The 69,906-nt window shown below is 57.0% G+C and overlaps 1 protein-coding gene across 2 annotated transcripts; it reads right to left on the reverse strand.

Annotated features, from left to right (window-relative positions):
• Nucleotides 1-570: 570 nt before the first annotated feature.
• On the reverse strand, nucleotides 571-53,327 carry WNT10A (Wnt family member 10A). 2 transcript variants are annotated; one of them, XM_084643405.1, is made up of 4 exons: nucleotides 52,448-53,327; nucleotides 46,582-46,844; nucleotides 25,000-25,376; nucleotides 571-1,220 (listed from the first exon to the last, which is right to left on the reverse strand). In XM_084643405.1, exons 1-4 carry the CDS (start codon nucleotides 52,507-52,509, stop codon nucleotides 753-755), a joined length of 1,170 nt encoding a protein of 389 aa, XP_084499531.1. In that variant the 5' UTR covers nucleotides 52,510-53,327; the 3' UTR covers nucleotides 571-752. The 2 variants fall into 2 exon arrangements, with proteins under 2 accessions (XP_084499531.1, XP_084499532.1); XM_084643406.1 differs by lacking the exons at nucleotides 46,582-46,844; nucleotides 52,448-53,327 and adding an exon at nucleotides 43,670-44,058.
• Nucleotides 53,328-69,906: the final 16,579 nt, after the last annotated feature.

Genomic DNA, 69,906 nt, shown 5'->3' on the forward strand with positions numbered 1-69,906 from the left:
TTAAACCCCTGGGGACTCTGCAGAGCAGGGAGGGGGCTGCCCCTCCATTAAAACCCTCTCCCAATCTCCCGCCCCCAGCCCACGCTCAGAACCGCTGCACGGCGCCGTCTCCAATCCACTTTTATTCACGATAATAAAATAACTTACCAGACACCACCAGCCACGGGCGCGCGTGGCACGGCCCCGGGGCGCTGGGGACCCCTCCTCCTCTTCGAAACACTGGGTTAGTGTCCTTACAAATCTTGCTTACATGTTTTTTTCATATGGAAATCCCTTTTCAGTGCAGTCCGGTGAGTCCTGAGCTGCCCCTCTCCATTGAACGAGCCGGGCGGGCGAGGGGAGACTGCTGGGATATTTAGTCCCCTGCTCCCTGGAGGTCTCTGCCCGTGTCCACACTGGGTGGGGACGGAGCTTTTGCCAGAGCTGCTCACGAATGGCCCGAATCCCATCCAGCCTCTGCAGCCCGTGGGCTGTGGCTAATGCTGTCCCTGAGCAGAAGGAAGGGTACATAGCTCGGAAACGCCCCCCACCCTTCCCTTCCCACCCCACCCCACCCCCGCCCCGCCACAGAGTTGCCCTGCGGGTCCCGGCGCGGGGTCTCTCCCCGTCTGCGAGCAGCGCCGGGGTCTGCCCGGGCCGTCGTCTGACCGCTCCCCGCGGCAGGGGCCGGCGCGGCCCCGGAGAGGGCGGAAGGAGCGTTAACCGGGCTGGGCGGCACCGGCCGGGGCCAAGGGAAGCCGCGCCGGGCCGCCTCACTTGCAGACGCTGACCCACTCGGTGCGGCGGCAGTCCTCGCAGGCCACGAAGCAGCACCAGTGGAATCTGCAGTGGCAACGCTCGCTGCGGGTCTGGCGCAGGATGTTGTGACCCCGCCCGCAGCACAAGCTCTCGCAGTTGTCCATGCCCGGGCTGCTCTTGTTGCACAGCCGGCCCTGGGTGCCCAGGGAGTCCAGGGCCGGCTCCCGCTCGCAGAAGTCGGGCGATTTCTCGAAGTAGATGAGGTCGCCAACGCTGGCTCGGCGCCGGTGCCGCACGGGGCCTGGCTCCAGCTGGCCCGTGTTCCTGTTGTGGGGCCGGATCAGCGTGGCCCCGGAGAAGCGGTCCTTGAGCAGGGAGCCCACCAGGCGGAACTCGGGGGTCACCTGCCAGCACGTCTTCAGCTGGCAGCTGCCGGAGGTGCCGTGGCACTTGCATTTCCTCCGCATGTTATCCAGCACCACCTGGGGGGACAAGGGGGTTCGTTAAGCCCAGCACAGCACCCCCTGCTGCAAACGCAGTGCAGACAGCAAACCAGCCCCCGTGTGCAACTGGAACTGAGCCGCGAGCTCGCTGCACCGGAGCCGCACCTGCCTTTGCTACGGCTCGTTAACGAGCTGCGTTAATCGTCGAGGAGAAAGGGGACGCCGAACATGGGGGATCGGTCACAGCAGCCACGTAAGCCCTGGTCTTTAGGGAAGAGGGTTGATGGTACCTGAACAGGCCGGCTAGCGAAAGTGCACAGGCCTGGGCCTGGAGCCCCCGGTTGGAGTCGCGGCTCAGTGACCGTGGCCCTTTGGGGACGTGCGCTGGGCAGCCGGAGGCCTGGCTGCTCGCACGAGGACACGCCAGGCTGGCTTTGACGGAGCACAGGAGGCTCCGTGGCTTAGCCCCACCCACCCAGAACCCGGCTACGAAGGGCAGCTCCCGCGGCGTGGCTGCAATTGTCACTCAAGCTGGCTTTGATCTCGCTGGATCGCCACTAGCTGCTGTCACACCTCCCGCCTGCAGACCCTCCGTTTTCCCAGCAGTCAAATGGGGAAACTCCCTCCCTGCCTCCCAGGAGAGCTGTGAAGATAAAACTCCTCACTGAGTGAGAGGTGCTCAGCTGCTCCGGTGAGGGGTTGAGTTTAGCTCGAACGGACACGCTCGTAAACCCCAGTGTGGACACAACGCGAACGGTTTTTGCAGGGCAGCTTACGGCTAAAGGGGGCTGGACCAAACCTGCCTGTCCTGCTTGCGCTAAACATCCACTCGTGTTAAAACATCTCTGAAAACGCCAGCATGGCGGAGCCGCTCGCTGCTTTTGCTGGGCAGCCGCCCCAGCACGCAGGCTTGGAAATAGAGCCAGCTAGCACGAAAACAGCTGCTCGTGAGCGCTAAACTCTGCTGCCCTCATCAGCAGGGTCTTCTCCATTCCCCGCCCACTTCCATGATCGATCCACCTTCTCCTTCCATTTACGCAGCCAGCATGCACCACTAAAGTCATCTAGCTGAGCCGGCCGGTTTCTGGGCACTGCCATCTCTTTCTCGGTCAATTAGGTTTCTCACAAAGGCTGCTTGCTGTTTGCCGTTCCAAGGGAATTCACACTGGATTCCCCCAGTTAGGAGCCAGAAACTCTAGAGTAACTTGGAGCCGCCTACTCGAAAAGCAGAGGTGGCCCCTAATACGCTGAGCTAAAGGAAAATCTCCATGAGCTGTTAGCAGTACAGGTCATAGGACACACTATTGAGCAGTTCTGATTCCAGTCAGTAGAGGGCAGCAGTCTCTTTGACACAAACAGGGATGGAGCTAGAGAGATCCATTACCTTACAATACCACACACACACACACACACAGGATTGTACTTTGACAGATGGTTGAAACAGAACCACAAGGTTTTTAGGCAAAACAGAGCAAAAAATCAAATCCCCCCATGTCTACCTCTTCCACCTGGGCTCTGGCAGACCTGGAGAGATTTGATTGATTCTCTTGTCCTTTCTTATGACAAAACAAAAGTCTTCTCCTGGAGCCAGAGTCTGACCCCGGAGCCCCTCTCAGTTCTGTTTAAAATTCAGAAATCCAGAGATTTTATACAGCCGTGTTGGAGTGTGTCCCCACCTCCTGCCCTTCCTCTGTATACCCCCACTCTGCCTGGGTCCCCTCCACCCTTCATATAACCAGACTTTGGGTCAAAAATACCAGCATCTGCTTTGCCTGTGACTCTCAGCACAGGGACTGTAGCATTATTGTCTGTGATGTAGTGTGGGGGGAGGGACAATGTGATATATGTTGGGGGAGGATGTACATATGGGGTGTGTGTGTGTGGGGGTGTCATATCTGCCCTGTAAAAGACTGTATAACGATAGTGTTGCCAACTCATGATATTTGGTTTATTTCTTAAAGCCCCAGCTCCTGGAGTCCTGTGATTATGAGGAGACTCAGGTTTCATTTAAAAAGGAAAATGAAGTACGGGCCAATGGGAGTTAGGTGCCTAAACACCTTTGAGGATCTGGACCCTTGTTGCAGAGGAAAGCATGAAAACCTGGCATGAGCATGATGTAAAGGCTCAGGAACCAGCCAGCCTAACCCAGGATAACTGCACCACCCATGTGCTGCAGCCATGAAAAAGGCAAACACGATGGGAAGCTGTGTGAGGCGAGGCGTTCCCCATCAAGATAGGGATGTGTTAATGCCATCGGACCGGGCTGTGCACACGGTGGGCCGCCCACCTTCAAGGAAGATGAATTTGAAGAGGAACCGATGTTGAGACGACCAGGGGGATGGAGGGCCGCTCTTACGAGATCTGATTGCTGTCTCTAAATGCAGCAGGGGGGCAAACCCCAGGAAGGGAGGAGAGTTATGGTAGCCAAAGGGGATAAACTGGCCATGCATAGACACAGGCTGGGAAGGAGAAGGAGGTTTCTAAGCAGCGGAGGTGGGAAGAATGGGGGCCAAGACACCTGTCTGCTCTGAAGATGGAACTTGATCAGTTTACGAAGGGGATGATCTGTGGGGGCAGCTGACCCAGGACGTCCCTCCCCATCCAATGGTCTGATTCCTAAGCAGAACCACTTATTTATTATTCCTAAAGAGTGTGGGATTGTGGGGCCCTGACTTGCACTGTCTGAATGGTGGGGGCCGGCAGCGTCGTGGTTCCTGGCTCCCCCCAGCAGTCGTGACGCAGGGCGTGGGCATGGCCCGGGTGGTGGGTTTGGCTGGTGCCATGCTGGGTGCAGGTGGCATGCTGGCGTGGGCGGGTGGTTAGCCCCGGTCAGCAGACAGGCCTCTGGTCTCCGCGTGGGGACGCAGCAGGCCTGTACTTGGGGCGGGGCAGGGGAGGGCAATGCCGCGTGCGGTTGCTGCAGGGTGTGGGCGGACAGAGCAGGTGTTTGTGGTGTTGGCCAGGAGCCGGGAGTTGGTTGTTCGTGGGGACTCGGGGAGGGGGGTTTGATTTGTTTGATGTGGGTGGCCACGGCCTGTGTGGGTGGAAGAACATTGGCCAAAGGCTGGCTGGAAGCCAGAGCGTTCCCCTGGAGTCTGCCGCTGCTGAGAGCCAGGGTGCAAGGAAAGTGTAGAGCTGGGTGTGAGCAGGAACGGAGACTGGCACTGAGCCAGGAGGGGCCTGATCACTGGCCCCCCCGGGCCGCACACACCGTCCCAGGGGCAGGGCAGGGTGATCCCACCAGATGCCCCTGGGTGTGCCAGCCTGGAACACAGTGTCAATATCCTGCAATCCAGCCTATTGGACCACCTCCCTCCCGCCCACCCACCCAGCAGGGTCACCAGCCCACACAGCTGCTACTCCGGACCCCCCGAACTGCCTCGCTAGCACGTCCCGGTGGGGGAGAGCTCAGCACCTCCAGCCCGGGAAACCCCGGCTCTGGGAGGGGAAGGAAGGGGGTTTGCTGGGGCTGAACAGGTAATTCCGGCTCGCTGGGCCCAGAGCCAGCGGGGCCAAGCGCAGCATCGGTACCCATCCCAAGATCTCAGGGCTTTGCCCTCTGCCCGTGAACAGCTGTGCCCCCTAGTCCCACGAGTGTATCCCGGCAGCATCCCAGTGCACCTGAGAGCAGCCGGCCCAGCCTTGGTCTGCCTGTCCAGACAGCTGGATGAGGATGTTCCTTGGAGACCCCCGGCACGGCTCTGGTGCCCTGCCCAGGGTGAGGGTAGCCCCGGGGTTGGCCTGTTGGGGGCGCTAGTCTCACCTTCGCCCAGCACAGCCCTTGCTTCTAAAACCTCTGGAGCACAGATTGGGCAGCCCCCCACCATGTGGTAACCCTGTAATAAGGAAAATTAGCACCAAATTCCAGAGCACGAAGAGCTGGGAGGCATTCACCACTTTGAAGTCTTTGCAATGCGTTTCGTGGTGGGAAGGCAATTTCTTGTGCACTGTCCAGGGCGCCTGCCTCAAGGCAGTGCAGCCTGGCATGGACGCTGGTGCCAGCCCCTTCCTGCTGCAGAAGGTCCCACTGGAGCCGCACCAGGATGGCCAAGCCCCAAAAGGCCCCGAGTGACCGTGGTTCAGCAAAACACTCGGACGCTTCTCAGACCCAGCGCTCCGAGCGTCCTGCTGCACTCCGTGGCACCCGTCCCGTACCCCCTCTGGCGCCACCGGATGCCCAAATAGCTGTGGTCGTGAAGCCCCTCTCCCCTCTTCAAGGAATCCCTGTTGAGGTTACAGGGACAAACCATCCCGATGAGTCGAAAGAATAGTAAATATGGCAGGCGACCAGCTTGGCTTAATGGTGAAATCCTAGCGGATCTTAAACATAAAAAAGAAGCTTACAAGAAGTGGAAGGTTGGACATATGACCAGGGAAGAGTATAAAAATATTGCTCGGGCATGTAGGAATGTTATCAGGAGGGCCAAATCGCACCTGGAGCTGCAGCTAGCCAGAGATGTCAAGAGTAACAAGAAGGGTTTCTTCAGGTATGTTGGCAACAAGAAGAAAGCCAAGGAAAGTGTGGGCCCCTTACTGAATGAGGGAGGCAACCTAGTGACAGAGGATGTGGAAAAAGCTAATGTACTCAATGCTTTTTTTGCCTCTGTCTTCACTAACAAGGTCAGCTCCCAGACTGCTGCGCTGGGCATCACAAAATGGGGAAGAGATGGCCAGCCCTCTGTGGAGATAGAGGTGGTTAGGGACTATTTAGAAAAGCTGGACGTGCACAAGTCCATGGGGCCGGACGAGTTGCATCCGAGAGTGCTGAAGGAATTGGCGGCTGTGATTGCAGAGCTATTGGCCATTATCTTTGAAAACTCGTGGCGAACGGGGGAAGTCCCGGATGACTGGAAAAAGGCTAATGTAGTGCCAATCTTTAAAAAAGGGAAGAAGGAGGATCCTGGGAACTACAGGCCAGTCAGCCTCACCTCAGTCCCCGGAAAAATCATGGAGCAGGTCCTCAAAGAATCAATCCTGAAGCACTTGCATGAGAGGAAAGTGATCAGGAACAGCCAGCATGGATTCACCAAGGGAAGGTCATGCCTGACTAATCTAATCGCCTTTTATGATGAGATAACTGGTTCTGTGGATGAAGGGAAAGCAGTGGATGTATTGTTTCTTGACTTTAGCAAAGCTTTTGACACGGTCTCCCACAGTATTCTTGTCAGCAAGTTAAGGAAGTATGGGCTGGATGAATGCACTACAAGGTGGGTAGAAAGCTGGCTAGATTGTCGGGCTCAACGAGTAGTGATCAATGGCTCCATGTCTAGTTGGCAGCCGGTATCAAGTGGAGTGCCCCAAGGGTCGGTCCTGGGGCCGGTTTTGTTCAATATCTTCATAAATGATCTGGAGGATGGTGTGGATTGCACGCTCAGCAAATTTGCGGATGATACTAAACTGGGAGGAGTGGTAGATACGCTGGAGGGGAGGGATAGGATACCGAAAGACCTAGACAAATTGGAGGATTGGGCCAAAAGAAATCTGATGAGGTTCAATAAGGATAAGTGCAGGGTCCTGCACTTAGGACGGAAGAACCCAATGCACCGCTACAGACTAGGGACCGAATGGCTAGGCAGCAGTTCTGCGGAAAAGGACCTAGGGGTGACAGTGGACGAGAAGCTGGATATGAGTCAGCAGTGTGCCCTTGTTGCCAAGAAGGCCAATGGCATTTTGGGAAGTATAAGTAAGGGCATAGCGAGCAGATCGAGGGACGTGATCGTTCCCCTCTATTCGACATTGGTGAGGCCTCATCTGGAGTACTGTGTCCAGTTTTGGGCCCCACACTTCAAGAAGGATGTGGATAAATTGGAGAGAGTCCAGCGAAGGGCAACAAAAATGATTAGGGGTCTGGAACACATGAGTTATGAGGAGAGGCTGAGGGAGCTGGGATTGTTTAGCCTGCAGAAGAGAAGAATGAGGGGGGATTTGATAGCTGCTTTCAACTACCTGAAAGGGGGTTCCAAAGAGGATGGATCTAGACTGTTCTCAATGGTAGCAGATGACAGAACGAGGAGTAATGGTCTCAAGTTGCAGTGGGGAAGGTTTAGATTGGATATTAGGAAAAACTTTTTCACTAAGAGGGTGGTGAAACACTGGAATGCGTTACCTAGGGAGGTGGTAGAATCTCCTTCCTTAGAGGTTTTTAAGGTCAGGCTTGACAAAGCCCTGGCTGGGATGATTTAACTGGGAATTGGTCCTGCTTTGAGCAGGGGGTTGGACTAGATGACCTTCTGGGGTCCCTTCCAACCCTGATATTCTATGATTCTATGATTCTACAGCTGCCCGTCTGTTTCACATGTGTCCGCAGCCGCCCCCCGTGGACATTGCACTGTGGAATGACAACTCCGGTCACACGACTTCTCCAGAGTGCTGCGACCCGCCTGCTTGGCACCGAGGGCTCAGCTCCCTACACTGGTCTCCCCTCTCTGCCTCCAGAGCCCTCCACGGGCCAAGCTACCTGAGACGCCCCCTCACCCTGCAGTCCCTGGGCCATCGGCGCACACGGGCTCACCTGGGGGACCTGCTGCTGGGCCTTTGGGATTGAACCCCCTTTGCCTTCGTTGTCCCTGGAGCGAGAGGAGGGGGAAGAGGCAGATGCCCTCATCTCTTTGGCAGAGGGCAAGAACTGCAGCCTCGGGAGCCGGTGGGGATAGCGTGCTGCTCAGTCGCGGCACAGACAGGAGCCAGGCCAGCGCGTGGAACAAGCTGGAGGGCTCAGAGCCTCCATCTTCTCCCATATTTCCATGCGGGCTAGAAATCCTGCGGGAAGGGCTAGCACCACTTCTCCCCGTTCTATCCCTCCTCAGGTGCACGCACGCTGGGCCGTGTTACCCCTTGCCCCATCGGCACTGTCTCCTGGGCACAGAAGGGCTCAGCTGAAGCCAGTGCTGTGTTCCTAGTGGCTAGAAGGAATGTTACATTGTTGCAACGGAGGGTCTAGCATGCACCTGTGTGACGTTATTGACTTGAACTGGGAACGTATAGATCATTGTTGCAACCCAGGTCCTGTAGTGGCACCAAATCTTGTATAAAGGGGGTCAAATGAGGTGTCTAAGACAAAGTTATAGTTTGCTGGTTAGGATTATGCTATCTGTATATGTGTATCATTTTTGTAGTTGAAGTTATGAATATTGGCTCTGTACTGTCTGCAGTTCAAACTTGTGCTCTGCTTCTGGGGGACACCCCAGACATGTTGGGGTCAGCTCTGCCTAGCCTGCTGGATGGCCCATTAAGGACCATCAGTGACACAACTGACCCATTGAGAGAAGGCAGACACGCCTGGGGACTCAGCCAGGTGTGCAGGGACCTGCCTAGGGACAGGACTCTGAGGTGTTTCCAGGCCATGGGATGGACAGCTTGTCCTTGGGACACAGAAAGAGACCACACGGCAAGAGACTATACAAAGCTGCTGCAGCTCCTCCATCTTGTCTTCAGTCCTGCTTCTGACCTCTGGAGGGACTTGGCTACACACTGAAGCTTTGAACCAAGGACTGAAGGACCCATCCCAGCTGGGGATGTTCTCCAGGGACTTGATTTGAACCTGCCGTTTATTCCATCCCTGCTGCAAGCCTGAACCAAGAACTTGGCCATCACTGTATGTCATTGATTCCATTTCACCAATTCTAGCTCTCATCTGTATCTTTTTCCTTTTCTGAATAAACCTTTAGATTTTAGATGCTAAAGGATTGGTAACAGCATGATTTGTGGGTAAGAGCTGACTTGTACATTGACCTGGGTCTGGGGCTTGGTCCTTTGGGATCAGGAGAACCTTTTTCTTTTACTGGGGTATTGGTTTTCATAACCATCTGTCCCCATACCGAGTGGCACTGGTGGGGATACTGGGAAACTGGGGTGTCTAAGGGAATTGCTTGTGTGACTTGTGGTTAGCCAGGGGGGTAAAACCAAAGTCTTCTCTGTCTGGCTAGTTTGGTTTGCCTTGGTGGGCATAGAATAAACGGCAGGTTCAAATCAAGTCTCTGGAGAACATTTGATGCCACTACAGGACCTTGGTTGCAACAATGATCTATACGGTCCCAGTTCAAGTCAATAACGTCACAACCTGTCTCTAGGGTCCAACTCTGCTCTCAGTGACACTGACGTAACCACGGGGCTAATGTTAGGTGGGAGACAGAGCTGTGACCAAAAGCTTTGGAGCTTGGAGTGGAGGTAGCTGCTGTGATCTCTGGCTTTGTCCCTGGCCCGTGTCTGTTCAAGGTGCAGCACAGTGGCCTGGAAATCCCAGTGAGGGCCCTGGGCATGTTATCAGGGTCCAAGGCAGCAGCCCAGCTATGTATCTGAGCTGCACCTTGCTGGGGAGACTCCACCCCATGGCCCCTTCTCAGAGAGCGCCCGCCTAGCACACTGTAGGTCCCACACCTGCCCTGACAGCGGTGCCCCGCTGAAAGAGTCCCTGCGGCTGTGAGGTCACGGAGGTCTGCTGATGCCTGCACCAGCCCTGACCGGGGCTCAGCCACACGCAGCCCTAGAATGTGAGAGCAAAGTAACTGAAAGGGCAGTGTCTGTCCCCGCCCCATCCCTCCCAAGCTCTCATCTCCAAAGGTGCTGCACAGACACCGTGTGCCAGGCAAGAGCTCACAGTCCAAGTAGCCCAGGCCAACAGAGGAAGGACTGTTATCCCCACTGCACAGATGGGGAAACTGAGGCCCAAAGCCATTAGACTGCAACGCAGCCAATCCAGCGATGTCGAGCTCCACAGGGCTGCCCTGGGTCTAAGCTCAGAGACAGGCTGGTCCCTGCTAGTGCATGTTAGCAATGTGTGAGCTAAACTTAACCCCTCTTCGGAGTTAAGCTCCATGGTCCCACAGGGCAGCTGGGGCCCAGCTGGGAATCAAATCCGGCCCTCCCAAGTCCCATTAACCACTAGCTCAGCCATTCTTCCGTGCCTGGACACACCTCTGTCCCTTGTTCACTGACACACATGTCCTTGCACATGCATGCTTGGGCTCCCCCACCCCCACCCCCACCCCCACCCAGTGCTTCCCACACACACCCAAAGCATTTTATTGCCATTCTTAACTCCGGGAAGCCTTTGTTGTGAGATTAATAGGCTCCCACTCCCCTTTCATCTCAGCCCTCTGATCCTGAGTGCTCCATAAAATACAACCCTACAAGGGAGCTGGGCTCTGAGGTCCTGTCCCCAGCCCTCCCTCGGGCCCCATTCTCAGCTGTTCTGTTCCTGTGTTATGGCCTTGGAAACCCCCTCTCCAAGGGGATGGACCACTGCCGACTAGCCTGGGCCAGGAGCCAGCAATCGCAGCATTCTGTGGCTGAGAAGAAGCTCCATTTTGGGTCACGGTCCCAGGATTCCCATTTATCAGCTGTGACCGTCCCAGGCCAGCTGGGAGCGAAGCCTCCCCGGGATACGGAAAGCAGTATGCATCAAACTGCTCTCTACACCATTGCTAAGAGCGCTGCGAAACTGGGGGCACACCCCGGCCACGTGGGGACGAGCAGAGGTTTATAGGCACCCATTTGGGGTGGCTTCCGCACTGCATCCATCCCAAAGCCATGCCAGTGAAACCTGTGCCCCAGCCCCGCCTGTAAGCCCGACAGAGCAAACACGGATTAGTGGGGAGTAATGGCGCCTCATGCCCTCTCTCCCCCCTTCCGTCTCAAGCGGCCACCAAGCGCTTTGCAGGGTGGGCTGAACCCTGCAGGATTACTGAAACCCCTCAGCACCCAGCGCAATGGGGACCTATGCAAAGACAGGAATCGCTACACCACCACTCAAATGCAGCCACCTCTGGGCTGGAACATGGCAGCTGATTAACTGTTCACAGCAAAACTCCACAGCAGTTTGCTATGGGAGTCTCTTCACTTCTGTCTTCATCTTTGTGTGTGTGTGTTACAAAATATAACTATAAAATAAAATAAAAACTCAGCTTTGAAACCAGCTAGTCATGCCCACAGTGTCACATGAGTTCCTAGCCCTGATAGTGTCCTTCCCCTTCCCCAGATGTTTTATACCCATTTGTCGCCTCTCATGTGGAATTAGAATATTAACTCTGTGCGGCAGGGCCCTCTGTTTTTGTACAGCTACTAACACAATGGGATGACAGCCCTGCTTTGGGGCTTGTGGCCCGCTGCATTGCAAGTACTAATCACATCTCACCGCCCCTGCAGGGAGAGAGGTGGATGATAAAGACCCTGAGTTAGTCTGGCCAGGAGTCCCCCAGTAAATAGCCCCGTTCTTGGAGAAAATACCATGAGAGAAGCTGGGACTGGATGGCAGGGGATGGATCATTGCCCTGTTCTGTTCATTGCCTCTGAAGCATCCAGCACCAGCCGCTGTCAGAGACAGGACACTGGGCTAGACAGACCCTTGGTCTGACCCAGTGTGACCGTTCTGATGAGAGTTTAAGGAGCTGGGTGATCTGGGCTGTCTCTGCTCTCCATGCTGGCTGCGGGTTTCTAGGTGCCCTGGTTGCTCGGTGGATCGGGTTTTACATTCAGCAGGCGATCGCAGGCCGGGCAATCACCTGGCCAGGCAGCAGCGTGCGCACTGCACAGGGCCGGGCGTTCATCCTTGAAGCTGCACTGCACAATAGCCAGCCAGCGACGCCCTCCAGCATCATCCGGGGCCATCGCTCACTCACGGCCCCAGCGTGAGGCCCGGCGGGCTGGCTCCGGGAGGGGCAGCTGGGCGGGGGTGATGATAATGCCTCCCTCTAGCTTAGTTGTACCCAAACAGCTGCTAATGAAGAGATCACCAACGGCCTCCAAGAGGGAGTGATGGAAGAACCAGTGTCCGGACAGTGCCCTGGAGCGTCTCTTGCAGGGACGGCAGCTGAGGAGACAGGAGCAAGGCTGGGCTGCAGCCCTGCGGCTTTGCCCTGAGCCCAGCCTATCAGGCTCTCCCAGTACAAACCTCTAGCACCTTTGCAGAGGTTCTTGCAAGCAGGGTGAGCTCACACCAGCATGGCCAGGGATCTGAATATGCCTGCGCTCGGGGTTTGCACTTGAGCAGCTTCACCACTAGGTGCAATTGCAGCAATCCCCAGTGTAGACAGAGCCTCAGTCCAGTCTTTGTGGCCGGGACAACCAGGCACTGGCAGATTTCAGGTGCTTTTTCACCCAGGCAGGCAGATTTGCAGTTTCTATGTTGGTAGCAGGGACCATGGCCTGTTTTTGCCTCCAGTCTCAACTCAGGGTTCACTCAGGAACATTCTCATAGGAGGGGTCAGGAATGAGAGAGGAGACTTGAAATAATAAGGGCAGGAATCTGTGTCCTATACACTTTCGATGACTGGCTGGAACACAATTGTTGTAATCGCATGTGTGATTCCTTATGGCGCCCTGCTGGACAGAAATGTTCCATTGTGTGTCCTTGGCTGTGTACCGCAGCAAGCTAGTGGAGATTTCCCTTCAGTGTATGATCAGGGCTCTTGGACCAGGAGGCCCCGGATTCTATCCTAGCTGTAGCCATGGCGTTTCAAGTGGCCTCCACATGCAACAGACCATGCCGCCTGTGTTCTGCGACGGCAGCTGGCACGTCCTAGATGGCCACCGGTTTGTCACAATATCATGTTCTGTTCTTGTCCCTGAGACCAGCTGTCACGGAGTGTGGGGGAGTCCAGGCCCTGCACCCCTCTTCCTGGGATTCACTGAGACTCTCAGCCAGCCAGTAAAACAGAAGGTTTATTGGACAACAGGAACACAGTCCACAACAGAGCTTGTGGGTACCCCCAGGACCCCTCAGTCACGTCCTTCTGGGGGAGCAGGGAGCTTAGACCCCAGCCCTGGGGTTCCCTGTGTTCCACCACCCAGCCCCAAACTGAAACTAACCCCCCCCAGCAGGTTCCCTCCTGCAGCCTCTGTTCACATTCCCGGGCAGAGGTGTTACCTCCCCGTCCCCCGCCTGGCTCAGGTGACAGGCTCTCAGGTCTCCCATTGAAACTCCCCTGCCACATTCCCAGGTCAACGCTCCCCACACCCTGCTGCGTCACATCTCTCCCCCCTTGAGACTGAACTGAGCGGGGTCACTCTGACCAGTGACCTGGGGAAGTTCGGGGCCCCCTCTCCGGGACAGCGCATCCGCTATCAGGTTGGCACTTCCCTTCACGTGGACCACGTCCATGTCGTAATCCTGCAGGAGCAGGCTCCATCTCAGGAGCTTGGCGTTGGCTCCTTTCATCTGGTGCAGCCAGGTCAGGGGAGAGTGGTCGGTGTAGACGGTGAAGTGTTGCCCGAAGAGATAGGGCTCTAGTTTCTGGAGGGCCCACACCATGGCCAGGCACTCCTTCTCGATGGCCGCGTAGTGTTGCTCCCGGGGTAGCAACTTCTTGCTCAGGTACACAATGGGGTGTCTCTCCCCCTTTTCATCCTCCTGCATTAACACCGCCCCCAGTCTCGTGTTTGAGGCGTCGGTGAACACCACAAAGGGCTTGTCAAAGTCTGGGTTTGCCCGAACTGGGCCACTGACCAGAGCCTCCTTCAGCGCCCGGAAAGCCACCTGGCACTGCTCGGTCCAGACCACCTTGTCTGGCTTCCCCTTCTTGCATAGCTCAGTGATGGGGGTGGCTATGGCGCTAAAGTGGGGCACAAATCTTCGGTAGTTTCCTGCCATCCCAATAAAGGCTTGGACCTGCTTTTTGGTGTGGGGAGCGGGCCAGTCTCTGATCACCTCCACCTTGGCTGGTTCCGGCTTTAGGCGGCCGCTCCCCACCCGATGGCCCAGGTAAGATACTTCCGCCATCCCCACCTTGCACTTCTCCGCTTTTACAGTCAGCCCAGCCCCCTGGAGTCGGTCCAGCACTTGTCTAACCTGGGACACGTGGTCCTCCCAGGTCTGGCTAAAGACACAGATGTCATCAATATACGCCACGGCAAAACTCTCCATCCCCCTCAGGAGCTGGTCCACTAGGCGCTGGAAGGTGGCCGGCGCTCCCTTGAGGCCGAAAGGCAGGGTCAGGCAGATTTCAGCCGGGCATCTGCATCCAGCGGCACTTGCCAGTAGCCCTTTGTAAGGTCCATGGTGGTGAGGTACCGAGCTCCTTCCAGCTTGTCTAGGAGCTCGTCCGGCCTGGGCATGGGGTAGGCATCAGATACAGTGATGGCATTGAGCTTCCGATAGTCCACACAGAACCGGATCGACCCGTCCTTTTTGGGGACCAGCACCACCGGCGAGGCCCAAGGGCTGGCAGATGGCTGGATCACCCCCAAAGCCAGCATGTCCCGGACCTCTCTTTCCAGGTCCTGAGCAGTTTTCCCTGTGACTCGGAAGGGGGAGCATCTTATCGGCGGGTGCGACCCTGTCTGCACCCAGTGGACAGTCAGATTAGGGCGTCCAGGCTGGTTGGAAAACAGCTGTCGGTACGGATGCAGCACCCCCCTGACCTCAGCTTGGTGGGCAGGGGTTAGCTGATCCGAGAGGGGAATTGTTTCCAGGGGGGAACCAGCTCTGGTCCCAGGGAATAGATCTACTAAAGGGTCATCTCCCTGCTCCTCCCACTGTCCACACACGGCCAACACCACATTCCCCCAGGCATAATATGGCTTCATCATATTCACATGGTACACCCGGCGGTGGTGTGCCCAGTTCGACAGCTCCACCACATAGTTTACCTCCTTGAGCTGCTTGACAACCTTTAAAGGGCCCTCCCAGGCGGCCTGTGGTTTGTTCTTTCTCACGGGGATGAGAACCATCACCGGATCCCCGGTGGTGTAGGCACGGGCCCGCGCCGTGCGGTCATACCAGACCTTCCCCCTCCCCTGGGCCGTGGCCAGATTCTCCCTGGCCAGGCCCATGAGTTCTGCTAGTCTCTCTCGGAAGATCAGGACATACTCCACCACTGACTCTCCATCGGGAGTGGCCTTCCCCTCCCACTCGTCTCTCATCAGGTCCAGGGGGCCCCTCACCCTCCTTCCATATAACAGTTCGAAAGGCGAAAATCCGGTCGACTCCTGGAGCACCTCCCTGTACGCGAACAGCAGGTGAGGTAAGTACTTGTCCCAGTCCTGCGGGTGCTGGTTCATAAAGGTTTTCAGCATCATCTTTAGCGTCCCATTAAACCTCTCCACCAGCCCATTGGACTGGGGGTGATAAGCTGAGGCCCAGTCGTGCCGGACCCCACATTTCTCCCACAAGCACCGGAGCAGGGCCGACATGAAGTTGGAGCCTTGGTCTGTCAAGACTTCCTTGGGGAACCCCACTCGGCTGAAAATGGTCAGGAGCGCATCGGCCACGGTGTCGGCTTCAATGGAAGCTAAGGGCACTGCCTCGGGGTAGCGGGTGGCAAAATCTACCACCACCAGAATGTATTTCTTCCCCGACCGGGTCGTCTTGCTGAGAGGCCCCACGATGTCCATGGCCACCTTCTGGAAAGGCTCCTCTATGATGGGCAAAGGTCTCAAAGCCGCTTTCCCCTTGTCCCGGGCCTTCCCCACCCTCTGACAGGAGTCACAGGATTGGCAATACTGCCGGACCGTGGTAAAGACCCCGGGCCAGTAAAAGTTCTGTAGCAACCTCTGCCGGGTGCGCCGGATTCCCTGGTGCCCTGCGAGGGGGATGTCATGGGCCAGGGACAGGAGCCTGCGGCGATACTTCTGGGGGACCCCCAGCTGCCTCCTGATCCCACAGGACTCCACTTCCCTTGTGGGAGCCCATTCTCGGTACAGGAACCCCTTCTCCCACAGGAACCTCTCCTGGCAGCCTCTCCTCATGGTCCGTCCCACACTGAGGTCGGCCAGGTCCCTGAGCTTCCGCAAGGAGGGATCTTTCCTCAACTCGGCCTGGAACTCAGTGGCTGGGGAAGGGATGGGGACCGGTTCCCCCTCAGTGGCCAGGTCTGAGGCCTCCGCCTCTCTGAGCCGTGCCCCTCGGCGCTCCCTCCCCACCAGGGTAGGGTCCTGCGCCTCCGGTGTGGTACCCTCCCCAAGGTCAGGGTGCAGTGCCCCTCGCCGGCTCTGGCTACGGGTCACAACCAGGGCGGTCTGGGGCTTGCTTGGCCAGTCCTCTAGGTCTCCCCCCATCAAAACTTCAGTGGGCAAATGGTGATGTACCCCCACATCCTTGGGGCCCTCCTTGGCCCCCCATTTCAGGTGTACCCTTGCCACAGGCACCTTAAATGGAGTCCTGCCCACCCCCGTCAGGGTCAGGTAGGTGTTGGGCACCACCCGATCTGGGGCCACCACCTCGGGCCGGGCCAGCGTCACCTCCGCGCCCGTATCCCAGTATCCATTGACCTTCCTCCCATCCACCTCCAGGGGAACAAGGCACTCTCTCCGGAGGGACAGCCCCACGCCCACCCTGTAAACCGAGCACCCTGAGTCCAGAGCCTCCAGCCTTCTGGTGGAGCTGGCCTGGGGTACTCTTCCCTCCTGAGCAGGTGGTAAACTGGTAGCCCCCCTTGCCTGGGCCGTCTTCCCCTCGTCCAGCGGGGTCCCTACCCAGTTAACCCTGGGTAGGTTGGGTCTGCTCAGTCTGTCCCTGAGCCCAGGGCACTGGGACCGTACGTGGCCTCTCTGGCCACAGTGATAGCAGCTCAGGTCACGTTGGTCCCCTCGAGCGGGTCGGAGGGGCCCGACGCCAGGCGTTCCCCTTTGGAGGGGGTTCTCCCTATTTCCCCGCTGGGAGGCTCCATGGTGACTCTCTCTCAGCATTGGGGGGGGAGGGGGCTGTTCTTTTGGGACTCCTCCCGGCTACCCCCGACCGACTGTTCACAAACTCGTCGGCCAGCTGCCCTGCATGCTGGGGATTCTCTAGCTTTTTGTCCACCAGCCACAGCCTCAGGTCGGAAGGGCACTGATCATACAGTTGCTCCAGTACAATTAGGTCAAGCAGGTCCTCTTTAGCTCGGGCCCCAGCTGTCCACTTGCGGGCATACCCCTGCATCCGGTTGACCAGTTGCAGGTAGGTGACCTCAGGCGTTTTACGCTGACTCCGGAACCTTCTCCGGTACATCTCGGGGGTCAGCCCAACTCACGGAGCAGGGCCTGTTTGAACAGTTCATAGTCTCCTGCCTCCGGCCCTGTCATCCGGCTGTACACCTCCACGGCTTTGGGGTCCAGTAAGGGGGTGAGGAACTGGAGCCTGTCTGCAGGGTCAACCCTGTGCAGCTCACAGGCATTCTCAAAGGCCGTCAGGAAGCTATCTATGTCCTCCCCCTCCTTCCGCTGGGCCAGGAAGCACTTATCAAAGTTCCTTGCAGTCCTGGGTCCCCCCGCACTCACCGCAGCCGGGGCCCCACTGCTCCTCAGCCTGGCCAGCTCCAGATCATGCTGTCTTTGTTTCTCCTTCTCCTGATGTTCCCGCTCCTTCTCCTCCTGCTCATGCTTACCTTGTTTTTCATGATCCTCCAGCTCCCTCATTTTCATCTCCCTCTCCCATTCCAGCCGCCTCCGCTCCAGGGATGGGGAGCTCCGCCGGGAGGATCCCCTGCTGGCTGCCGGGGTCAGGGTGCCCTCGATATTCGCTGGGCTTCCCCCAACCCCTCCCCCAGACATAGGTAGGAACGGTCTCGGGGTGTCCTTGGCAGCAGTCTGACCCCTCCCAGCCCGGTCAGGCCCAGGGCCCACGCTGCGTCTGCCGGGCGGCTTCCCTCAGGGACAGGGATCGGGTCATCCAAGCGATCCCCCTCCTCCAACTGGGCAATCAGCTGTTCCTTGGTGGACCTCCCGATGCGCAGCCCCCTCTGCCTGCACAGCTCCACCAGGTCGCTCTTAAGGCGTTTAGCGTACATCTCCCTGCTGGCCCCTCGCAGGCCGGGCAGCTTCCCACGGTTTCCAGGAAAAGCCCTTAGTGTGCCAGTCCTTCTTGAGGTCACCGACTCTTTGCCAGGGTCGAGCTGCAGACTCCTCCGCCTCTGGGACCACTCACTGCAATCCCCCGGGGGACCCTGTTACTGCAAAAGTCCTTCTCTCTGGTCACACACTCCCAGGGGTTAACCGCCCCCTGAAACCTTCTCTCTCTGAATCTTCAGCACGCCTGGTCCCTGTCAATCCCCCTTCATTTTACTGCTCCCCAGTCACTTACTGCAGGAAGTGCCGTTCACGGGGTGCAGTACATCCCACCTCTGCCACCAGTTGTCACGGAGTGTGGGGGAGTCTGGGCCCTGCACCCCTCTTCCTGGGATCCACTGAGACTCTCAGCCAGCCAGTAAAACAGAAGGTTTATTGGACAACAGGAACACAGTCCAAAACAGAGCTTGTGGGTACAACCAGGACCCCTCAGTCAAGTTCTTCTGGGGGAGCAGGGAGCTTAGACCCCAGCCCTGGGGTTCCCTGTGTTCCTCTCCCCAGCTCCAAACTGAAACTAAACCCCCCCAGCAGGTTCCCTGCTGCAGTCTCTGTTCACATTCCCGGGCAGAGGTGTCACCTCCCCCTCCCCCTCCTGGCTCAGGTGACAGGCTCTCAGGTCTCCCATTCGCAAAAAGAAAAGGAGGACTTGTGGCACCTTAGAGACTAACCAATTTATTTGAGCATGAGCTTTCGTGAGCTACAGCTCACTTCATTCAAACTCCCCTGCCACATTCCCAGGTCAACACTCCCCCTCCCTGCTGCGTCACATTGTCACACCAGCCCCGGGGCCGCACTGGGCTCGAGTTAGATAAAATGGTTCCCCGCCTGCTAGCCACAGAGAAGCCACAAGCAGGGTCCATGTCTGGCTCAGAGGACTCTGCACGCCATTCGCCCCTTGTTACTAGAGTAATCTCATGGTGCAATGCCCCAGAACACCTGTGTTAGACAGGAGGCCAGACTAGCTAACCAGGGTGGTCCCTTCTGCCCTTAAGGGGACTCAGAGTTCTGAGCATCTGTCACAGCCTGCACCAACTGTTACTTGTGGTGTGACCAATTGTGTGGTCTCTCCTTGCTTGGGGGTAGAGACCTATATTAACCCCCGCTAGGCAGCTGTGTGGGTGTGCACACAGTGTGTGTATTGCCCAGAGCATACACAGGCTATTACACTGGTAGCTGGTAAAAATGATCCACAAGCCGACCCACATACAGGTGTTCTGATGGCATCCCAGTAACCACACGAGCAACACAAGAGCCACCAGAACCCTGGGCCCGCTCCACATCCCAGGTTCCTCTTCTGCTACATTATTACACACACTATGTTTAGAGAACACTGAGGTTGCAACACTGAGCAGTCAAAAGTTAGGAAATACCAGAAGGAAGGGCGCCCACATAACCTTAATTCAGCCCCCTTGTGTGTATGCATTATGGCTCTTTTGTCCCTTCGGTATTCAAATCAGGCGTTTTCCTCCTCTGCACTTCCTGGGTCCAGCAGGGGGGTAACTGAGGACCCAGGATATACACAGGCTCCCTGATGTCAGTACAGGGCCTGGCTGACACTGTAACCTCTGGCAAGACTGGCAGCCAGGAGGAGCAAATGCAGGGAAAGTCTGGGCTGGAGCACGCTCAGCCACTGTGTGGGGATGGCGCATGTGCTGTCCGGTCACATGTAGAAGCTGAAAGGGGACTGAGCGTGCTCAGTGAGGTTGGAATCAATGGGAAATTTAGCTGCGGAACTCTAACAAGGTTCTACTAAGCACGTGTAAATTGAGACTTTTCAGAGGCCTATAACTTGGCCAAATTTGGGCAGCTTTTCTTGGGAATAATAAAAGACTCATCCCAGTGACCAGGGTGACCTCCCCACCAAATTTTAAGCCCCTGCGCCAAAGCACGGACACACTAGAACTTCTCAAACAAAAGGCCCTATGAATTGTTTTAACAGGGGCGGAACAATATATTGCCCCTCCTCTCGTTCTCGGAAAGGGCTGCACCATTTCTGCTGAACCTGTCCAGGAAAATGCAGCCTGAGGCAGATGCCCAGCTTTGCAAATGTCAGCTTGGATGGTTGAAGTTTGGCAAAGTTATAAGCGACTGAAAATAGGGCCTTATAATGGGAGGTGTTAGAGAACCTGAACTGTGGGTAGGACTACGAGCAGACTAGGACAGCCCGTGTGAAACAGCAAGCAAGGGCCTGATTCTCCCATGGGCTTCATTATGAAAGGGCTCTGTGTGTGTGTGCGTGTGAGCATGTGTTTTACACACATACTGCCTGTTCAGAATGAAGCACATGGGAGAATCAAGCCCTTACTTGCTACTCTACACTGCCCTGTATTGGATGGAATCAGAACTCCTCAGCTGTGTGTCATAGGGTCTATACTGTTAAGAGTGAAGTGGGATTCTCCTTTAGCTTAGGGGATTGTGGACTTGAAGCAAAAGACTTTGAGGATATGTCTGCACAGCAGCTAGAGACCCGCAGCTTGTGCCAGCTGACTTGAGCTCTCGGACCCTGCAGGGTGGGAGGGTCCCAGAGTTGGGGCTCCAGCCCAAGCCCGGGCGTCTACACAGCAAAGGAACAGCCCCACAGCCTGAGCCCCGTGAGCCCGCATGGGCTGGCACTGGCCAGCCAGAGGGTTTTCTTTGCTGTGTAGACACACCCTGAGTTTGATCCCGGCTGCCTCAGCAAAGTTCCTAGGTGGCTACTAATTTGTTACAGGGACAAAACAAACAAATCCGTTTGGCAAAAGCACCAAAGTCTGAGCAACGAGAGCTGGCACCAGCGTGGCCTCAGATGGGAAATCCTTGCGGAGCAAGGGGGCCAACCCGCTGGTCTGTGTTTCGACTAGCTGAGGAGAAGACTGATGGAGCTCGCGGATCAGCAACGCACCAATTGCACGAGAGCTTCCCAAAGACCACCTAGAGTCTGAGCGTATGGGGAAAGTTTTACTTGTCTGCACTGCCCAGTGACTAGCAGAATGGGGCCCTGCTCCGGGCCTGGGGTTCCCAGATGCAACTGTAATAGAAAGAATAATAAAATAAAGAACACGCTTTTTTAAAAATTCTATTCAGCGAGTCCCTCCGCCGTGGGTCGCCTGCAGGGATACGGGTTGTATGGTTCCGCTCGAAGAAAAGAAACCCCCAGATTAGAGGTTTTGGGGGGATTTGCAGTCAGATCTGAACAGCTGAGAGCTGGAGGAGGGGCAGCTGTGACAGCACCAATAACTAAGCCAATTGTGTCATTAGAGGAGAGTTTGGAACAAACTGATAAACTAAACAGCAATAAGTCACCAGGACCAGATGGGATCCCCCAAGAGTTCTGAAGGAACTCAAATGTGAAAGTGCAGGACTACTAACTGTCGTCTGTAACCTATCGTTTAAATCAGCTACCAGATGACTGGAGGGTAGCTAATGTGATGCCAATTTTTAAAAAAGACTCCAGAGGCAATCCCGGCAATTACAGGCCGGTAAGCCTGACTTCAGTACCGGGCAAACTGGTTGAAACGATAGTAAAGAACAAAATTATCAGACACAGAGATGAACATAATTTGTTGGGGAAGAGTCAACATGTTTTTTGTAAAGGGAAATCAGGCCTCACCAATCTATTAGAATTCTTTGAAGGGGTCAACAAGCATGTGGACAAGGAGGATCCAGTGGATCTAGCGTATTTAGATTTTCAGAAAACCTTTGACAAGGTTCCTCACCAAAGTCTCTTAAGCAAAGTAAGCTGCCACGGGATAAGAGGGAAGGTCCTTTCATGGATCAGTAACCGGTTAAAAGATAGGAAACAAAGGGTAGGAATAAATGGTCAGTTTTCAGAATGGATAGTGGTAAATAGTGGTGTCTCCCAAGGGTCTGTACTGGGATCAGTCCTATTCAAAATATTCATAAATGATCTGGAAAAAGGGGTAAACAGTGAGGTGGCAAAATCTGCAGATGATACAAAAGTACTCAAGATAGTTAAGTCCCAGGCAGACTGAGAAGAGCTACAAAGGGATCTCTCAAAACTGGGTGATTTGGCAACAAAATGGCAGCTGAAATTCAATGTTGATAATTGCAAAGTAATGCACAATGGAAAACATAATCCCAACCCTACATATACAATGATGGGGTCTAAATCAGCTGTTACCAATCAAGACAGAGATCTTGGAGTCATGGTCGATAGTTCTCTGAAATCATCCACTTCATGCGCAGCGGCCGTCAAAAAAGCGAACAGAATGTTGAGAATCATTAAGAAAGAGACAGATAATAAAACAGAAAATATCATGTTGCCTCTATATAAATCCATGGTACGCCCACACCTTGAATACTGCATGCAGATGTAGTTGCCCCATCTCAAAAAAGATATATTGGAATTGGAAAAGGTTCAGAAAAGGGCAACAAAAATGATTAGGGCTATGGAACAGCTGCCGTATGGGGAGAGATTAATAAGACTGAGACTTTTCAGCTTGGAAAAGAGATGACATGGAGGGGATACGATAGAGGTCTATAAAATCATGACTGGTGTGGAGAAAGTAAATAAGGAAACGTTATTTACTTCTTCTCATAACACAAGAACTAGGGGTCACCCAATGAAATTAATAGGCATCAGGTTTAAAACAAACAGAAGTATTTTTTCACTCAACACACAGTCAACCTGTGGAACTCCTTGCCAGAGGATGTTGTGAAGGCCAAGACTATAACAGGGTTAAAAAAAGAACTAGTTAAGTTCATGGAGGATAGGTCCATCAATGGCTATTAGCCAGGATGGGCAGGGATGGTGTCCCTAGCCTCTGTTTGCCAGAAGCTGGGAATGGGCGAGGGGAAGGATCACTGGATGATTCCCTGTTCGGTTCATTCCCTCTGGGGCACCTGGCCCTGGCCACTGTCGGCAGACAGGACACTGGGCTAGACGGACCTTTGGTCTGACCCAGTCTGGCCGTTCTTAGGTTCTTAGGTTCTTAGGTTCTAATTGCCTGATGACATACTTTAGTTTATTTGCATATTGCATTCCTATTGGTTGAAAGGCTTTAAAGGTCTGTGTGGGGTTTTGTCCCCTCTTCCCGCAGGCAGTTCGCCCAGGGTGCTATTTGCCCTCAGGCCGGCCCCACGGGAAGGAGTCCCTGCCTGCATGGTGGGGATCTCTGCTTCTCCAGCCTGCACAGCCACAACTGCTGGGAGGGAGTTTGGGGATAGGAGGGGCTGCAGGGGTGAGGGCTGTGGGGCTGAGGATGAGAGGCTTGGGGTGTGGGAGGGGGCTCAGGGCTGAGGCAGAGGATTAGGGTGCAGGGGGATGAGGGCTCTGGCTGGGGCTGGGGTTGGGGGGTTTGGGGTGTTGGAGAGGCTCAGGGCTAGGGCAGAAGGACAGGGTAAGGGCAGTCTGCCCTGCCGTTAGTGAATAGGGGGCACTAGGACCCTGCAGCAGCAGTTGATGCGGGGAGCCTGCAGAGCAGAGTCAGCATGAGCCGCAGTCTCTGGGGCCAGGGGAGGAGAGTGGGGGCAGCAAGTGGGGGCCGGGGGACACTTGGGGGAGCTGCAGGGGGGCGGCAGGCAGGGCCGAGGGAGAGACCTGGCCCCAAACATTGGTGGAGCCGGGCCCCCGGGCCCTGAATATTGGTGGAGCCCAGGCACCATGAGTGTATATAACTCGCCGCCCCTGCACCCTTGTGCACCAGGCCATCTTTGCTTTGCTGACCCCTCCGGTGTGCATGGACACACCCACACATGCACACCTGCCCACCTGCACACACAGCCCCCTGGCCCCCAAGGCCTGTGGCTCCCTTGAAGCCTTTCCAGCAAAGCCTGGCCAAATTCCAAGTGGGGCGATTCCATTCTGCCCCCGAAGTGCCCCCGCAGCTCTTGTTCTCCAGGTCCCGTCCTACCCTGCTGAGCACTGTGAACCAGCTGCCACGTCACACCCCGAGGGGGCTGCCGCTCAGTGGTGGGTGGTGGGACATCCCCTCCCCCCGCCCAACGTCCATACACGGGACAAACGTCCCGTCAGCATTAGTGCAACCGCTCCCTCAGCTCCCTCCTGAAAACCCACCTCTATTGCGGCGCCAGCCAACCCCCCCCACCCAGCCTTGGCCCAGCAAGTGCTGAGCTGGGGCTGCTGCTTCTCTGCTGCTCTCGGCTTATTGTTCCCCCTCTCTGCCTGTTTCCTCTACCGATCGCGCCCTGTCCGACCTGTGGCCTGGCAGCTCTCTGGGGCAGGGGCCATCCTGATCCGTCTGCCCAACGCCCAGCGCCATGCGGCCCGGATGGGGCTAATGGGGATGGACTGGAAGGCGCCCTGCAGAAGTGCAAAGAGCTTCTGATCTTGTGATGCCCTCCGCGGGGCTGTGCAGCCGTGTGACGGTGCGAGGAGCAAGCCCCCCGGTGCAGAGCGGGTCTCTCTGGCAAAGATGCCACGGCTCCCGCAAGAGGAAGATGTTTGCAAGGCGGGGGAGTCCCAGGCTCTCTTTTCCAGCCTGGTCTGGCTGAGGTGCCCCAAACCAAACCCCAATTCCTGTCTCTGTCAGACAACCCAGAACCCAACCAAAACAATCCCGACTCTGCTTCGCTCCGAATCTTTTCAGATGATTTGCTTCCCTCGAGGTGGGAAAAGAGAGCGGGGGATTTAAACCCAAAGAGAGGGAGAAAGGGGGATTTTCCCCACCAAAACGAAATGCGGAGAAATGCTTCCAAAAGACGCAGAGGAAAGTGGGAGTTTTCTGGCAGAAACGCCAGCTTGGTGGAATAGGGCGACCAGACAGCAAGTGTGAAAAATCGGGACGGGGGTGGGGGGTAATAGGAGCCTCTATAAGAAAAAGACCCCCAAATCACGATGGTCCCTCTAAAATTGGGACAACTGGTCACCCTAGGTGGAAAGGCCGTTTCAGGTCAAAATTTTCATTCAACAACAACATTTCGAGCAGCTGTGGGCATGAGCAGCTTCCCCCGCCCCCCATTCCAGGAACCTGCCCTGGCTGCCCCTCGCAGAGGCATCGAGCGGGGGGATGTCCCCCAGTGCTGCCATGCCTGCCCCTGCTGCCCCTGTGCACCACGGCGCCCCCCAGGGGAGATCTGCCTGCAGCGCGCACGGACTCACCTGCCGGCCAACACGGTTGTTGTGCAGCCTCATGCGGGAGTGGATGTCCCTGTAGGTTTCCCGGGAGTCGAGGAAATCCTTGGAAAACTTCTCCCCATAGTCCATATCGGGGCTGCAGCCCCCCCACTCCCAGGAGTCCTGGAGCCCTGGGGCCTCGGCCGGCATGTGCTCCAGGCGGACCCCGTGCACCATCCCTTTGCCCCGGTTCATGGCCTCCAGCTGGAGCCGGTGCAGCTTCGTGCGGAAGGCTTCCTCGTCCCCCCGGCGCTTCTGGTCGCAGCCGCAGGCCTGCAGCTTGCCGAGGGCGCAGGCGTTGGAGACGGCGTGCACCACCCCGGCGGCCGCAATGGCGTAGGCAAAGGCGCTCTCCCGGAAGCCTGCGAGGAAGCAAAGGGCGGGGGGTCAGTCAGAGGCTGGGAAAGCAGGGGGTCCGGCCGGGGGACAGGCAGGACGGGGCACCGGGGGGGTCAGCCCAGCCCAGAGGAGTCAGGGTCTCCCAGCAGACCGACTGGCCAGCCGGGGCGGCGACAAGGCCTGGTTCGGCCTCCAGAACGCCCTGGGCTCTGCTGAGGTCTCCAGCACGGAGGCCGGTCGGCGCCAGTGGGGCTGGGAGCTGCTGGGATGTGGTGATGCCTGCCCTGAGGCCCCGGGGAAGTGCTGAGGGGGGCGACCTTCCGAGAGCCTCTCCCCCGGCCCCCGGGAGCCAGGCAGCCCTTCCACGAGGAGGCTCACCTGGGGCCCCACCGAGTGCCTGGCGCTGCTTCTTCCCCTCTAAGCGCTGAGCAAGGTGCTCAGTGCTGCCCCGGGGGGGGGGGGGACGACGACAGGGGTTCACCTACGGGGGGGGGAGGGGATGCCAAGGACAGCACAGGCCCACAGGCACCCGCGGAGGGTCCAATCCACAGGGGTTGAAGGTGTCTCTGCCTCTTTCTATGCTGTGCCTCCCACCATCCGCCCCCCCGGCCCCTTCTCCGGGGACCCCTCCAGCCCCCTGCCCTGCACCCACGCAGCCTGGAGCGCCTCTCTCACTCCCTCCCTTCCTGCCCTCCCACCCCAGCTCCCAACGTCTCACCCCTTTCACCCCACCCCGATCGCCCCGATCGCCAAGCCTAGGCTGGGCTCTCTCCTGCTGCAACCTTCCGCTGTCTGGCCTGCCCAGCCCATGGTCCGTCTGCTGCCCTCCCCCACCCCCCCACAGCAGACAGCCCTGCCACAGCCCTTCCCTCCACAGAGTGCAAAGCTCGTTGCAAAGCTGGGTCGGTATCATCACTGTCACTTTGCAGTGAGGGGGAACTGAGGCAGGGCCAGGGCAGGGGACTCCCCCCAGCTCTCACAGTGAGGCAGTGGCAGATAAAGGAGCGAAACTGAGACCTCCTGATTCCTGGTCGGGTGCCCCTTCCGCAGGCCCCCCCAACCCCCTGCAGCCCCTCGCCTGCTGCCCTAGGTCCCACGCTGCTTCTGCATCACAGCTCAAGCCAGATCTCCTGCCCGTCCAAGCTCTCCATACCTCCAGCCCTGCCTCTGTCCATCCCTCCCCTGCCCCCTGCTTCCTGCCCCCTGCGTCTCCCCACGTGGCTGGAACGTGCCCAGCGCTGCGAGAATCCCGCCTTGCTGGGACTCCTCCATGCTCCGGGAGTCACTCCCTGCTCTGTGTTCCCTCTTGTCTTGTCTGCTTCTGTTGCCCTTTCACTGTAAGCCCTTGGGGGCAGATATCTGGTAACGCCTTGGCAGCGCCCTCCCACCACGCCGCAGGCATGATTCAGGGACCCCTTCCTCCACTGGGTCGGGGGGCTGCATTTCAGGGGGGCAGGGAGGCTCCAACAGTAAGAATGAGCTGCTCCGGAAGGGACCCCCTTTGCAGGCTGCGACCCCTTCTGGTAGGAGCCAGTATGTCTGCCAAGGTGGCGCTCCCATTCCACAGAGGGCATTTCATGCTGCCCCCGACTGGCTCGCCGGCAGCAGAGGAGACGGCCCGGGGCAGCTGGCATGTTCGAGAGGCGAGAGAAAAGTCCTGGATTCACACATATCAGGTGGAGACTGACAGGAGTTCAAGGAAAGCACACAGCGGGCATTGTCTCAGCATAGCAGTGCCCGGTGGCAAAGGAGGGGGTAAGGAGGATGCAGCTTTGCAGACGTTTGCTTTCTGCATCACAATCCCCCATGGTGCAGATGGGAAACTGAGGCCAGATTATGTGACTTGCCCAAGAGGTCACATGAGAAATCTGTGGCAGAATGGGGACCTGACCCAGAGTCTCCCAAGTCCCAGGATACAGCTCTAACCACTGGGTTACCCTTCCCCTCCCTCTCTCTGCTTTGTTCATCGCCCTGCCTGGGAGCAGAGTGATTGGTTTGATCTGACCTAGGGCTGGAGTCTCTGCTCCGTGGGGTGCAGGGGGTGTCAAGCTGCTGGAGACACCGTCAGGGAGCTCCCTGCGCAGGGGACTCGCCTACGGAGCTGGCAGTGAAGGCTTTGCCGGCCTCCACACCGGGCTGCTCAGAAAATGCCGATTATTTTGTGTGGGAAATTTGGAGGGGGGAAATCGGGGGGGGGGGGTTCCTTCCAAATTCCCATTCAGATTTTTTGGTGATTTCCAACAAAAAGCCGAAAATCTGTCGGCTTTGGAGAGCTGAAGTTTTCCCAACAGGCCGAAAGCTTCCTGCGGAAACCCTGGTCCGGGTCGAAAGGTTGTGGGCGGCCCGGAAAATGTTTAGCTTGTTAAGTATTCATTCCAATGAAATTAAACTAATTAAAATGTGTAAACGCCAGCTGAAGGCGAGGGAGGGGCTGGGGCCGAGCAGAGCTCCCCCGTGATCCTCATGGCTCTAATTCACAGCAGGTCGGGCCGCCCGGGGTTCCAGGAGCTGCAACTCCTGAGTCCCACCCACTGCACCCACCAGGGCTAAGGTGGGGAGAGGAATCCGGCTTATCCACTGGTGTTTCTCTCCAGGGCTGGTGCTCTAGCCCCTTCCTTTGGAAAGCTGGTTCCTGGGGTCATGGATCAGTGTTCACGTCATGCTCCCCATCAGTGCCCGGCCCGAGCCGGGGAAGCTAACGATCCAACCAACGGACCACGTTCGGTGATGAATCCTGCGGTACCACCTGCATTAAGAAGAAGCCTGCAGCGCCCTGTGAAGACGGGTCAGGATCGCGAGTCTCCTTGGACAGACGGGAAAACTGGAGCCTGGAGCTGGGAGGTGCCTTCCCCAAGGTCACGCAAGGTCAGTGAGCAGAAGAGTAGGCCACAGAACCCAGGAGTCCTGCCCAAGCCCTTGTCCCCCGGCCCCCACTGCTCAGATGCCTCGAGGGGAAGCGAGAGCTGCAAGGGGTCAAAGAGCCCCTCTCAGGCTGATGTCCGGGTGAGGAAGGGATCTTGGCTTTCACAGGGCGAGGCCGGCAGGGCAGCCCGGAAACGGACAACTGCTCTGCTGGGCAGGCTCCCGCTTGGAGCGCACAGGACAGTATGCGATCGGGGTCCCCAGGACAGCCGCCTGGTGTGGATCCTGTGTTCCCTACCCCTCAGACTGGGCCTCCTGGCTCAATCCCCACGCCAGCCTTCTGCCCACCACAGCTCACCCGGGGTGGGGATGGGGGGGTGTCCAAGGCAGCCTTGGTCTTAACCAGCAACCCCCAACTCACTGCCTTGCTCCATGCCCCCCAGGGCGTCATAGAATCATAGATATCAGGGTTGGAAGAGACCTCAGGAGATCATCTAGTCCAACCCCCTGCTCAAAGCAGGACCAACCCCAACTTAATCACCCCAGCCAGGGCTTTGTCAAGCCGGGCCTTAAAAACCTCTAAGGATGGAGATTCCACCACCTCCCTAGGTAACCCATTCCAGTGCTTCACCACCCTCCTAGTGAAAAAGTTTTTCCTAACATCCAACCTAGACCTCCCGCACTGCAACTTGAGACCATTACTCCTCGTTCTGTCATCTGCCACCACTGAGAACAGCCGAGCTCCATCCTCTTTGGACCCCCCCTTCAGGTAGTTGAAAGCAGCTATCAAATCCCCCCTCATTCTTCTCTTCTGCAGACTAAACAATCCCAGTTCCCTCAGCCTCTCCTCGTAAGTCATGTGTTCCAGCCCCCTGATCATTTTCACTGCCCTCCACTGGACTTTCTCCAGTTTGTCACACCCCTTCTGTAGTGGGGGGGCCCAAAACTGGAAGCAGTACTCCAGATGTGGCCTCATCAATGCCGAATAGAGGGGAATAATCACTTCCCTCGATCTGCTGGCAATGCTCCTACTAATGCAGCCCAATTTGCCGTTAGCCTTCTTGGCAACAAGGGCACACTGTTGACTCATATCCAGCTTCTCAACCACTGTAACCCTAGGTCCTTTTCTGCAGAACTGCTGCCGAGCCATTCGGTCCCTAGTCTGTAGCGGTGCATGGGATTCTTCCGTCCTAAGTGCAGGACCCTGCACTTATCCTTATTGAACCTCATCAGATTTCTTTTGGCCCAATCCTCCAATTTGTCTAGGTCCTTCTGTATCCTATCCCTGCCCTCGAGCATATCTACCACTCCTCCCAGTTTAGTGTCATCCGCAAACTTGCTGAGAGTGCAATCCACACCATCCTCCAGATCATTGATGAAGATATTGAACAAAACTGGCCCCAGGACCGACCCTTGGGGTACTCCACTTGATACCGGCTGCCAACTAGACACGGAGCCATTGATCACTGCCCATTGAGCCCGACAATCTAGCCAACTTTCTATCCACCTTATCGTCCATTCATCCAGCCAATACTTCTTTAACTTGCTGGCAAGAATACTGTGGGAGACCGTGTCAAAAGCTTTGCTAAAGTCAAGGTATATCATGTCCACTGCTTTCCCCATATTCACAGAGCCAGTTATCTCATCACAGAAGGCAATCAGGTTGGTCAGGCATGACTTGCCCTTGGTGGATCCATGTTGACTGTTCCTGATCACCTTCCTCTCCTCCAAGTGTTTCAAAATGGATTCATTGAGGACCTGCTCCATGATTTTTCCAGGGTGAGGTGAGGCTGACCGGTCTGTAGTTCCCTGGATTCTCCTTCTTGCCTTTTTTAAAGATGGGCACTATATTTGCCTTTTCCCAATCGTCCGGGACCTCCCCTGATTGCCGCGAGTTTTCAAAGATAATGGCCAATGGCTCTGCAATCACATCCGCCAACTCCCTCAGCACCCTCGGATGCAGCGCATCCGGCCCCATGGACTTGTGCACATCCAGCTTTTCTAAATAGTCCTTAACCTGTTCTTTCACCACCGAGGGCTGCTCACCTCCTCCCCATTGTGTGCTGCCCAGTGCAGCAGTCTGGGAGCTGACCTTGTCTGTGAAGACCGAAGCAAAAAAAGCATTGAGTATTTCAGCTTTTTCCACATCCTCTGTCACTAGGTTGCCTCCCCCATCCAGCAAGGGGCCCACACTTTCCCTGACCTTCTTGTTGCTAACATACCTGTAGAAACCCTTCTTGTTCCCCTTCACATCCCTTGCTAGCTGCAACTCCAGTTGTGTTTTGGCCTTCCTGATTACACCCCTGCATGCTCGAGCAATATTTTTATACTCCTCCCTAGTCATCTGTCCAAGTTTCCACTTCTTGTAAGCTTCCTTTTTGTGTTTTGTGTTCACCGAAGATTTCACTGTTAAGCCAAGCTGGTCGCCTGCCATATTTGCTCTTCTTTCTGCACATCGGGATGGTTTGTTCCTGGGCCTTCAATAAGGATTCTTTAAAATACAGCCAGCTCTCCTGGGCTCCTTTCCCCCTCACATTAGCCTCCCAGGGGATCCTGCCCATCAGTTCCCTGCGGGAGTCACAGTCTGCTTTTCTGAAGGCCAGGGTCTGTGCTCTGCTGCTCTCCTTTCTGCCTTTTGTCAGGATCCTGAACTCGACCATCTCATGGTCACCACTGCCCAGGTTGCCACCCACTTCTACGTCCCCAACAATTCTTCCCTGTCTGCCCGGGGCAGCCGCAGAGCCCCACTGACCACAGCCACCCTGCTCTGCCTGAGAGCTGGGGCAAGAGCTCCCAGTGAGTGTGCGAACCCAGCGGTGCCCCTGGGCTGCTTCCACCAGCTGGGAAAGAGCCGCGGCGTGGGTGTGCCGTACACCGTGGGCGCATGGCGAGAGCTGGGGCAGGAGGGGCCAGTGTGTGACCTGTCTTCCATCCTTTGGCCTCCAGCAGCATCTTTTCCATTGGCATGGGGGCTGTACGGTGCCTGGGGGCTGTACGGGGTTTGAGGACTGAATGGGGTTTGAGGACTGTATGGGGTTGGGGGCTGTATGGGGGCTGGCAGCTGAACAGGGCGTGGGGCTGGGGGCTGTAGGCAGACTGGGGGCTGTATGGTGGTTGGGGGCTGAACGGGGGCTAGGGCCTATATGGGCGTTGGGGGCTGTACAGGGCTGGGGGCTGTATGGGGGTTGGGGGCTATACGGGGGTTGGGGGCTTTGCTGGGGATTCCGATGGGGCAGGCGTAATCCAGCCAGAGCCAGAGTCAAAGCAGAGCGTAGAGCCCAGGATCAGGCCCCTTCACACTCAATGCCAGGAGAATGTCGAACAAGTGAAGGGCGCTCTGGGGACAGCAGTGGGAAGGGGGGCTGGTATCAGAGCAGCGGGTAACGCGGGGCGCTAGCTTCTGAACAGAGGCTAAAAGAGAAAGAGGGGCAAGACCATCTAAGGGCTCCGTCTTGCAGCCTCGGTCATCGGGATCGGCCCCATGCGCTCCCATGCTAATCCCCCCACCTTCTCCCCTTCCGAGGTGGCTGGTGAGGGCCAAGCCATGGGGAGAACATGAAAGCAAACAGCATGTTCCTGCAGGCCCCCCAGCTGAGCCAGCTCCCGCAAGGCCCCGAAATGGCCTGTGAAAGTGATGCCCAGCTGGGAAGCTCGCCTTGTGCCAGCCACAGCCTGCAGGGAGCACGCGGCGTGCCGGGGGAGACGCTCCAGCTGGATGTCATTAGAGCTCCGCGGACGGAGAACGCCAGCAACAGCAGCTTCAGACTGCGCCCCCCTCCCCGCCCCCCCACCAACAGCACGGGCTGGGGATCTCTGCAGGCGGCAGATCTGGGGTGCAGCTGGTAGGGGTGCTGAGCAGGGACCGTTAATCAAAGCTGCTTCAGATCGGGGGGCTGCAACAATGTGTATAGTGGGGGGTGAACCCTGTGCATGATGGAAACCACTGCAAGGTAGGGGGCGCGGCGGCCTGCCCAGCCCCTCCACGCCAGACCTGCTGGCTTTTCTCACTGAGACGGGCCGGTTGGGAACTCAGGGTTCCTTCCCCACGAGAGACGCGGCACCAGTGGGTATTTCCCGTTGTTGCTGCAATACTTCGGGTTCTTGTTGAAAGCCCTGAAATTTGTTGTTGATTTTGCTTTTTTCGCTTTGGGGGGGCGTCGGGTTTTTCAACAACTATGCGGAACATTTTTGATCCAAACAGAGGGTTGGGAGGGGGGTGTCCAAAAACGTCCAGGGTTTCCGTCGAAAGACGGCTTTCGATGAAAACGGTCGCAGCAGCTCTGGTCTGAGCCTGGGACCAGGGTAGCTACGCACATTGCAGCACGAGCATGGTTCCACCTGGCCTGCACCTGGCTCTCGCTGTTTGCAGGCATGACAGGCCCCTATCTCGGGCCTGGCAACGTCTGTGACTGCCAGACCCACTGGGGGGCAGATCCGCGAGACGGCCCACCTGGTTTGCCAGCCACGGTTGTGCCATTAGAGGAGAAACTGCTTTGATGGCCGCCCGCGGTGAGGTGCAAATGTCCCCTGGTGTATTTATTGGGTACTTAGCAAGCTTCACAAAGCTTTTCAGTGATTCATTGCCGTCTGCTTAGCAAGCTACTATAATCTTATGAGACGGACGCGAAATGCAGCTCCGAAACCTGAACGGAACGCCACGCTGCCGATTTGCGCGTTCATTTTTAAAATGCACTGGTGTAAAATAAACGAGACGCTGCTTAAAAGCAATCAGAATCTGCTCGCGGCCTCTTCTGTACCGTCTGACAAACTCATTCCCCGGGCCCCTGCGTCTTCCAGTGCCCAAGGTTAACAGTGCAATGTTTTCCGCTAATGCAGCCACACCAGTGCCTCCTTGCGGAGAACACGGGGGGGTCGTTGTTACAAAGCAAAGCACCATCACGGTTATTAGAAAATGAACTCCAGGGCATCTGCAAACAGTGATTTCTTTCTAACCCTTACGAGCCAGCCGAGTCAAGGACAATTTTCACCAGCACATCATGTACGTCTCCTCCCTCAGGCCCAGTTCTCTGCCAAACCCTCCTTTTCCAGCTCCACCGGCTTCAGAGGAAGAGCCGTTCAAAACGGCGGTGATATCGGTCTTTCACAAGGAGGCCCATGGCTGTCCCTCCCCACCTGTTCTCAGTAACGATGGCCCCAGTTTTGCTCAAACTTTCCAAAAAGATTCACGCTTGGACGGAGCTCAAACCTGAAACAATTGCAGGCCAAAAGGGGAAGGTTTTGAGCAACTGAAAAAAGGGGGTGTGAGCACGGGAACTCTTGGGCACCCTAGGTCTGGCTGTCGCTAAGCACTGCAGGTATAATGTGAGCATGGGTCTGTTTTAAGTGTTGTCGGCATTCTGCGTTCCACCAGAGCCACATTGGAACCCACCAGGGATCAGAAACGGAGCAGTGCGGCTGCAGGCAACGGCCACAGTCACTTCCCCTCTCTTGGCAGAGGCACTTCCCAGGAGCCCATCCATGGACGGCACAGGAGAGCGTGAATAACCCTGCCCCAGGGACACGCGGCATGTTTACGGAGGAGTTCTAGGTCCACGGTAGGCATAAGGCCCCGACGGCACAGCCTGGGTCACCACAACCCTCCTGGGACGACAGAGGATGTTACAGCCCAAGCCTACGCAGACTCTGGGGCTATTAGAGAGGCCATGGGAAAGTCAGCTTCCCCAGGACACTGCAGCTCTGACCCTGCCAGGCCCACCAACTCTCACAGAAACCCCAATGTGGCCAGGCGTAAAGACCTTGCTGAACCAGGTGCTATCTGACAGCAGTTCTGAAAACACCCGTCCCCGCTGCGGCTCAGATTCCAGTGTCCAGAACGCTTGGGAGCGTTCATCTGTGCAGGCTCCATGTACCCAAACTGGAGCCAACCAAGAGAGTGTGGACAGTTTACCAGGAGAACGTAAGAACCAAGGGTCCATCTAGCCCAGTGTCCTGTCTCCGACAGTGGCCAGTGCCAGGTGCTTCAGAGGGAACAAAGAGAACAGGGCAACTATCGAGCAATCCATCCCCTGTTGTCCAGTCCCAGTTTCTGGCAGTCAGAGGTTTAGGGACACCCAGAGCAGGGGGTTGCATCCCTGACCAGCTGGCTAATAACATTGATGAACTTATCTAATTCTTTTGAATCCAGTTATACTTTTGGCCTCCACAACATCTCCTGGCAATGAGTTCCGCAGGTTGACTGTGCCTTGTGTGGAGAAATACTTTCTTTTGTTTGTTTTAAACCAGCTGCCTATTCATTTCATTGGGTGACCCCTAGTTCTTGTGTTATGAGAAGAAGTAAATAACATTTCCTTATTTACTTTCTCCACACCAGTCATGATTTTATAGACCTCTGTCATATCCCCCCTTAGTCGTCTCTTTTCTAAGATGAACAGTCCCAGTCTTATTACTCTCTCCTCACATAGAAGCTGTTCATAGAATCATAGAATCATAGAATATCAGGGTTGGAAGGGACCCCAGAAGGTCATCTAGTCCAACCCCCTGCTCGAAGCAGGACCAATTCCCAGTTAAATCATCCCAGCCAGGGCTTTGTCAAGCCTGACCTTAAAAACCTCTAAGGAAGGAGATTCTACCACCTCCCTAGGTAACGCATTCCAGTGTTTCACCACCCTCTTAGTGAAAAAGTTTTTCCTAATATCCAATCTAAACCTCCCCCACTGCAACTTGAGACCATTACTCCTCGTTCTGTCATCTGCTACCATTGAGAACAGTCTAGAGCCATCCTCTTTGGAACCCCCTTTCAGGTAGTTGAAAGCAGCTATCAAATCCCCCCTCATTCTTCTCTTCTGCAGGCTAAACAATCCCAGCTCCCTCAGCCTCTCCTCATAACTCATGTGTTCCAGTCCCCTAATCATTTTTGTTGCCCTTCGCTGGACTCTCTCCAATTTATCCACATCCTTCTTGAAGTGTGGGGCCCAAAACTGGACACAGGACTCCAGATGAGGCCTCACCAATGTCGAATAGAGGGGAACGATCACGTCCCTCGATCTGCTCGCTATGCCCCTACTTATACATCCCAAAATGCCATTGGCCTTCTTGGCAACAAGGGCACACTGCTGACTCATATCCAGCTTCTCGTCCACTGTCACCCCTAGGTCCTTTTCTGCAGAACTGCTGCCTAGCCATTCGGTCCCTAGTCTGTAGCTGTGCATTGGGTTCTTCCATCCTAAGTGCAGGACCCTGCACTTATCCTTATTGAACCTCATCAGATTCCTTTTGGCCCAATCTTCCAATTGGTCTAGGTCCTTCTGTATCCTATCCCTCCCCTCCAGCGTATCTACCACTCCTCCCCTGTTCCATCACCCTGCTCAGTTTTGCTGCCCCTCTCTGTACCTTTTCCAATTCTAATTTCTTTTTTAGATGAAGCAACCAGAAGTCAAGGTGTGGGCATACCATGGGTTTCTATAGTGGCATTATGATATTTTCTCTTATTATCGATCCCTTTCGTAATGGTTCCTGACATTCTTTTTGCTTTTTTGACGGCCACTGCACATTGAGTGGATGTTTTCAGAGAACTATCCACAGTGACTCCAAGATCTTTCCTGAGTGGTCACAGCTAATTTGGACCCCATCATTTTATAGGTATAGTTGGGATTATGTTTTCCAACGTGCATTACTTTGCATTTATCAACATTGAATTTCATCTGCCGTTTTGTTGCTCAGTCACCCAATTTTGTGAGATCCCTTCATAACGCTTTGCAGTCAGTTTTGGACGTAACTATCCTGAGTACTTCTGTATCATCTGCAAACAGCCACCTCACTGTTTACCCCCTTTTCCAGATCATCTATGAATATGTTGAATAGCACAGGTCCCCATACAGATACTTGGGAGACGTCACTATTTACCACTTTCAGTTGTGAAAACTGACCATTTATTCCTACCCTTTGTTTCCTGTTTTTTAACCAGTTCCTGATCTATGAGAGGACCTTCCCTCTTATCCCATGACAGTTTACTTTGCTTCAGAGCCTTTGGTGAGGGACCTTGTCAAAGGCTTTCTGAAAGTCCAAGTACCCTACAGCCACTGGATCCCCCTTGTCCACATGCTTGTTGACCCCCCTCAAAGAATGCTAATAGATTGGCGAGGCCTGATTGCCCTTGACAAAAGCTGTGTCGACTCTTCCCCAACATATTGCGTCCATCTCTGTGTCTGACAATTCTGTTCTTTACTCTAGGTTTCAGAGTAACAGCCGTGTTAGTCTGTATTCGCAAAAAGAAAAGGAGGACTTGTGGCACCTTAGCGACTAACCAATTTATTTGAGCATGAGCTTTTGTGAGCTACAGCTCCCTTCATCGGATGCATACTGCGGAAAGTACAGAAGATCTTTTTATACACACAAAGCATGAAAAAATGGGTGTTTACCACTACAAAAGGTTTTCTCTCCCCTCACCCCACTCTCCTGCTGGTAATAGCTTATCTAAAGTGATCACTCTCCTTACAATGTGTATGATAATCAAGGTGGGCCATTTCCAGCACAAATCCAGGGATTAACAAGAACCCTGTTAATGGGGTTCCAGGGGTGGGTCTGTGCTGTGGATGGCATTGTGTTCTGCACGGCTGAGGTTGTGGGGCAAGTGATGCTGCTTTTCCACAATTTCAGCCCGTGCACGTCGGCGGAAGCACTCCATGTAGAAGTCCAGTCTGCTGTCTCGACCTTCAGGAGGAGTCCACCTAGAATCCTTCTTTTTGTAGTGTTGGTAGGGAGGTCTCTGTGGATTAGTATGTTGTTCAGAGGTGTGTTGGAAATATTCATTGAGTCGGAGATGTCGAAAATAGGATTTTAGGTCACCACAGAACTGTATCATGTTCGTGGGGGTGGAGGGGCAGAAGGAGAGGCCCCGAGATAGGAGAGCTGCTTCTGCTGGGCTGAGAGTATAGTTGGATAGGTTAACAATATTGCTGGGTGGGTTGAGGGAACCATTGCTGTGGCCCCTTGTGGCAAGTAGTAGTTTAGAAAGTTTAGTGTCCTTTTTCTTTTGTAGAGAAGCAAAGTGTGTGTTGTAAATGGCTTGTCTAGTTTTAGTAAAGTCCAGCCACGAGGAAGTTTGTGTGGAAGGTTGGTTTTTAGGAGAGTAAATTGTGGAAAAGCAGCATCACTTGCCCCACAACCTCAGCCGTGCAGAACACAATGCCATCCACAGCCTCAGAAACAACTCTGACGTCATAATCAAAAAGGCTGACAAAGGAGGTGCTGTTGTCATCATGAATAGGTTGGAATATGAACAAGAGGCTGCTTGGCAGCTCTCCAACACCACTTTCTACAAGCCATTACCCTCTGATCCCACTGAGAGTTAACAAAAGAAACTACAGCATTTGTTCAAGAAACTTCCTGAAAAAGCACAAGATCAAATCCGCACAGACACACCCCTGGAACCCCGACCTGGGATATTCTATCTACTACCCAAGATCCATAAACCTGGAAATCCTGGGCGCCCCATCATCTCAGGCATTGGCACCCTGACAGCAGGATTGTCTGGCTATGTAGACTCCCTCCTCAGGCCCTACGCTACCAGCACTCCCAGCTACCTTCGAGACACCACTGACTTCCTGAGGAAACTACAATCCATGGGTGATCTTCCTGAAAACACCATCCTGGCCACTATGGATGTAGAAGCCCTCTACACCAACATTCCACACAAAGATGGACTACAAGCCGTCAAGAACACTATCCCCGATAATGTCACGGCTAACCTGGTGGCTGAACTTTGTGACTTTGTCCTTACCCATAACTATTGTACATTTGGGGACAATGTATACCTTCCGATCAGCGGCACTGCTATGGGTACCCGCATGGCCCCACAGTATGCCAACATTTTTATGGCTGACTTAGAACAACGCTTCCTCAGCTCTCGTCCCCTAAAGCCCCTACTCTACTTGCGCTACATTGATGACATCTTCATCATCTGGACCCATGGAAAAGAAGCCCTTGAGGAATTCCACCATGATTTCAACAATTTCCTTCCCACCACCAACCTCAGCCTGGTCCAGTCCACACAAGAGATCCACTTCCTGGACACTACAGTGCTAATAAAGGATGGTCACATAAATACCACCCTATACCGGAAACCTACTGACCGCTATTCCTACCTGCATGCCTCCAGCTTTCACCCTGACCTCACCACACGATCCATCGTCTACAGCCAAGCTCTGCGATACAACCGCATTTGCTCCAACCTCTCAAACAGAGACAAACACCTAGAAGATCTCTATCAAGCTTTCTTACAACTACAATACCCACCTGCAGAAGTGAAGAAACAGATTGATAGAGCCAGAAGAGTTCCCAGAAGTCACCTACTACAGGACAGGCCTAACAAAGAAAATAACAGAATGCCACTAGCTGTCACCTTCAGCCCCCAACTAAAACCCCTCCAACACATTATTAAGGATCTGCAACCTATCCTAAAGGATGACCCAACACTCTCACAAATCTTGGGAGACAGGCCAGTCCTTGCCTACAGACAGCCCCGCAACCTGAAGCAAATACTCACCACCAACCACATACCACACAACAGAACCACTAACCCAGGAACCTACCCTTGGAACAAAGCCCGTTGCCAACTGTGCCCACATATCTATTCAGGGGACACCATCACAGGGCCTAATAACATCAGCCACACTATCAGAGGCTCGTTCACCTGCACATCCACCAATGTGATATATGCCATCATGTGCCAGCAATGCCCCTCTACCATGTACATTGGTCAAACTGGACAGTCTCTACGTAAAAGAATAAATGGACACAAATCAGATGTCAAGAATTATAACATTCATAAACCAGTCAGAGAACACTTCAATCTCTCTGGTCACGCGATTACAGACATGAAAGTTGCTATATTACAACAAAAAGCTTCAAAACCAGACTCCAGCGAGAGACTGTTGAATTGGAATTCATTTGCAAATTGGATACAATTAACTTAGGCTTGAATAGAGACTGGGAGTGGCTAAGTCATTATGCAAGGTAACCTATTTCCCCTTGTTTTTTCCTACCCCTCCCTCCCCCCAGACGTTCTTGTTAAACCCTGGATTTGTGCTGGAAATGGCCCACCTTGATTATCATACACATTGTAAGGAGAGTGATCACTTTAGATAAGCTATTACCAGCAGGAGAGTGGGGTGGGGGGAAAGAAAACATTTTGTAGTGATAAACACCCATTTTTTCATGGTTTGTGTGTATAAAAAGATCTTCTACACTTTCCACAGTATGCATCTGATGAAGTGGGCTGTAGCTCACGAAAGCTTCTGCTCAAATAAATGGGTTAGTCTCTAAGGTGCCACAAGTCCTCTTGTTCTTTACTCTAGTTTCAACCAGTTTGCCCGGTACCGAAGTCAGGCTCGCCGGCCTGTAACTGCCGGGGTCGCCTCTGGAGCCCGTTTTAAAAGGTGGCATGGCGTTAGCTCCCCTCCAGCCGTCTGGCCCCGAGGCGGATTTAAGCAATAGGTCACACGCCACGGCTGGCAGTTCTGCAGTTGCACATCTGAGTTTCTTCAGAGCTCTGGGCCGATCCCATCTGGTCCTGGTGACTTATTGCTGTTCAGTGTATTGATTTGTTCCAAACCCTCCTCGACTGACACCTCAGTCTGGGACCGTTCCTCAGGTTTGTCCCTAACAAGAATGGCTCAGGTGTGGGAGCCTCCCTCACAAAGTTGGCAGCGATGACTGATGCAGATAACGCATTTAGCTTCTTCACAAGGGCCTTGTCTTCCTTGAGTGCTCTGTTAGCCCTTCCATCATCCAGTGGCTCCGCTGATTGTTTGGCTGGCGTCCTGCGTCCCATGTACTTATAAAAAGGTCACACTAATTAATTTGCATTACACTGAGCCAATTACAGCTGCCTTCCTCTTTAATGTGGATGCAGAAACTGTAGAGACAACAATCCCAGCATGCAATGTGGCCTGTTTGGGTCAAACGAGCCTGCTGCGTGGGACCTAGACCTAGGGACCTAGACCTCCTGCTGGTGTCAACACTATCCTGGTGTGGGCCAAGTGGAGCTGGATGGAGAGCTGCAGTCGTGCAGTCACCTCTCCCCATTAAAGGGCTCTGGCTCTTTCTGGGCCACAATCAGAACCAACCAGAACCTGCCACCGAACCCCGGGCAGTTTTTTTGAGTTTGGAGAAATTTCCGCTGAGGTTTTCCCATCACTTTTCCTGGTACTGGCTCTCCGTGCTCCTGGGACCTGGCTGGGAATGGCTGATGGGTGCCGTTCCCAGCCTGACACAGCAAACACTGGACGTCTCCCAAATCTCCTGGATTTCTGGTCTGGTTTGACTGGTTCAGGAGGCTCCTGGAAGTTCCCAGGAATTGGGGCCCTCAGCCAAGCCTCCAGACCCTGCCCATCGCATGGTGTCAGCAGGGCCGCGCCAATGGCCTTCCAAGAGCTGTCCCGCTCCAGGAGTTCTGCCTACACAAAGAGGCAGAGTGGGTGCCCAGCTCCTCCGAGGACTGGGGATGCAGCCAGTTACAACATGTTTCCTGTTCTCTCTCCTCTTCCCTCCCCCTCCCTCTTTTCCTAATTAAACTGCAGGTGAACCTATCCGGCCGTGGCAACACGCCAGACACTAAATTCCTCCATGCAGATCGGAACTTGCCTCCATGCACCTTCCGAACGCGCCGCTCTGAGAACACGGCCGCTCTCCACTGCCAGTCCAGTCGCAGGGACAGCCCAGGGCTGCTTGCTTGTTTGCAGGGTGGTCAGGCCCAGATCCACAAAGACCCCTAGGCACCTTTCAGTGGAAAGGAGGAGCCTAAACACCTCCGTGGAGCCAGGCCCAAGTGGCTAGGGTGCTGCAGTGGGGCTCAGGAGACCACCGACCGTCACCTCTCTGTGCTGCCTTTCCCTGGTGTCTTGCTGTAGCGGGGTGGTCACCCGCTCCTGCCCTGAAGGGCTTGAAATCAGCCCTGGGAGCGGGCTGAGGCTGCTGGAAGGCTGGTGCTAGAGAAAGCAGCAAGCCTCGGCTGATTGGGGAAACAGCCACAGCTGCGGCCATGCCCCAATCAGGGCCCCGTTGGCCTTTATAGGCGGGCAGTGGGCCAGTCTCTCTTGAGATGTTGAGAGGGAGGAGCCTGACTGCTGGAAGCTGAGCTGGATACCCAAAGTGGAGCAGGGCTGGGGAAAGGCCAGAGGAGCTGGGGCGCTCCAGCCTGAGAAACCCCTGGGCTGCAGGCCTTGATGAAGGCCTAAGAAAAGGGTACTGGGGTTGCAGAGGGCAGCCCAAGGGTAGGCAGAAGCAGCAGGTCCAGACCCCCCTTGCCGATGATGAGTGGCAATTATAGGTAGCGGAGGCTAGATGGTAACTGACAGTAGCCAAAGACTGAGGTGAGATGGGGATTAGGAGGTTGGGGGTTCCCCGGGGAGGGGAGACCCAGAGACCGAGGGGACACTGCTGGGGCAGACCCCTAGACAAAGCGGCACCTGGGTCCGGAAGAGACACGGGGGCAGCAGCAGCAACGAGACCGATCTGCAGAGAGCGCTCTGGAGCTGGAAAATGAGCTAATTCCCAGCCAGCCTGCAGGAGTGAGTCCCGCCCCGCCACACTTGCCTATTTGGATTTTAAGCTCTTTAGGGCAGGCACTATGGGACAAGGGATTTAGGTGCCCAGAGAGACAGATAAATGGGATTTTGAAAAGTGCCTACAGGCATTTTTGAAATTTATGGGAATTAGGCACCAAACTTGCCTTGGCCCCTCTGAAGCCAGGTGCCAGTCAACGTCTTTAGGCACCTAAATCCCCTGGGATCAAGTCCACTGTGGCTCTGTAGCACACAGCACCCCAGGGCCCCCATCTCAGCTCATGTGCCACTCCGATGGCTGGTTTGCCTACAGTGTCTCCAGCATGGGGCAGAGAATGGCCATGCGCACCCGACTCCAGCCCATGGCTCCAGCCCATGGCAAGAGACACGTTCCGGGACCCGCCTCCCCCTCTACCCATAAAGAAATGGAGGGTGGCTGCTATACCTAGACACCCGCGACAACCGGTGGAGACGCAGGGAGTGTCACCTGGCAGGAGACCGATGGACCAGGTCTGTCCCGCATAGGCCCCTGAGCAGGGCCACGCTCTGCAGGCAGAGCACCCTGTGCTGACGGAGAAGCTATCTGCATTCATCATTATGCTGTAGACCCAATACTGCCCCCGCCTGCCTGGCTCTGGCACCCCCAAGCCCGTGGCCTGCCTCACAAAACCCACCCTTTGCACAGGTCTTCCCCTGTCTGTATGAGGCCTGGTGAGACGTGCCTTCCCTGAAATGACCCCCACACCCGTACGCGAGGAGGCCACTCCCAGACCTGCTGGCTGTGCCCTCGAAATGCCACTGGTAGGGCTGGCTGGGAACAGTTGGGCCGGGGCTTGACTGGGAGGAAGCCGTCCCAAGAAGCCATCAGGCCCTGCTAGCTCCTCCCCTGTATCTCAACAGCCTCCTGGCAATGGCACGAGTCTTGGTGGGGCCGGCCAGCTGCTCCGTGCTGCCTGGCACCGCGGAGAGGGCGTCTCTCCAAGCCCGGAACGCCCTAGTGTGGCTGGGGTTTGAGGAGCGCGCAGGCCAGGGCCCAAAGCTGCCAAAGACACAGGGCCAAAGCTGCCAAGACCTGGCCACGGGGAGAGTCAGCAAGGGGCGGAGGCTGGGACGGGAGCTGGGGAGGAGAGTGCCTGGTGCGGGGGCTGGCTGAGGTTAGGAAAAAGGGAGGTAGGGGAGCCTGACTGGAGGCCCTGGACGTTTCGGAGAAGCATTTGCTAGCAGCTCGCTCGCCTTGGGCTTTGACCCCGCAGGCTCTGCAGAGCTCAGAGCCTTCGGATGGGAGACCTCCCCAGGAAAACCCACTCTGCATCCCTGCCAGGCCCCCAGAGGTGCAAAGGGCGCCATGCCCGTGGAGGTGCCAACTCCCCGGGGAGATGTAAAATCCCAGGCGCTGCCCACTGGGGGTCACTCGGGAGCCCAGGATGCCCTTGGTAAGAATCCAGGTGCAGCTGCACATCGCGGCCAGGGCCCGGCTCAGGGGGCAAGTATAGGGGCTTAGTCTGGATCCACAAAAACATGGAGCAGTCCGGTGGCACGTTAAAGACTAACCTGTTTATTTGGGCATAAGCTCTCCTGGGTGAAAAGCCCACTTCTTCAGATGCATGGAGAAGTGGGGTCTTTACCCAGGAGATCTTATGCCCAAATAAATCGGTTAGTCTTTAAGGTGCCTCCAGACTCCTCCTTGTTTTTTAGGCTCAGGTGGTTTATTCCCCTCTCTAAAACCCCAGTGTTTACAGAACCCAGCACTCAGCTGCACTTCCTGTCCTGAACTGTTGTGTGACGCTGCTGGAGGCAGCGGCGTCCCACCCCAGAGGGGGCTGCATTTCCAGGGCCCAGGCAGACTCACTGCAGAGGCGCTGGATGAGGGGTGCAATAGAAAGACCCCAAGCGGCGCCTGAAGCTCCGAGGACCGGACCGTTTCTGTTCACCTGGAGCTTGTGCCCAAGCTCCGCGTTTGATCCGAAGCAGGAAGAGGTTTGGGGCCCGGGGATTCGCTCGCAGCTGTTCTTTGCCGAGGCTCTTCTGCCGATCGACTTCCATTACTTCCCCCGGCTGGCTTTCGCCCCGGGTGGCTCGCTCGGGGCAGGGCGCGGGGGCGGCCGGATTCGGAGCGAGCGAGGCGCCGGAGCGGACTCCAAAATAATTCAGAGTGCGGCTCACGCCCGGCTGAGCTCATGGCGCAGCGGCGGGAACACGATGAAAGATTCAAGGGCTCTGTCACTCCGCGTTAGGAACAGCGAGCCTGCGGGCTCCCGGAGCCGGAGCCGGAGCCTGGCCCCCGGGGGAGCCGCGCGCGTTAGCTGCACCGAGCCCGGTCGGCCGGGGCTTCGGGAGAGGCCATTAGCGGCCCCTGCTCTCACGGCCGGTTGGTTGGTTGGTTTGGGGAGGAGCTGCAAAGCGGAGCCGCGTTCTCCAGAGACCTGGAGCAGCTTGGAAACCCGCCAGCGAGCCCACCTGGCAGGGCCGGCGACCGTGTGCGCTGGCTCCTAGCTCCTAGCCAGTGGGCGCAAGAGATCCTCAGTCATGGGATACATCGACGTCTCTTTCCAAAGCCCCAGGCAGCCCTCCGAGCCGCGGGCGGGATTTGATGTTCGCTGGGAAGCTGAGAACCGCCCGTTTGGCCCCCCGCCCCAAAGCCGACAATAACATTTCCCAGCGTCCATGCTACACATGGGCCGAGATCAAAGTCATCACAAATCCGCAGCTAGGAATTGTCCCCCTGGGTCAGAGGAGCAGCGGCCCATCTAGCCCAGGTCCTGCCTCCAGCACCGGCGGGGAGAGAAACTCTCTTGTCCTCCCCGTTCCCCTGGCTTGGCGGGGTCCCTCTGAAGCGCCCCCCAGCTCTGGCGGGCCTGAAGCACCCTGGCACCCGGCGCACCCTCTTCCACATCGGGGAGGAAGACGGTCAACGCCCGGCCTCAGTGCAGAGCCCCGCGGCCCTGGCTGGGAGCCTTCGGCCCCGTCCTAGCCCCGCTGTCTCCCGTCCCGCTTCGGAGCCCAGACCCAACTCGACGGCTCAGCCCGGGCCGGCTTCGGTCCTGTCTTTCTGAAACTCTGCCCAACAGAGCAGCTAGACAGGCCGACTCGTCCGCGGGCGCCCGAGGAGGCTCCACACGGGACACGGGCAGCCAGTGTCTGGAAAGGCTCTGATTCGTCTCAGCTGTGACAGCCCCCTTCCTGCCGGGAAGCTGCACCTTGCGCCCTGGGCCCTTCCACCGAAGCTGGTCTTTGGTCGGAGGAAACAGCCCTTGCGGCTCTGTAGGGAGTGAGGCGCCAGCAGGTTTACACCGAAGGGGGTTGGGCCCGAAGGTTAGTTACAGATCTGGGATGACATTTGGCGTCTTCAGCGCTGCGTTGCGAATAAACCCGGATCTAATCCGGATTCCTCCCACCCGGGGTCAGTCTCCCCGTGGAGACAGCGACCCTACTGGTATGAGTGAGGACGGCTCCCGCCAGGGAGGCTTTCAAAGCTCCAGCTCTAAATTCATTAGCCAAGTATTTCCCCGTCTCCCGGCCTGCTCTGGCCGGCCTCGGGAGCCCCGGTGGGCCCTGGGGCTTGGCTATTTCCCACTAATGCCACCGTGTGCACAGGTACTTTTCTGGGTGGTTTGGAAATCGGAGTGTCTCTCGTGGGTGGGAATCCGGCTCCGCTAGTGTGTCTAGCGGCGGCTGGGAGCAGGGAGAGCTGAGCTCTGCCGTTACTTGTACCCTGAAACTCGCTCCTGGGGGCCCCTGCACCGCTGGGGAGGGACCTCTGACCCCCTGGGGCTACAGGGCTGGAAGCAGACACTGGGCTGGGCCGGCTCGGGCGATGCAGGGGACTCTGGCCCCAGCACTGGGCAGGCCCCGGAGCGAGCTGTCTGGCAAGGCGGGGGCATCTCCCGTGAGCGAGCTGCCACGGGCCCGATCCTGCAGGGTGCCCAGAACCCTGCCCTGAAATCAGCGAGAGGTGAGGGGGCCCAGCGCCACGGGTTCAGGGAGACGCCTAAGGCTGTGCAAGGACAGCTGTCCCGGAGGGGTCTGGGCCCCGATTTCCACCGCCGGGGCCCAGCTCCCCCCACGGGTCTGGCGCCCCCCACGGAACATTGCTCCCGCGGGAGGGGCGGCTGTGGTGGGGGTCGGGTCACAGAGGGGGCGTCTCTCCTGGAGCTGGGGGAGGATCCCAGAGCAGGGAGTCGGATGCCAGGGGGATCCCTGTGTTCCTCGGCAGCGGGACCCGCTGGAGCTTTCTCCGGGCAGGCGGCTCCGGCCCTAGGTACAGCCTTGCAGGAACCGAGCCTGGAGGTGAGGAGTTGGGGTGGTTACCCCACTGCCCGGGCCAAACTCCCATGTGGAGGACCACATCCGGTCCCCCAGAATCCCCTCCTTTCCCCTGCACTTCCTAGTGATTAACAAGATTCCCGTTCACATCCTGTCCTGCGGCGCTGCCGCTGGCGGGCTGCCACGTCCCACCCCAGAGCTGGCTGCATTTCCCAGGCGCTTCCTGAGACAAACCCCGCGGCCCCGCTTTGCAGGAGAGACATCCCCGGGGGCCCGGGAGAGCTCCGCCGGCGCGAGGGGCGCAGAAACGGGGCTGGGGCTCAGAAAGGAGCCGGGGACGGTCTGGGGCAGGCGCTGGGCGTGCGCAGGGGACGGGAGGGGTGAGCGGAGAAGAAACAGGCCTCGGCTGTAGGGACACAAAAGGGCCCAGCCGCACCCTGGGGTTCCCACTGGCTCCCAGCCTGGGCAGGTCACTTCGAGGCGGCGGGTGCCTGGTCCAGGACCCGTCCCTGGGCCTGGCGGCAGGTGAGGGGGACCCGCCTTGTGCCCAAAGGCGGGGCGGGGGCTCCCCGGCCCTTACCTCGGCTGAAGATGATGCTCTCGTAGGGGATCTTGTTCTTGGTCTCCAGGCTGGAGCAGTTCCAGCGCTGGTCCCGGAACTGGTGCTGACATTCGTGGATGGCGATCTGCATGCCCTGGATGGCGGAGGCCGTCACGTCGGGGTGGCGGACACACACCTCCAGCTGCCGGCGCGTCAGGCCGGGCAGCGTCAGGCAAACGGTGTTGGCGTTCAGCACCGGCTCCGACGGCAGCTTCAGGCCCAGGATTTCATTGGGGCAGGAGCTGGAAGGGAAGGGAGAGCCCGGCTCAGCGCCCTGCCCTGCCGCCTCGCCCACCCCTGGCGCCAGGGGTCTGCTGCGGGGAGGGGAAAGCCCCGCAGAGACCCAGTCACGGGGTCGCTTCCCAACCCCCCCCCCCCGCCCCTGGGTGCAAAGTCCCCACACGGAGGGGGGCAGCCGGGGCGTCGGGTGCAGCCAGGCCCCAGAGAGACCGCCACCCAGGCCAGCGATTCTGAGGTGGATTTGGAGCGGGCTGGGGAGTCGGGGCAGGGGATGGGGGGCTGGCTCGGAAGCCAGGGAGGGGATGGGGGGATGGGTACGGAGCTGGCCAAGGCGGGGGGATGAGGATGGAGACAGGGGACTCTAGGGTGTTGGCAAAGGGCGGGGTGGGCTCCCCAGTCAGCCGATTGGGGGGCATGGGTGTCAGGATCTTGCCCCAGGGCACCAATCCCCAGCCTCGGGATCCCCAGGATCAGAGGATTCTAACTTGAGCCACCCCGTTTTATTCCCGGATGAATCAATTAAGGACCAGCAAAAGAGGCGCTCAGGCGCAGAAACTGCCCCCACTGGAGCCCCCGCAACGAAGCCCCAGCAGGCGGAGAGTGTGCCGCTCCCCAGAGGAGCCCCCGGCTCCTGGGGCGTGTCTGTGACCCAGACCCGGAGGCGAGATGCCGGCGAGGTCAGGGTGCAAGCCCCAAACACTGGGCTGAGCTGCTCAAAGCTATTGCCTCCCCTGTGCTTTCCAGGGGGGCTGCTGCTCCAGACCCTGGGGGCGCCAAGGAAGACCAGGGGCCAAACCCTGCCCGAAAGCAGCCAGAAATCCCCAGCAGCAGCCTGCTTTCCACGGGCATCCCAGCTCTGCCTGGGCCGGACAGGACTCGACAGGACTCTTCTCTACCGATCTTATCCCAGCCCATCACTGCAGTGTCTGGGCACCTTCTAGTCATGCACCAAGTGAGGTGACCGACACCTGTCATGTGTGGAACAGGGCGGCGAAGAGAACCAGCATCAGAACCCAGACAGACAGACAGAGGGGTGTTTGGGGACGAATGGATGGATGGCTAGGTGGGGGGGGGGGTGTAGAGACAGATCGGAGGGTATGGGGTAGATTAGATAGGTAGAAGGGATGTATGAGGATGGATGGGTAGTTGGGATGGTGGGGGATGGATAAATGACTGATGGGTGTGTATGGGATAGGTAGAGGGGGTGTATGAGGATGGATGGTGGGAGGGTGTGTGGGGATGGATGATGGGGGTGTATGAGGATAGATAAATAGAGGGAGCCTATGAGGAAGGCTGGATGGCTGGAGGGGAGTGGGGCTGGATGGTGGGTGTGTATGGGACAGATCGAGGGGGTGTATAAGGATGGGTGGAAGGATGGGTGGTGTGGGGATGGATGATGGATTTGTATGGGGATAGATACAGGGATGGATGGTGGGAGGACATGTGGGGACGCATGGACAGCCAGCCAGCCCCAGAGACCCAGGCCCGGTTTGGGTGACCACCTAAGCTTTTGGCTCGTTAACCAAGCAGAGGGCCAGTCAGTGAGGGGGCTCACCCCCTCCAGGGCAGTTACCCCGGGTTTGCAGGGCTGTCACTGAGATCAGACTCCCTGAGCCCCGGCAGGCCCCATGTCTCCTGTGGGATGGGCGTGGGCGGAGCACGCACGGCTCACACGTCAGCCATGTTGAAATTCTATTGCTGGTCTATCCAGGTTCGTGGCCCACGCCCCTCACCCTGGTATCTGGGCACCTGCGGTCACGTTGGGCGCTGTGTTCCCAGGCTGTGGCCAGTTCCCATTTCAGCCGCTCCTCGGCGTGGGGCTCCCAGGTTGGCACTTTCAGGCCCACCCCAGTGGGCCTGGGCCTGTCGCTGGCACCAGGGACCAGGCCGCCCTCCCCACCTCATTTAATTTCAGGGTCCGAGAGGGGCATGATCAGAAAGTCCAGTAGGGACAGCACAGCCTCGCCCCTTCATTAAACAACACGGCTGCCATCTGTCCCGGGGGTTCTCTCTCTCTCTCGCCCTCCCCCGGACGGGGAGCTGTGCATGCCGGGGTGTGCGTTGTGGTCGGGTTGGGTTTTCTAACACCTCCAGGGCTCTGTGTCAGCCAGAGATGTGCCCCTGGCACGGGGAGCAGGGGCTGGGAGGTTTGGGATGGTCCTTCCTCCCTCAGTCAGGGTCCAGCCCTAAGGATGCTCTGTTCCCCCCGAAAGCGGAACGTCCCGTGGGGCCCGAGGAGCAGAGCTCTGCGCGGGTCTCCAGCCCGGACCCCTGGAGCACCTTGAAGACAAGGACCGAGCCCTGGGCTGTGGGGCGCCGGTGCGCGGAGTGGGGACAGGTGCCCATGTTGCAGCCCAGCCAGGTGTGCGAGCTGCAGGAAAGGTGAGCCCGGAGCCCAGCCCGTTGGCTGCTGTCTCACTCCCCACTGGCGATCCGGGGCAGAACCTCACGTTCCACCCCGCGGCGGCTTCTGTGCCCTAGACCCTCTTGCCAGGGATCTGAAAGTCAAGCTGGGCTCTGCCCGGCGACTCTCCGCTGGCTCTCTGGCACCCGCTGGGAAGTGTCGGGCCTGGCCCGGGCTGGCTTGTTCCTCTTCGGTCACGTTGGGCGCTGTGTTCCCAGGCTGTGGCCAGTTCCCATTTCAGCCGCTCCTCGGCGTGGGGCTCCCAGGTCGGCACTTCCAGGCCCACCGGAGTGGGCCTGGGCCTGTCGCTGGCACCAGGGACCAGGCCGCCCTCCCCACCTCGTTTAATTTCAGGGTCTGAGAGGGGCATGGTCAGAAAGTCCAGTAGGGACAGCACAGCCTCGCCCCTTCATAGCTAGGGACCAGACCCCCAGCTCCTCATTTGGGCCCAGCTCCCAGGGTCTGTCCGAGTCAGGCCTGGCACCGGGCTCTCCACTCCTCCCTTCGGAGGGTCCCTCTGAACCTGCCGCAGAGCTACCCGCTCTGCCGCTCCACTCGGGCCTTCTCTAGGATTCGCCAAAGGCAGAGAAGAGCCCCAGAGCTCCGGCATCTTCCAAGGCCAAGCGCCCCGCCGAGCCCCCCGCAGCCGGGGGCGGCCGCCACCCAGGTGACTGGAGCGCTGTAGGGAGGCGGGACTCGCTTGGAGGGGCGCTGGCTGCTACCTGCTCTGGCTGTAATTCATCGGGGGTCGGGGGCGGGGGGTGTCTCCCATCAGGACTGTCAGCCAGGCCAGGCTTGTTCCCCTGGACGCCGTTTTACACTCAGGGGCTAAAGCCAGGCCCTTTCTCCCCTTCAGTGCCGCGGGGCCAGGCTCGGAATTCAGCCTGCTCCAGCGCCAATCCGGAGTGACCCCGCTAGGGGAGCGGGAGCGACCTTAACAACCAGAGCAGGGAGCTCCCCAAGTCCTGACCCTGAGTCGGAGTCACTCCGGATTTGCACCCGCCTGTCAGATCAGGATCAGTCCTGCAGCAGAGTCCAGCTGGACATGTCCCGAGCAAAGAGGCTTCCAGCCCTCCCCAGCCCCCCCCCGTCCCTGACTCCCAGGTCTGCTGCCCCTATTCTTCCTTCGCTTCACCCTCTCCCCCCAGGCCCGCCCGCCCCAATCCAATGGGGGGGGGGGCGTGCCAGGGCGGCTGGAAGTCACGTGCCGCCGCTGTCATCCTCTTCTCTGATCCCCTGGCGCTGCTGCCTCGCTCCCCCCGCCCCCCCGGACTAAGTGGGTTTAAACAGGATTTCACGGTGAAAGGCCCGCGGGTCACCGGCTGCTGCGGCTTTAATTAATACGCGTCCCGGCGTCAACACATTCTGCGTGAAGGAGAGGAAAGGGAAAAAAGAAAAAAAGCCAGCCCAGAAACAGGAGCTGGAGCGAGCCAGGGGAGGAAAAGACAGGGGGGTTTAACCCTTCCCTGCCCGCCGCCCGGAAGTTTGGCAGCTGGCGGGGGATCAGGGGAGATCAAAGGGAGACGCCTGGAGTGGCCCTGGGATGCGGAAAAGGGGGGGCGGGGGAGGATCACGGCATGCGAAGGGGGGAAGGTGGGAGTCCCCCCCCGGAACTCGACGTGGGGCACCAGCCGGCTCCCCACCCCCAGTCTCTCTTTCCCTCGGATTTGGGATGAAAGGAAAAGCAGAGCCCTAACGACCAAAAGAGCTCGGTTCTCCTGGCCCCGCCCTTAGGGAGCGGCCCCCGCACCCCACTGGGGTGGCCACAGGGGCGCCCCGTTCCCCTCCAGGGAGGGGGTGCAGCGCTACCTGCCGAACCCTCCATGCACGGACAGACCCCGAGTTGCCTGGACTAACACCACCCCCCGGCTGCGCTTCCATTTGTAGGGCCCAGCGCCAGGCTCTCCAGGCGTTTCCCGAACCCCACCGTGCACAGGGGCTGGTCGGTGAGCGCCCCGCACCTCCCCCAGAAACCCCCCTCTGTCCAGGCCAGGAAAGGCAAACAATCCCTCAGGAGACCGTCAGAGGCACGGAGCTTGGCCTAACCTCCGAGTCTTCGTGTTCAATAAACCCCAGCAAAATACCGCCCGGGCAGCCACATGGACTGGCTTGTACGTGTGAATCCAAGATTTTCCAGGGGTCCAACTAGCCCCTCGACTCCTGGGAGGTTGTTTTTTACATAGGGACAGCTGAGCTCCCCCAAATACCCACTCCCCCCAATCATGGGACCCTAGAACCGACCCCGGGACACAGCTTGCCCCAGCTCGGCCGGCAAGGCAGTGAGAGAGCCGGGGAAAGAACCCAGGAGTCCTGGGCCGCAGTTTGGACAAAACTCCCTCCTTAGCCCTGAATTGTTAGTCATTTGCCGGCGGGCGAGCGGAGCCAATTAGCCAGCCCGGCCCGGCCGGGGGGCGCTACCTTTAGACAGGAGCAGGTGGCGGGATAGCTGGTTCTGAACTTATTTTCTCCATATACTGCAGCGGGGAGGACCCGATTCGGAGCGGGACAGGAGTCGCTGGGCTCTGTCTCCGAGCCCTGCGCCAGCAGACCGTCCCCACCTCAGACGGACAATTCCCCCTTCCCGGGGTTTGCTCTGCGGTCCAGGTGGGCCCGGCAGGGGCTGGGCTCTGACCGGGCTTCCGCCGGGGTTCCCCACGGGGCAACTCGAGGGACGCGGCTCCCCGGTTTACGCCGCGGTGGAGGTGAGCCGGGAGTCAGGCCCTCGCCCGGCTGGTCCTCCAATCAGCGCCTGACCCAGAAAGCAAGGCCGAGCAGAGGCGGCTTCCATGGCACTGGCGAGGAAAAGCAAATCCCCCTGCGGGGAGAATTTCCACACGACGGAGGAGATCTCTAGGAAGGGAAACGATCAGCCGCAGCCCGGATTATCTGGAGCAGGCGGGGGTGGAGGGGGGTTAGCACACGGGGGAAATAATCCTCCCGAATCCGTCACAGAACGGAGACAATCTGGGTAAACGTTGCATTCCGGAGAGGCACAGGGCGCTGTGATTATCACAAGGCTCCGAAGTGACATCTCCTCTCCTAGGGCCCGTGTGCGGGTGCGCGGTTCATCTCCCGGGAGCACAGGGCAGCTGCCGAGGGACCATTGGCCAAGACACAAGCCTGGGTCCTAAAGGCCCCACCACGGCTAAAAACAGGCGAGTTTAGGAAGTGGGAGCCCGAGCGCGGCGGGAGGTCTCTTACCTTCGCAGCCAGAGGCCGAGGAGAAGCAGGGGGCAGAACCCGGGCAGCAGGGCCAGACCCATCTCGTGTCCCGCTGGCTCGGTGCGGGGCTTGGCAGCCGCGCCGGGCTCGGGTTTGCGGTGGGGCCTTTGGGTTTCCCGTGGTGGTTTCCCCGGCTGCTGCTGGTTCTTGTCTCTTCTCGCTGCTTCTTGCACTTCCCTCTGCTATTCAGGACCTCAGGGATCCCCCGCCTGGATTGGTGGGTTGACAGTCCCAGAAGGACGGGGCCATCCTCGCCGCAGGCAGCCCATAGCCCCCCACCCCCAACACAACCCCAACTACATGGGCCAGGCAGGGCCGCTCCCCCCTCTACGAGGACATCCAAGTTCCAAGGAGCTGCTGGCTGCTTGCAGGGGGGGGAGAGCTGCTCTCATTCCAGGCTCCATGTGGACAGGTCCTGCCCCTCCGCCCCCCACCCAAGTCTCCAGCGGGGGGAGGGGGGCCTAGCTGCAGGGCGCTGGCAGAGGCAGAATGAGGGGGCAGGCTGCCCCCCCTGCGCAGCCCCCCCCCTTGGCTTCCCTCTTTGTCACTCTGCCTCGCTTTGCTCAGAGCTCCCAGTCCTGTGCGCCCCGGGCGGGGCGCTCCGGTCCCTGGGGCTGGGCGCGCAGGGGGGGGTCTCTCCTTGTGGGGGGAGGGCAAGCTCCCCTGGATCTCTGAGGCGCAAGTGGAGCCCCAGCTGCTCCCTCCTCGCCGCCGCTTTCTCCAGCTGCCTCCGGCTCAGCGCCTCCCTGCGCCCCGCAGCCGCCTGGGACCGTCCCCTGGCGAAGAGCGCGGCGGGCAGCGGCCGGGCCGGGCTCGCACGGGGGCTGCGGCGGCGGCTCTGCCTGGGATCGCGCCGCGCGCTGCGTTCCTCGGCGCCCGGAGCCCTCGTCCCGACACGTCTGGGCAGGAGCCCGCAGGGGAAGGACGGGGGCAGAGGATGGCAGCGGCAGCGGGGCAGGCGGGGCGGGGAGGGAGCGTGCCACACACGGCCTGCCGGGGCGGGGGCGTGCGGGCGGGGCGGGCGCGGAGGTGTGGGTGCATGGGTGCAGCTGGATGCGGGGTGTGGGCCTGACAGCACGGTTGTGAAGGTGTGTCTATGGATGCGGTCCGGGAGCATGGCTGGGGTGTGCCCATGTGGGTGTGCAGATGTGTGAGTGAATGGAGGTGAGGATGTGTGCATGGAGGGGGAGGTGTGTGTGCAGATCCCCTAGGCGTATGGCTGTTCTGATGGAGATAGCGTGTTGGAGGTGGGTGTGTAAATCCCCTAGGCATATGGCTGTGCTGATGGAGATAGCGTGTTGCAGTTGGGTGTGTAAATCCCCTAGGCGTATGGCTGTTATGATGGAGATAGCACGTTGGAGGTGGGTGTGTAAATCCCCTAGGCATATGGCTGTTCTGATGGAGATAGCACGTTGGAGGTGGGTGTGTAAATCCCCTAGGCATATGGCTGTGCTGATGGAGATAGCGTGTTGGAGTTGGGTGTGTAAATCCCCTAGGCGTATGGCTGTTATGATGGAGATAGCACGTTGGAAGTGGGTGTGTAAATCCCCATGGCGTATGGCTGTGCTGATGGAGATAGCACGTTGGAGGTGGGTGTGTCAATCCCCTAGGCGTATGGCTGTTCTGATGGAGATAGCATGTTGGAGGTGGGTGTGTAAATCCCCTAGGCATATGGCTGTGATGATGGAGATAGCATGTTGGAGGTGGGTGTGTAAATCCCCATGGCGTATGGCTGTGCTGTTGGAGATAGCGTGTTGGAGGTGGGTGTGTAAATCCCCTAGGCGTATGGCTGTTCTGATGGAGATAGCATGTTGGAGGTGGGTGTCTAAATCCCCTAGGCATATGGCTGTGCTGATGGAGATAGCACGTTGGAGGTGGGTGTGTAAATCCCCATGGCGTATGGCTGTGCTGTTGGAGATAGCGTGTTGGAGGTGGGTGTGTAAATCCCCTAGGCATATGGCTGTTCTGATGGAGATAGCACGTTGGAGCTGGGTGTGTAAATCCCCTAGGCGTATGGCTGTTCTGATGGAGACAGCACGTTGGAGGTGGGTGTGAAAATCCCCTAGGCATATGGCTGTGCTGATGGAGATAGCACGTTGGAGGTGGGTGTGTAAATCCCCTAGGCGTATGGCTGTGCTGATGGAGATAGCATGTTGGAGGTGGGTGTGTAAATCCCCTAGGCGTATGGCTGTTCTGATGGAGATAGCACGTTGGAGGTGGGTGTGTCAATCCCCTAGGCGTATGGCTGTTCTGATGGAGATAGCGTGTTGGAGGTGGGTGTGTAAATCCCCTAGGCGTATGGCTGTGCTGATGGAGATAGCACGTTGGAGGTGGGTGTGTAAATCCCCTAGGCGTATGGCTGTGCTGATGGAGATAGCGTGTTGGAGGTGGGTGTGTCAATCCCCTAGGCGTATGGCTGTTCTGCTGGAGATAGCATGTTGGAAGTGGGTGTGTAAATCCCCTAGGCGTATGGCTGTGCTGTTGGAGATAGCACGTTGGAGGTGGGTGTGTCAATCCCCTAGGCGTATGGCTGTTCTGATGGAGATAGCGTGTTGGAGGTGGGTGTGTAAATCCCCTAGGCGTATGGCTGTTCTGATGGAGATAGCACGTTGGAGGTGGGTGTGTAAATCCCCTAGGCGTATGGCTGTTCTGATGGAGATAGCGTGTTGGAGGTGGGTGTGTAAATCCCCTAGGCGTATGGCTGTGCTGATGGAGATAGCACGTTGGAGGTGGGTGTGTAAATCCCCTAGGCATATGGCTGTGCTGATGGAGTTAGCACGTTGGAGGTGGGTGTGTAAATCCCCTAGGCATATGGCTGTGCTGATGGAGATAGCGTGTTGGAGGTGGGTGTGTAAATCCTCTAGGCGTATGGCTGTGCTGATGGAGATAGCACATTGGAGGTGGGTGTGTAAATCCTCTAGGCATATGGCTGTTCTGATGGAGATAGCACGTTGGAGGTGGGTGTGTAAATCCCCTAGGCATATGGCTGTGCTGTTGGAGATAGCACGTTGGAGGTGGGTGTGTAAATCCCCTAGGCATATGGCTGTGCTGATGGAGATAGCACGTTGGAGGTGGGTGTGTAAATCCTCTAGGCATATGGCTGTGCTGTTGGAGATAGCGTGTTGGAGGTGGGTGTGTAAATCCCCTAGGCGTATGGCTGTTCTGATGGAGATAGCACGTTGGAGGTGGGTGTGTAAATCCCCTAGGCATATGGCTGTGCTGATGGAGATAGCGTGTTGGAGGTGGGTGTGTAAATCCCCTAGGCATATGGCTGTGCTGATGGAGATAGCATGTTGGACGTGGGTGTGTAAATCCCCATGGCGTATGGCTGTTCTGATGGAGATAGCACGTTGGAGGTGGGTGTGTAAATCCCCTAGGCGTATGGCTGTTCTGATGGAGATAGCACGTTGGAGGTGGGTGTGTAAATCCCCTAGGCATATGGCTGTGCTGATGGAGATAGCATGTTGGAAGTGGGTGTGTAAATCCCCTAGGCGTATGGCTGTGCTGATGGAGATAGCACGTTGGACGTGGGTGTGTAAATCCCCATGGCGTACGGCTGTTCTGATGGAGATAGCACGTTGGAGGTGGGTGTGTAAATCCCCTAGGCATATGGCTGTGCTGTTGGAGATAGCGTGTTGGAGGTGGGTGTGTAAATCCCCTAGGCGTATGGCTGTTCTGATGGAGATAGCACGTTGGAGGTGGGTGTGTAAATCCCCTAGGCGTATGGCCGTTCTGATGGAGATAGCATGTTGGAAGTGAGTGTGTAAATCCCCTAGGCGTATGGCTGTGCTGATGGAGATAGCACGATGGAAGTGGGTGTGTAAGTCCCCATGGCGTATGGCTGTGCTGATGGAGATAGCATGTTGGAAGTGGGTGTGTAAATCCCCTAGGCATATGGCTGTGCTGATGGAGATAGCGTGTTGGAGGTGGGTGTGTAAATCCCCTAGGCGTATGGCTGTTCTGATGGAGATAGCACGTTGGAGGTGGGTGTGTCAATCCCCTAGGCGTATGGCTGTTCTGATGGAGATAGCATGTTGGAAGTGGGTGTGTAAATCCCCTAGGCGTATGGCTGTGCTGATGGAGATAGCACGTTGGAGGTGGGTGTGTAAATCCACATGGCGTATGGCTGTTCTGATGGAGATAGCGTGTTGGAGGTGGGTGTGTAAATCCCCTAGGCGTATGGCTGTTCTGATGGAGATAGCACGTTGGAGGTGGGTATGTAAATCCCCTAGGCGTATGGCTGTGCTGATGGAGATAGCACGATGGAAGTGGGTGTGTAAGTCCCCATGGCGTATGGCTGTGCTGATGGAGATAGCATGTGGGAGGTGGGTGTGTCAATCCCCATGGCGTATGGCTGTTCTGATGGAGATAGCATGTTGGAAGTGGGTGTGTAAATCCCCTAGGCCTACGGCTGTGCTGATGGAGATAGCGTGTTGGAGGTGGGTGTGTAAATCCCCTAGGCATATGGCTGTGCTGATGGAGATAGCATGTTGGAAGTGGGTGTGTAAATCCCCTAGGCGTATGGCTGTGCTGATGGAGATAGCATGTTGGAAGTGGGTGTGTAAATCCCCTAGGCGTATGGCTGTGCTGATGGAGACAGCACGTTGGAGGTGGGTGTGTAAATCCCCATGGCGTACGGCTGTTCTGATGGAGATCGCACGTTGGAGGTGGGTGTGTAAATCCCCTAGGCCTATGGCTGTGCTGTTGGAGATAGCGTGTTGGACGTGGGTGTGTAAATCCCCTAGGCGTACGGCTGTTCTGATGGAGATAGCACGTTGGAGGTGGGTGTGTAAATCCCCTAGGCGTATGGCTGTTCTGATGGAGATAGCACTTTGGAGGTGGGTGTGTAAATCCCCTAGGCGTATGGCTGTTCTGATGGAGATAGCACTTTGGAGGTGGGTGTGTAAATCCCCTAGGCGTATGGCTGTTCTGATGGAGATAGCATGTTGGAAGTGAGTGTGTAAATCCCCTAGGCGTATGGCTGTTCTGATGGAGATAGCACGTTGGAGGTGGGTGTGTAAATCCCCTAGGTGTATGGCTGTTCTGATGGAGATAGCACGTTGGAGGTGGGTGTGTAAATCCCCTAGGCGTATGGCTGTGCTGATGGAGATAGCACGTTGGAGGTGGGTGTGTAAATCCCCTAGGCGTATGGCTGTGCTGATGGAGATAGCACGTTGGAGGTGGGTGTGTCAATCCCCTAGGCGTATGGCTGTGCTGATGGAGATAGCACGTTGGAGGTGGGTGTGTAAATCCCCTAGGCGTATGGCTGTTCTGATGGAGATAGCGTGTTGGAGGTGGGTGTGTAAATCCCCTAGGCATATGGCTGTGCTGATGGAGATAGCGTGTTGGAGGTGGGTGTGTAAATCCTCTAGGCGTATGGCTGTTCTGATGGAGATAGCACGTTGGAGGTGGGTGTGTAAATCCCCTAGGCATATGGCTGTTCTGATGGGGATAGCGTGTTGGAGGTGGGTGTGTAAATCCCCTAGGCGTATGGCTGTTCTGATGGAGATAGCACGTTGGAGGTGGGTGTGTAAATCCCCTAGGCGTATGGCTGTGCTGATGGAGATAGCATGTTGGAAGTGGGTGTGTAAATCCCCATGGCGTATGGCTGTGCTGTTGGAGATAGCGTGTTGGAGGTGGGTGTGTAAATCCCCTAGGCGTATGGCTGTGCTGTTGGAGATAGCACGTTGGAGGTGGGTGTGTCAATCCCCTAGGCGTATGGCTGTGCTGATGGAGATAGCGTGTTGGAGGTGGGTGTGTAAATCCCCTAGGCATATGGCTGTGCTGATGGAGATAGCGTGTTGGAGGTGGGTGTGTCAATCCCCTAGGCGTATGGCTGTTCTGATGGAGATAGCACGTTGGAGGTGGGTGTGTAAATCCCCTAGGCGTATGGCTGTGCTGATGGAGATAGCGTGTTGGAGGTGGGTGTGTAAATCCCCTAGGCGTATGGCTGTGCTGATGGAGATAGCGTGTTGGAGGTGGGTGTGTCAATCCCCTAGGCGTATGGCTGTTCTGATGGAGATAGCACGTTGGAGGTGGGTGTGTCAATCCCCTAGGCGTATGGCTGTTCTGATGGAGATAGCGTGTTGGAGGTGGGTGTGTAAATCCCCTAGGCGTATGGCTGTTCTGATGGAGATAGCACGTTGGAGGTGGGTGTGTAAATCCCCTAGGCGTATGGCTGTTCTGATGGAGATAGCGTGTTGGAAGTGGGTATGTAAATCCCCTAGGCGTATGGCTGTTCTGATGGAGATAGCACGTTGGAGGTGGGTGTGTAAATCCCCATGGCGTATGGCTGTTCTGATGGAGATAGCATGTTGGAAGTGGGTGTGTAAATCCCCTAGGCCTACGGCTGTGCTGATGGAGATAGCGTGTTGGAGGTGGGTGTGTAAATCCCCTAGGCATATGGCTGTGCTGATGGAGATAGCGTGTTGGAAGTGGGTGTGTAAATCCCCTAGGCGTATGGCTGTGCTGATGGAGATAGCATGTTGGAAGTGGGTGTGTAAATCCCCTAGGCGTATGGCTGTGCTGATGGAGACAGCACGTTGGAGGTGGGTGTGTAAATCCCCATGGCGTACGGCTGTTCTGATGGAGATCGCACGTTGGAGGTGGGTGTGTAAATCCCCTAGGCGTATGGCTGTGCTGTTGGAGATAGCGTGTTGGACGTGGGTGTGTAAATCCCCTAGGCGTACGGCTGTTCTGATGGAGATAGCACGTTGGAGGTGGGTGTGTAAATCCCCTAGGCGTATGGCTGTTCTGATGGAGATAGCACTTTGGAGGTGGGTGTGTAAATCCCCTAGGCGTATGGCTGTTCTGATGGAGATAGCACTTTGGAGGTGGGTGTGTAAATCCCCTAGGCGTATGGCTGTTCTCATGGAGATAGCATGTTGGAAGTGAGTGTGTAAATCCCCTAGGCGTATGGCTGTGCTGATGGAGATAGCACGATGGAAGTGGGTGTGTAAGTCCCCATGGCGTATGGCTGTGCTGATGGAGATAGCACGTTGGAGGTGGGTGTGTAAATCCCCTAGGCGTATGGCTGTTCTGATGGAGATAGCACGTTGGAGGTGGGTGTGTAAATCCCCTAGGTGTATGGCTGTTCTGATGGAGATAGCACGTTGGAGGTGGGTGTGTAAATCCCCTAGGTGTATGGCTGTTCTGATGGAGATAGCACGTTGGAGGTGGGTGTGTAAATCCCCTAGGCGTATGGCTGTGCTGATGGAGATAGCACGTTGGAGGTGGGTGTGTCAATCCCCTAGGCGTATGGCTGTGCTGATGGAGATAGCACGTTGGAGGTGGGTGTGTAAATCCCCTAGGCGTATGGCTGTTCTGATGGAGATAGCGTGTTGGAGGTGGGTGTGTAAATCCCCTAGGCATATGGCTGTGCTGATGGAGATAGCGTGTTGGAGGTGGGTGTGTAAATCCTCTAGGCATATGGCTGTTCTGATGGAGATAGCGTGTTGGAGGTGGGTGTGTAAATCCTCTAGGCATATGGCTGTTCTGATGGGGATAGCGTGTTGGAGGTGGGTGTGTAAATCCCCTAGGCATATGGCTGTTCTGATGGGGATAGCGTGTTGGAGGTGGGTGTGTAAATCCCCTAGGCGTATGGCTGTTCTGATGGAGATAGCACGTTGGAGGTGGGTGTGTAAATCCCCTAGGCGTATGGCTGTGCTGATGGAGATAGCATGTTGGAAGTGGGTGTGTAAATCCCCATGGCGTATGGCTGTGCTGTTGGAGATAGCGTGTTGGAGGTGGGTGTGTCAATCCCCTAGGCGTATGGCTGTGCTGATGGAGATAGCGTGTTGGAGGTGGGTGTGTAAATCCCCTAGGCATATGGCTGTGCTGATGGAGATAGCGTGTTGGAGGTGGGTGTGTAAATCCCCTAGGCGTATGGCTGTGCTGATGGAGATAGCGTGTTGGAGGTGGGTGTGTAAATCCCCTAGGCGTATGGCTGTGCTGATGGAGATAGCACGTTGGAGGTGGGTGTGTAAATCCCCTAGGCGTATGGCTGTGCTGATGGAGATAGCACGTTGGAGGTGGGTGTGTCAATCCCCTAGGCGTATGGCTGTTCTGATGGAGATAGCACGTTGGAGGTGGGTGTGTCAATCCCCTAGGCGTATGGCTGTTCTGATGGAGATAGCGTGTTGGAGGTGGGTGTGTAAATCCCCTAGGCGTATGGCTGTTCTGATGGAGATAGCACGTTGGAGGTGGGTGTGTAAATCCCCTAGGCGTATGGCTGTTCTGATGGAGATAGCGTGTTGGAAGTGGGTGTGTAAATCCCCTAGGCGTATGGCTGTGCTGATGGAGATAGCGTGTTGGAGGTGGGTGTGTAAATCCCCATGGCGTATGGCTGTTCTGATGGAGATAGCACGTTGGAGGTGGGTGTGTAAATCCCCTAGGCGTATGGCTGTTCTGATGGAGATAGTGTGTTGGAGGTGGGTGTGTCAATCCCCTAGGCGTATGGCTGTTCTGATGGAGATAGCGTGTTGGAGGCGGGTGTATAAATCCCCTAGGCGTATGGCTGTTCTGATGGAGATAGCACGTTGGAGGTGGGTGTGTAAATCCCCTAGGCGTATGGCTGTTCTGATGGAGGTAGCACGTTGGAGGTGGGTGTGTAAATCCCCTAGGCGTATGGCTGTGCTGATGGAGATAGCGTGTGGGTGCTGCGAGTCCCCGTCTCGGCTTGTACCTTACTCACATCCCTGAAGTCTGGTCCCTGGATCCCCCCGGCCGCCTTGGGCCCTCCCTGGAAAGGGGCAGCCGCTGTCACTGATGCCCGCCGCAACGCGGGGGGGCCGGAGCAGTCTCTGGCTTGCGGTGGGGTTGTGATGGGTGGGGGGAGCAGTGGGACTCCGGATCTGCTGTTTACCTCTAACTAAGCGCCCCTTATTCCCTTCGTCCCTGTAACCCTGGGCCGGCGGTTTGCATGTGGGCCCCCGTGGCAGCGGCTGGCCTGGGGGGCTCTGCCTCAGATCTGCCAGTTGTTGCAGTGGGGAGCTGGCTGTGTCCACACGGCTCTGTTCCTGCCCGAGCGAGCCGGCCTGCGAGGGACGCGGCATTCAGGCCAACTCTCTCTGGGCCGGGCGGGACCTTTCCAGGCCTGGTAACTGGCTGTGGGGAGAGAAACACCCTGTGTGTGGGGCGGGGGGGGGGGCGCAGGTAGTGCTCCGAAATAGTCCCAGGCTGGAGATCAGAGAGACTCCCCTCCGGAGAGTACCTCCCCTTGCAGCGAGCCCAGCCCGGCTGCTGGTGGACGGAAGGTGGCCTGGGAGTTAATGCACCGAGCTGGGACTCAGGAGATCCGGGCTCCGTTCTGTCACCGACTCCCTGCGTGCGCCTGGACCAGTCTCTCCGCCCCGCTGGGCCTCAGATCCGCTGATTTCTGGGAGCGTAAACTGGCCCTGGTTCCCCCCGGGCGGCTGGGGCGGCCGGAGCTGGGGGGCGGCCGCCGGGCGGGCTGCCGGGGAAGCACTGCCATCCCCGGTAACTTTGGCCACCAGCAGAGCGACGCGCGGCACCCGGCCTGCACCTGCTGCTCCGGGCAGCTCCCCGGCTCCTGCCCTGCGGCCCCTCCGGCTCTGCAGCGTCCCAGACTTGCCACCGCCCCGGCTCATCCACAGGGCGGGTGCGGGGTCGCAGTGCGGGATGGGCCGGAGCAGCGGAGTGCAGGGCCCCGGGCGGGACCCAAGGTACAGAGCCCCCACCGCTGTCCAGTGGGAAGGAGCTCGCCACAACCTGTGCGGGGAAGGAGGGAGGGGTGCCCACGCTGCCCATAAAATCGCCCCCCCTCGAGTGATCTGACTGGGGGTGGGACAAGGGGATCTTTCCACAGCACCGGCACACCGAGCTGCCCCCCTACCCCCAGTAACCCGCCCCCCGCCTTTCTCTGGGTGCCCTGGCTCCTCGCCGTATTTCTGCAGCTGTCTGTGGGTCCCCTTTCCCTGCAGTGCCCCTGGCTAGCTCCAGCCTTTGCTCCTCTCTTGGGACCCAGCCGTGCCCTCGCTCCCAGCTGCGAAACCCCAAAGCAACTGGCAGCCTGGAGAGCACCACTGGGCCTGCTCCGCAAACTCCTGGCTCCAGGATCCAGCCCCTTGTCTCTGGTGCCCTGGCGTCCCAGTGCTGGCTGCCGGGCCCTTGTCGTCCCCGGACAATGGCTCATGCCTGCGGGGAGGGGGGTGTCCCAGATATCTCTGAGGGTCCCTCACTTGGTGGGAAGGGGCCGGGCGGAGCCGCCCTTGGGGGTGGGTCGGAGAGGAGGGGCCCAGGGAACACTAACTCCCTCAGCTCCAGACCTTGCCCTGTTGGGGTTTGCTGTGTAAATGGGGGCTGCCAGTAACCGGCTCCACTTAGGGGTAGGTTCCTGTGTTGGCGGGGAAGGGCTGCAGGAGTGGCCGGGGCAGAATTCACCTGTCACCGGTAGGACCGGGGCAGCTGTGCCAGCCAGCCGCTGCCGATACAGGCCCGTGGCAGCTCTGGGCACCCGGCCACTCTGCCCAGTGCTCCTGGAGCCAGGTCGCCCCCAGGCTCGCCCGCTGAGGGGGCCCAGAAGGATCCCCCAGCCAGGAGGGGGCATGGAGGAGTCCCTGCAGGGATTTCCCTACCCCCCTCCGAATTTTCCAAACACCCCCCACCCCCAGTTTTGTGAACTAATTACATGCAGTGTTGCCAATTTAATGATCGTTTGGACATTTGAATTGAAATTGAAACATCAATACACACTTGAAAAGCATATGCAGGGTATGATAAAATACCTGTATATGAAAAAGTATCACAGATTTGAAAAGTATGAAGACAGACAAGCTTCCTTCTACAGCTGTTGTTTTTAATGATCATGTCAGTGCCTTCATGTCGGTGATGCTGGTCAGCCTAACCATTTCAAATGATGATTTGTAAGCAAAGTCTAATGGAGCTCTCCCTGACAGCTCGTGATGAGCTGGGGTGGGCAGGGGGGTAGGCTTCAGGACCAGATTGTATTTACATTCACACCTAATCTACCCAGGTATCCAGCAAACAGAGCCGTGTTGCTCAAGTGATGGATTTTGGCTGGGGCTGGGTTACAAATCACTTGAATGCGGGCGGGGGGGGGGGGGGAAGGAGGTAATGAAATGTTTTTATTGTAGGAGTAAAGGGCAGTAGAACTGTCCTTAGCCTGTGCTGATTGAGGGCATCGAGAGAGCGGGTGGGGACCTGCCCCTGCCCACTGTTTAAAGACAGAGCTGATTAGGCTCCATAGAGAGTTTTTGGTTTGTTAAGTGACCCCTAGAGCTGAAATCTCTGCTACTCAGGTCTAAGTGTTTGGACCGGCTGTGGGACCCGGTTTCTGTGGAAGAGATGGCCCGGCCTGCACGAACACCAAGGCTCCCGCCCCGAGAGCTGAACTCACAGGGTGCCGGGGGAGAGGCCGACTCGCAGAGGTCACAGTGGCAGGTGGCCGCAGAAGGTGATGGCCGCAGGGCCATTGGGGCAGAGCAATAAAGTGAACGGTGGCACGACAAACAACAGCAGCCAGAGCACTGGACTCTGTGTTTTAGTGACTTTTCTCCAGAAGCTAGTTCTGTGACTGGGAAACTTATATAAATATATGTTTCCTAGTGGACCAAGATTTTTAAAATGCATTATTTGCCCAGGTCGTTATCTCACATCATCGCTGGCTCAAGAGGTCATTATCTTGGGGAGTTTCTGTACGAAACTTTTTTATTATTATAATTATTTTTATGTAAGAACGGCCATATTGGGTCAGATCAATGGTCCAGCTACCCCAGTCTCCTGTCTTCCGACAGTGACTGTTCCAGGTGCCCCAGAGGGAATGAACGAAAAAGGGAATCATCGTTTGATCCATCCCCTGTCGTCCCCTCCCAGCTTCTGGAGAACAGCCTGCTCCATCCTCTGGGGTGGCCAATGGCTCCAGCACCACCCCCCAGACTTTGCTGCCATGGCTGAAGGGAAAAGCTGTCCAACTCATCCCTACTGTGGGGGGCTGCTCCCGTGGGGAGGGGGTGGGGTGACTCAGGCAAGCTCATCACCTCCTACGATTGGGCCCACGTTTGCTCCCCCTCTCTTCCCGACTGGCCGGAGCCGGGGGCAACCCGCTCCTTTCACCCTGGCTCCCTCCAGGAGGTCGCCAGCCCGCGCTCTTGGCATCCTGAGGTTGAGGCACTTTCAGAGCCCCCCAAAGGCACCTTTAACCCTGAGCAGAGGCCGCAGCACTCCCCCCCCCCCCCCCGACTCCTGCCATAGGCAATGGCTGTGGATCAGCTGGCTGGCAGATACAGCCCATAATGACACAGGCTCCCCCTGGAAAGTTCTGATTGGCTAGGATGATCACACCACGCAGCGTTTCATTGGTTATTTAAAGGAAGACTGGCCAGCTGAGTTCAGGTGTTGCTGTCAGAGGCAGGTGAGCACAGGACTACTGGGTTCTTCTCCATGCTCTGCCGCTGACTCTTCCTGCTGCCATGGCCATTCCTCCCCCGGCATTCGCAAACAACAAGAAGAGGGGGGAACTGAACTCAGGATCTACAGCTTGAGCTAAGGGAGTAGCTCCTCTAGCTGGCAGCAGTAGTAGACTCTTATTCTCATAAGGTGACCAACCATTGGAGGGGGACAAAGACCTATGCTTCCCAGTGTGGGTGACATGAACATCCAGAAGGGAGAAGAATTATTTAGAGTGGCACGTGCTGGTTTAATCAGGACAGCAGAATTGCATCTGGGAAACTTCCAGACAGGAAGATGTGTTGAACCAGGAAATCATCCCCAGGGGGAGGCTGGGGGCCCATTCTCCTCCAACAGGGGGATGGATCCAGACCGGAACTCATCCCCCAGGGAAGGGCCGGGAGCCACATCACTCAGGACATTTAAAACTAGGTGGCACAGAGCCCTAGATGATGCGCGGTGGAGCGTAACTGTGCCCTGGTCCCTGGGGATGGACTGCAGGACCCAACAGGTCTGTGTCAACCCTAGCTTCTGTGCTGCCCATCCCCTGTTGACTCACCCACGCCAGCCCTGTCAGCAGCCCAGATTCTCCTTGGAGGCTGCTCACCCAGCGTGGTTTGGGAGCTCTGGTGGCCACATCAGCAAGCGTCTCCTCCGATTCTCCCGCCCCGCCGCGCTCCATCGCACCCACATTCCTCGGGAGGTTTCTCACCGCTTCCCAGCGGCACTCCCTCCTCAGCTTTCCTGGGTCGGGGACAGGCAGCTAATGCCGGCCGGCACTTCAAATGCTTTGCTGGGTTTCGGCAAGCACCTGAAGCTGCTGCTGCTCCTGGGGGCCCTGTGCCAAACTTGACTGATGCTTTGAAGCCGGCAGGGCCAAGGCTCAGGGCTTGGGGCTCAGAGCAGAACAGCATCCTTCAGGAGAAGCATCGCTCCGGAGCAGCTTGGCCATGCAGAGACAGCAGGGAGGAGCAGACGCCTCCCCAGACCTCCAAGAGGGCTCTGGTGGGTTCTCATTTCCCGGCGCCGGCTCATCCCTTCCTCGCCCACTGGGACCTTTTCCTCGCAGGACCAGCACTGGCCCAGCGTTTCAGAAGTGGCTATAAAAGTTGTGGGTAACCAGGGAAGAATGGACAACCAAGGCACACGTCCCAGCCCCGTCCTCCACAGGGTCATTAGAAATATTAGCCAGCAACTGGACCAGCCTTCCTTGGGATTGATGCCAGATGCCGGAGCTAACAGCTGGGGGGAGATGCTCTCTGCTAGAAACTCCAGTGCTCTGGGACCCATGGCTGGGTCACAGACTGTGGGGCAGCCTGGGCTGGCCGGAGATCATGGGGCTGGCCAGGAGAGAAGTTCCCTGCCTTGGCCTTTTTGAGCCCCCTTCCTCATCCGGCTCCCTCATCACTAGGATACATCGTGAGATGCCTCGGTCTCCCGGGCCCCACAGTGACACAACTGTACGTCTCTTCGACAGGGCTGCCGGCCTAGTGGCTGTGGGGAGCATGGACGCGATGTACCTTGATACCAGTAAGGCTTTTGGCACAGTCCCACGTGACAGTTTCATAAACAAGCTGGGGAAATGTGATCTAGATCCAGGTTTTCAACCTTTTTCTTTTTGAGCCCCCCCTTACACACCACCAACATGCAATAAAAACTCCACGGCCCATCAGTGCCACAACGACTGCATACAAAAAGCCAGGGCTGGTGTTAGGGGGCAGCAAGCAGGGCAGTTGCCGGGGGCCCCATGCCACAGGGGTCCCCACAAATGACATTGCTCAGACTTTAACTTCAGTCCCGGGTGGCGGGGCTCAGGGCCCCGGGCTTCGGCTTTCTGCCCGGGGCCCCAGCGAGTCTAATTCTGGCCCTGCTTGGCGGACCGCCTGAAACCTGCTCGCAGCTCCCTATGGGACCCCAGACCCCTGGTTGAGAACCACGGAACTAGATAAAATCACTAGATGGTAGGTGCACAGCTGGCTGAAAGACCCTGCTCAGGCAGTGGTTATCAATGGTTCATTGTCCAAGTGGGGAGGCTTATCTGGGGGGTACTGCAGGGGTCAGTCCTGGGTCTGGTGTCGTTCAATATTTTCAGTCATGACGTGGAGAAGATGCTTATGAAATGTGCAGATGACACCAAGCTGGGAGAGATCCCAGGCACTTTGGAGGCAGGATTAGAATCCAAAACCACCTTGACTAATTGGAGAACTGGTCAGAGATCAACAAGATTAAATGCAAGATAAGTGCAAAGTGCAGCAGGTGGGGAGGAAAACTCAAATGCACACCTACAAACTGGGATCTGGGGGGACTAGTGGATCACAGATCGAATACAAGTCAACAGCATGCTGCAGCTGCGGAAAGGCCAGTCTCACTCTGGTATCAAGAGGAGTGTTGTATGTAAGACACAGGCGGTAACTGACCCACTCTGCTCGGCACTGGTGAGGCCTGTGTCCAGTTCTGGGCACTGCACTTCAGGAAAGCGGTGGACAAATTGGAGCAAGTCCAGAGGAGAGCAACAAACCTGACCAAAGGTTTAGAAAACCTGAGCTGTGAGGAAAGGTGAAACCCTGGGCATGTTCAGCCTGGAGAAAAGAAGACAGGAAGGGGGGACTTGAGAACAGTCTTCAAATCTGGGAAGGGCTGTTTTAAAGACGCCAGTGATTGCTTGTTCCCCATGGCTGCTGATGGCAGGACAAACAGTAACGGGCTTAATCTGCAGCACGGGAGATTTACGTTAGATATTAGGTGAAACTTTCTAACTCTCAGGGCCGTTCAGCTCTGGAACCAGCTTCCCAGGGAGGTTGTGGGATCCCCGTCACTGGAGGTTTTTAAGCCCGGGCTGGACAAACCCTGGCCAGGGCTGGTCTAGGTTCACATGGCCATGTCTCAGTTCAGGGGGCTGCGATGACCTCTCCAGGTCCCTTCCAGGCCGACTGCCCAGCCACTCCAGCCACGCCTGGACCCAGCTAACCCCTGTGATGCCAGGTGCAGCGGGACACTTCCAAGCACTGGCTAATCCCACTAGAGGGCATCTGTCCTCAGGGCATCAAGCCCATAGGCAGCCCCGGGGGGTCCTGGACTTGCTGGCTAGGGCTGCAGTCCCGCCTCAGATATAGGGCTGGCCCTAGCAACGCTTGCATTCATCACCTCCAGGTTCAGTGACTGACATCACTTTTGCCCAGGAGCCAGCCCGGCGGTGGGCAGCTGGAGGGCACCTGCTAAGCAATACAGGACAAGCCAGGCCACATGGCCCTGGGGCACCCCTCTCTCGCCCCTACCGGATTGGGTCTGTGCCACGAAGTCCCCGGGCAATGCTCTGGAACTGCTCCCTACGAAGCCAGGCAGGACTCTGGGGAAGTCTCCTCTCTGGGAGCAGCCTGTCTTCAGGACACACAGCTCCCCCGGCTTCCACCTTCCTGGTTCTGACCTCAGAGCATTCAGCATCCTCTGCCCCTCCGTGCGCTTCCCACCGCGAGTCTGCCCAGGCAGGGTCCTGGGGAAGCCAGAGGGTCCTGCCCCCCAACTTCGCAGTCAGACGGGACTCTCAGCCAGCCAGTAAAACAGAAGGTTTATTAGCCGACAGGAACATGGTCTAACACAGAACTTGTAGGTGCAGAGAACAGGACCCCTCAGCTGGGTCCATTTTGCGGGGCAGTGAGCCAGACAACCCCGTCTGCCCTTCACTCCTCATCCCCAGCCAGCCCCAAACTGAAACTCCCTCCAGCCCCTCCTTCTCCGGGCTTTGTCCCTTTCCCGAGCCAGGAGAGCACCTGATTCCTTTGTTCTCCAATCCTTTAGCTCTCACCTTGCAGGAGGGAAGGGCCCAGGCCATCAGTTGCCAGGAGACAGTGTGTCGCCATTTATGTACCCTGGCCCTTTGCTCTGCAACAATTACGCCCCCTTATCCCACCCTCTAGAGACTTAAGAAATGCCTAGGGGAAACTGAGGCACCCCTACAGAATTCAGAGGAAACATTAAGAACAGTCCCACTTCATCACAGTTTGAGACCCTTGTCCCCAGCTGAGCCGGACCTGGGCCCCATTATGGAACAGCTCTCTCTGTGGGGATGGTGACGGGGAAGGTTGGATACATCCCCCATGTGGGCGAGCTCTGGGAGAGGGGTGTGACGAAGTGGGACTGTTCTTAATGTTTCCTCTGAATAGTGTGGGGGTGCCTCAGTTTCCCCTAGGCAGTTCTTAAGTATCTAGGGGGTGGGATAAGGGTGTATGATCCTTGCAGAGCCCTCGAGGGCAGATGTGTGCAGGGGTCTGGACACAGAGAATGGCCGACACATTGTTTCATGGCAACTGATGGCCTGGGCCCTTCCCCCCTGCAAGATGAGAGCTAAAGGGCTGGAGAACAAAGGAATCAGGTGACCTCCTGGCTCGGGAAAGGGACAAAGCCCAGAGAAGGAGGGGCTGGAGGGGGTTTCAGTTTGGGGCTGGCTGGGACATGGAGTGAAGTACAGACGTGGTTGTCTGGCTCACTGCCCCCCAAAATGGACCCGGCTGAGGGGTCCTGTTCTCTGCACCTACAAGTTCTGTGTTAGACCATGTTCCTGTCGTCTAATAAACCTTCTGTTTTACTGGCTGGCTTAGAGTCCCGTCTGACTGCGAAGTTGGTCGAGGTTCAAGTTTTGAGTAGCCAGGCTGTATTGCGAAGCTGGTCTGGTAGCTTGACAGAAAATAGGAAAATGCGACCATCTTGCATGGTTGTTTGCCCTCTTATAGGGTCCCGTACTGCCCACTGCCAGAATCTAGGCCCAACCTACCATGCCCACATCTTATTTCCTCACCCATATAAATCTTCAGGTGCACTTACTCTATAGGTTAACATATCATGACATTTACTCATATGTATTAGTATCAATTATCTCCTTCCCAGAACTGTTACCCTGGGCCTAACTCATGACTTCCATGTTCTGTGGTCTGCCCTGCGGTTACTGGTCTGCTCCAGACTCAGGGCAAACAGATTCAGTTCTTTGTTCGGTTCCCCATTCAGTTCCCCAAAGTTAA

Source organism: Lepidochelys olivacea, assembly GCF_965140295.1.
Source record: "Lepidochelys olivacea isolate rLepOli2 genome assembly, chromosome: 11".
Classification (NCBI taxonomy): Eukaryota; Metazoa; Chordata; order Testudines; family Cheloniidae; genus Lepidochelys; species Lepidochelys olivacea.

What these genes read in the sequence shown, in the direction of transcription:
- WNT10A (XM_084643405.1), bottom strand. Translation starts at nt 52,509, where the DNA reads ATGGGTCTGGCCCTGCTGCCCGGGTTCTGCCCCCTGCTTCTCCTCGGC. An exon ending in GAGCATCATCTTCAGCCGAG is followed by an intron (nt 25,377 to 46,581) that starts GTAAGGGCCGGG and finishes GCTTCCTCGCAG; the next exon opens with GCTTCCGGGAGAGCGCCTTT. An exon ending in ACAACCGTGTTGGCCGGCAG is followed by an intron (nt 1,221 to 24,999) that starts GTGAGTCCGTGC and finishes TTGTCCCCCCAG; the next exon opens with GTGGTGCTGGATAACATGCG.